General features: G+C 45.6%; 2 protein-coding genes and 1 non-coding gene across 5 annotated transcripts; all 3 read left to right on the forward strand.

Moving 5' to 3' along the window:
- The first annotated feature begins 12,930 nt into the window (after positions 1 to 12,930).
- trnai-uau (transfer RNA isoleucine (anticodon UAU)) lies at positions 12,931 to 13,024 on the forward strand. The gene is made up of 2 exons: positions 12,931 to 12,968; positions 12,989 to 13,024. It is a non-coding gene; the product is annotated as a tRNA-Ile (tRNA).
- A 14,576-nt stretch (positions 13,025 to 27,600) lies between these two features.
- On the forward strand, positions 27,601 to 42,173 carry LOC139257292 (zinc finger protein 239-like). Of its 3 annotated transcripts, none has more exons than XM_070874427.1 (3): positions 27,601 to 27,909; positions 32,351 to 32,439; positions 34,664 to 42,173. In XM_070874427.1, the coding sequence occupies exon 3, from the start codon at positions 35,027 to 35,029 to the stop codon at positions 35,363 to 35,365; it is 339 nt and encodes a 112-aa protein (XP_070730528.1). In that variant the 5' UTR covers positions 27,601 to 27,909; positions 32,351 to 32,439; positions 34,664 to 35,026; the 3' UTR covers positions 35,366 to 42,173. The 3 variants fall into 3 exon arrangements, with proteins under 3 accessions (XP_070730528.1, XP_070730529.1, XP_070730530.1); XM_070874428.1 differs by having other exon boundaries at positions 27,601 to 27,682; XM_070874429.1 differs by lacking the exon at positions 32,351 to 32,439 and having other exon boundaries at positions 27,602 to 27,682.
- Positions 42,174 to 59,685: 17,512 nt separating this feature from the next.
- Positions 59,686 to 68,513, forward strand: LOC139257297 (histone H2B 1.2-like). The gene is made up of 4 exons (XM_070874432.1): positions 59,686 to 59,689; positions 60,546 to 60,614; positions 64,245 to 64,595; positions 68,452 to 68,513. Exons 1-4 carry the CDS (start codon positions 59,686 to 59,688, stop codon positions 68,511 to 68,513), a joined length of 486 nt encoding a protein of 161 aa, XP_070730533.1.
- The last annotated feature ends 3,576 nt before the right edge of the window (positions 68,514 to 72,089 follow it).

The following is a 72,089-nucleotide window of genomic DNA, read 5'->3' on the forward strand; positions in this document are numbered from 1 at the left end:
ACCTCTCGGCCACCTCGTCTCTCATTTACAGCAACGTCAGACATCCATCCCTTACTTTTTGCATCCAAACAGAAATAATGTGCACGAAAGTCGACTTCACCGCCTGTTCTGCCCGTGCAACCAGATCGGCAGTGATGAAAATGTGCCATTAGCTTCTTAAAGCTTTCCTTTACTTCAGTTGAGTGACTGAACGAGATGGTTGGTTTTGAGGCAGAATCAAAACAAAGAATATAAAATTTCATGCGGCGAGATGGTTGACCGCAAACATGACTGGAACTTTCAATCTTCTGATAACATTGCGTTTAACAATCGAAGTCAGACGCCTTGTCCATTACGCCACGCAGCAGCTACCGTCCGCGCAAAATGTGTTGCTGTTTATATTGAGAGCAAATTTGGGACAAGGGTTAGATCAAGGAGTGGATTTCGGAAAACATGAACATATTTCGAGTAATGAATCTATGCGCTGCGATATGGATGCGCACGGGCACAGGCAAGGTCAATGTAGCTTGAAACACAACAGTTTAACAATTGGGTCATCGCAGCTGAAATCACACTTCTTTTAAAACTATACAGGATGATCCAGCATTATGAGAAAATCGGACTTAAAGGTGCAAATTATGAACCGGAAATGACAACCATCCGGTTTAAACAGACACCGAATGATCCGGGACTTGAAGCATATCCTCTTACACAGAGACAGAATTAATCTTGACTGACAGCTTTCCCTTTTAAAAGAATAAAGCGAGACTTCTATAATTCCTGAAGGCAATTGGATTGTGCGTGAATGAGCGTGGGGCTCAGGACCACGCGGGGCTGGGATGGTTGTTGAAGCCCCAGGTGATAGACAGGCAGGAAGGAGGGTGGGAAGGAAAACCAACCAGACAAATCCAATTTACACGTTTTCACGTTCAGTCGGATAATCACGCCGATCTTTTAGGGAAAAGTTAAAGATTACTGATTTTTTTTCAACAAAAAAAGAGCCTGGAAAATATAGGCAGCGAGGAAGGACAAAAGCGATCAGTGGAACGCAGGAGAGTTTAATTAATAAATGGCACAATGGGAAACAGCAAAGTGGGTGGTAATCGGGCAATAAAGTAACAAAGGATGGTCCAGAGGAAGTGTTAGTGGGAATAGCAGATCCATTACCAGATAATGGGAGCGGTGCTTATGATCCGATACTTTGAAGCTCATGTTGAGGCCAGAAGTCTACAAAATGCCTAAAATATAGGGTGTCAACGCCTTTTAATCAGACCAGGCAGCTTGATCACTCCGGATTGATTTCTTGTACGTTTGAATTCGGCAGACAAGGGACTAATTCAAAAGCCATCTTCTCACAACATTTCAGCGCTAGAAAAACAGGACGCACTCATATTCAGGGCAGAGTGTGTATCACGTTGAAGTTAAGATTGACGCTGAATGTATGCTTATCCCAATTGAGATGAGCTCATGCGTGCAGAAAGGAAGATTTCCTGATCAAGTATTGACCGGAATTAAACACTGGTTTAGGTCGTCCAATGAGACACCGAGCCGAGTCTATCCGAGAGAGTTTAATTTTACTCAGTTATTAAATTTCACCTTGTTCCTGTGAAACTCTGCGATTTTAACGCAGTGGGAACAACTCCGCGAAATCACACGTTTTCATTCTTAATTTTTCTCACATTTCGACCGGCTGTGCGAAGCGGATCTTTGACTGAAAGATGGCGGAGCTCGATCGTGATTTGAACCCGGGATCTCTCGCATTTCAATTTTGAAAATCCCGAAATAATCCTACCCCAAGACCAACAAGCCGCCGACAGCGAGAAGCGTAGGTCTCAGACTCTGACGGTTGTTCACTATTCGGCCCATCCTGCATGTGCTGTCTCTCAGAGATCTATCTAATTAGTCCCCATGATCATGGCCCGACTAATGTTTTCCCTTTGATCAATATATTATTACTTTGAAACATTACGTCACCGAAGTGCAGCATCCTTGTCATGAAATTTGAATTTGGCCATGACATTAAATATGACTGAAAACGTAACCGAAGGAGTCAATTGTTTAACCTGCACAGCACACTGGATTAGACGTCCATCGCCTGTCGTTCGCAGCCACCTCGTCTCCTAGTAACAGCTACATCAGCAATTGAATTTGCTGCTTTTTGCATTCAAACAGAAATAATGTTGAAGAAAGTCTACTTCACCGCTTGTTCTGCCCGTGCAACAGGATCGATATTGAAAATGTGCCATTACCTTCTTAAAGCAAACAGCCTTCCTTTCCTTCAGGTCAGTAACTGTACGAGATGGCTGGTTTTGCGGCAGAATGACAAAAAAGAATATAACATTTCGCGCAGCGAGTTAATTTACCGCGGCACGACTCAAATCTGCAAATTTCCGATAACGTCGCGGTTACAATCGAAGTCAGATGCCTTATCCATTACCCCACGCGGCTGCTGCCATGAGGAAAAAAAATGGTGTTTTTTATATTAGGAGCAAATTCGGGGCAATAGCTGTACAAAGGAGTGGGTTTTGGAAAAGATGAGCATATTTCAAGTAAATGAACAGAAGCGCTGCGATCTGGGTGCGCACTTTAGCTGGACTTCGAACTTGGAACACAACCGCTTAACAATTCGGTCATCACAGCTGAAATCCGACTCCTTTTCAAAATATAAATGGTGATCCGGGACGATGAGAAAATCTGTCTTGAAGAGAAAGATTGTGAACCGAAACTTACAACCATCCCGTTTAAACAGACACAGAATGATCCGGGTCTGCAAGCACATCCCTTTTACACAGGTGTAGAATGACCCTTCACTGATAGCAGTTATCTTTTAAAAGAATAAAGTGGGATTTCTATGATCGCTGAAGGCAACTGTGCTGTGCGTGAGTGAGCGTGGGGCTCCGGAACACGCGGGGCTGGGAAGGTGATTGAAGCCCCAGGTGATAGACAGGCAGGAAGGACGGAGGGAAGTAAAACCCTCCAGAAAAAAACCAATTTAATAACATTTATCAAATTAATTTTTTAAGAAATGTATTGATAAGAATTTTAGTTCACAAAAATTGAAATTGATATGATTTCAATAAATATATCATGAATTAATAATGTATTTATTTTTTGATCGAACGAAGGCCGTCTGTGTCTAGATGTTTACCATTGGAGATAAGGGTGTGCACGCAGTAAATACCAACAGGCACCGTCAGCCCATGGTGGAAGACAAGCCACGAGGGAAGATGTGGGAGGCAACGGCGATCTTTTAAAGTGACGTGTGTCTGTCTGCTGTTTTTCAGATGTGCAATGTCAGGGTCCGACAGCAGCTGCTTGTGCTGTGAAATATGACAAAAGCAATAGAGTCCAGTGCAGGCAGATCAGAAAAAGCACATTTATTGTGAAAGTTAAAAAGCGGGGTGATATACATTGTACATAAGTATACACTCACACACACACACACACACACACACACACTTATATACTTATAAATAAATATATATATATATATATAAAAACAAAGTCAGTCAATCAGTCATGTCTTGTATTGTCCTGTTTTGATTTGATTTGAATTTGATAATAAGGTGGTTAAACTCATCATGTCACAAAGCCCACACGCAAGCCCTGGCTGAAATCCGTATGTTTCTAACTTGTGTTTTTTGCATTTTTTCAGATGAAAATGGCAAGATCCCACAGCAGATTCTTCTCCTGTAAGATATTCCGCGAAGGAGTGTTCAAGCAAATCGGCATGGCTTCAAATTCCATGTAATGCCTTTTTTCATACATGATATGAAATGCCAAGCACGATTGCACAATTTGTTTGCACTCTCTCCCTCTCTCTCTTACACAAACTCACAAACAAACTAAAATTCCTACACCCTCCAAAGGCAGTTTTTGAAATTTGAAATTTGAAATCTGGAATAGACAGCACATCCCTTTTAAACAGGCACATAATGATCCGGGACTGATAGCATATCCTTTTTAAACAGACACAGAAATTTGCGGGACTGAAAGCAAATCCCTCTGAAGCAGATATAGAATGTTTTTGGACTGAGAGTTCTTTAATTTTAAACCGGCCCAGAATGACCCGGGACTGAAAGCAAATCCCTTTGAATACAGACACAGATTGATCCTGGACTGACAGCAAATCGGTTTAGACAGATACAAACTGATCTGTGACCTCTCGCATTTCCACTGTGAAAATCACAAAGAGAGATTCATATCCCTCGACCAATGAGCAGCCGACATTAAAGTGCGGAACCCATTCTATATTAAAGCGGCATATTCTGACGGTAGTGAAGAAAGCTATTCGGCCCAACGTGGCTGTGCTGTTTCTCTGAGAGAGCGATCAAATTAGTCCCCCTCTCCACAGACCTGCGAATAACAACATAAGAACGTAAATTTTACCTTTGATGAATATATTGGGCCTGAAGGCATTGTGTTAGGCTTCCCCCAGGCGCTCGGCTGCAAATAGTGATAACGTTCCACACCTACCTTTTGCTCCTGCACCCTCCGTACCTGAGGCCATCTCTTCCCGCGCTTCGCAGCGCATTCACGTCTTGGAGCTGCCGAGGGAGATGCTGGATTCACCTGGCTCTGAACAGCCAATGAAGGTACAGTATTATCATTCGTAATAATAGCATCTCCGGCAGTAGAGATTCTCAGTATTACGAATGAAAACGCCCCCATCACCTAAACACACATAAAAGTTAAAAAAAACCACCTCACGTATTTAATATTAATTTAAAATTAAGTTAACAAATGTGTTGGAAAAAAATATATTATTCGGATTTTTTTTTATGTTTGATATTTAGGGTTTAAAATAAACCTTCCTTAGTGGACAGAGTTTTCAAACATAAAAATGTTCTTACATTTTAATTCTATATGTTTTTATATTTTTTACATTTTATAAAACGCTTGCGCTGAAAAAAGAAGGCTATGCACCTGCTTTTCCCAGGCCCAAGCAATTTAAGGACATTCGCTCGGCAACTGATGGCCGAATAGTACATACTCACGTGAATGTCCTTCTCCTGAAGAAGCGTTGGGTCTGACAATCAAGAATTTGACATTGGAAAACCTGGTTTTCATTGCATGCGCCTCGCACGCCAAAGAAGGGCTTTTGTGGGTCCTTGCCGGTTGCGTACGTACTCCGTGCAGACCCAGTGAGGCCGGAATTACAGGCCCTATATTAATTTGAGACATGACATGACCAAAGTACAGCATCATTGACAGTAAAAGGCAAATTTGGCCATGAGGTTTTATGTGATTGACAAAACAACAAGAGGCTTCAAACGTTTTCCACAATAAGGACGAGTATGGGATTCGGAGCCACGCATGCAGATCATAATTGATTAGCAGTTATTCGCCTTAAACTCTGGTCCACCTCCTCTCCCGTTTGAAGCAACGCTAGACATTCAATTTCCTGCTTTTTGCATCCAAACAGAAATATTCTGCAAGAATGTCCACTTCACCGCTTGTCCTGCCTATGCAAGCAGATCGACAATGTTGAAAATGTGCCATCAGCTTCTTAAACAAACGGCTTTCATTACTTCAGGTTATGTACACACGTGGAATTAAATGCAGCAGATACAGCAGAAGTAGGAGCTGCTGAAACAGCGGAGTTAGGATATTCATAAAAAAGAATGAATTGGGATGGGGCAGAAGAAAAGGGGAACTAGGAGCTCCGGAAACACGGGAATTTGGAGCTCCGGAAACAAGGAAATTAGGAGCACCAGAAACATCAGCATTGGTTGATCTCCAGAAACAACGGAATGAGAGTGCCCTAGAATGACGGGAAATAGGATCAATAAACAGTTGAATTAGGATCTCCAGAAATACGGAGAATTAGGATCAACAGAAACAGGGGAATTAGGACCTCCAGGTACGGGAGAATTAGGAGACCGTAACAGAAAACTGAAAATTAGTAGAGAGCTCCATAAACACGGAAATTACGAGACAGCTACAGTTACAGTGGAATTCTTAGCTCCAAATACTGGGAAGTTAGGAGAGGGCATCATAATCAGGAAAAGTAGGAGCGCCAGAAATAGGGTAATTAGGAAGAGGGAAATTAAGAGCTCCAGCACTTTACGTTATAAAGCAGTGGAATTAGGAGCAGCAGAAAAGGAGAGTTAGCATTTGAAGAAAGAGGTGAACTAGGATCAGCTGATACAGGGGAATTATGAGCTCCAGTGACAGGGGCATTATTTACTCCAAAACATGGGACAAAGATGCTACTGAAACATTAGAACGAGGAACTGCAGAAAGAGGGTAATCTGGAGTTCCTGACACAGGGAAATGAGGAACACCTGAAACTGGAGAATTAGAAGCTGCTGAAATAGAGAAATGAGGAATGCAAGAAAATGGAGAATTCGGAGCTCCAGAAGCAGAGGGATAAGGAGTTGCTGAAACAGAGGGATAAGGAGCTCCAGAAACAGCTGAATTAGGAGCTCCAGAAACAGTGGAATAAGGAGCTCCAGAAACAGGGGAATTAGAAGTTCCTGAAACAGAGGGATAAGGAGCTCCAGAAACGGAGCAATTAGGAGCTCCTGAAACAGAGGGATAAGGAGCTCCTGAAACAGAGGAATGAGGAGCTCTTGAAACATGGGGAATTCAGAGCACTGGGTACATGGAAATTAGGAGTTTCAGAAATAGGGACATTTGGTATTCAGAAACAGGGGAATTATGACCATGAAAAACAGGCGGATTAGGAGAGATTTCAGCACTTGCACCCCTAAATATCATTGTCAGGCAGTTTCTAAGTATAATATACTCTGATCCATCTTTCTTAGGTTCAATATGAAATAATTTGCACTTCGACACTGGGACCTCTATCTGCATAGTCATTGTCACAAACACTTAATAAGCGTCTCTTTGTAACTTTATGTTCCAAGACACTATTTACAGTACCAGTTACATTTTTATTCACTAAAATTGGACGAGAGAGCGGTACTGGAAAGTGCCTCCCCCTTTGTTTGGCGTTCTCTGTCTTCTCACGTCTGACTTTCTTTCTGTCTCCCCATCTGTTTCCAACACTCTCTTACCCAACATGTTACTCCGAGTCTTTCTCACCACTTGTGTAACCCCCGTCTGTCTTTCTCTGTGCCCCTCCCGCCTGTCTCTCCGTCTGACTCCCACTGTCTTTTGCTTTCCTCTGCTGTTATCTCTATTTCTGTCTCCCCGTCTGTGCCCGTCAGTCTCTCCCCCTCCTTCCCTCTGCTGTCTGTCTCTCGAGTCTGTCCCTTTCAGCTCTCGGTCCGTCTGGCCCCGCATTCTATCAACCTATCTCTCTCACTGTCTGTCTCTGTCGTTACCTCCCTGTCTCCCTCCTGTTCAACTCCCCCGTTTGTCACCCTCTCTGTTTCCCCAGTCTGGCTCTCTCTCTCCCTAACATTTATGTGTCTGTCTGATCCGCCTGTTCTATTTCTGTCTTCCCCGTTTCACTCTGCCGTTTCTCTTTCCCCTTCTACAACCTCCCGCCTGTCTACAACCATCAGTCTCGCCCACTCTGTCTCCTTCTTTTACATTTCCAGTCGATTATCTCCACCACACGGTCTGTCGCTCTCATCTATCACCTCCTGTAGGTCTCTCTCTCTCTCTCTGTCCCGCCCCCCCACCCCCTGCCCCTCTCGATCACCTTCCTATCTCTCGCCTGTCTTTCTCTCGCTCTCTCTGCTGCCCCTCTGGCTCACCAGTTTTCCTGTTCCCGTCGCGCAGCGTCTCAGCCTTTGTCTTTGCAACATATCATCTACCTACCGCAGCCTGTCGCAATGCACCATTCTTCCAGTCAATCTCGATCCCAACGCACCCAATTTGTTGCTTTCTCTCTCTGTCTCTCGCTCCCCCAGCTTTTTTCTTTTTCTACCACGTCGTTTTCTCCCTGTCTTTTCTGTTTTCTGCCCATTTCTCTCCCGCGTCTGACCCACTCTAACCCTCCACACGTGTACACACTTCTATCAATCTCTCATTCTCTCTGTCACCGCCAAATGTTTATCTCTCTTTACCTCGCCGACCTGTCTATCTGACTCCGCCTTCTGGTTCTCTCCCTCTTTCTCCCCACGTCTGTCTCCCCACTGTCTCTTCATCTCTGTTACTTTGTTTGACCCATCCATTACCCCGCCGTCTGCCTCTGTCTTTATATCTGTCTCTGTCGGCCTCTTTCCCTGTCTCCAATGTTTAAAAAAATAATAATTCAGAAATGTGGGCGTCGCTACCAAGGCCTTCCTTCCTTTATTGCCCTTCTGAAACAGCCCCGGAGAAGGTGGTGGTGAGCCGACTATTTGTAACCGCTGCAGTCCGTGTGGTGAAGGAACTCCCACAGTGTCGACTTTGTCACTGCAGTTTGATTCAACTGAGTCTCTCGCTGGGCCATTGTAGAGGGCATTGTAGTGTGAACCACATTGCTCTGCGTCTGGAATCACATATAGCCCAGACCAGGAAAGGAGGGCATATTTCATCCCCTGAAGGGCATTAGTGAACCAGATGGATTATTATGACAATCCAGTATTAACATGTTCATTTCTGCTACTAGCTCTTTCAATCCAGATTCATGTAATTAACTCAATTTAAATTCTTCAGTTGCCATGGCAGGATTTGAACTTACATCTCGGACGATTTTCGGACCAGGCCTCTGGATTCGTAGTTCAGTAACACTCAGGATTAGTAGTTCAGTAACAATTGGCGGACCAATTGAACAAGTACTTTGTTTCGGTATTCACTAAGTAGGACACTAACAACCTTCCGGATATAAAAGGGGTCAGAGGGTTTAGTAAGGGGGAGGAACTGAGGGAAATCCTTATTAGTCAGGAAATTGTGTTGGGGAAATTGATGGGATTGAAGGCCGATAAATCCTCAGGACCTGATGGACTGCATCCCAGAATACTTAAGGAGGTGGCCTTGGAAATAGCGGATGCATTGACAATCATTTTCCAACATTCCATTGACTCTGGATCAGTTCCTATCGAGTGGAGGGTAGCCAATGTAACCCCACTTTTTAAAAAAGGAGGGAAAGAGAAAACAGGGAATTATAGACCGGTCAGCCTGACATCGGTAGTGGGTAAAATAATGGATACAATTATCAAGGATGTCATTTCAGCGCATTTGGAAAGAGGTGCCATGATAGGTCCAAGTCAGCATGGATTTGTGAAAGGGAAATCATGCTTGACAAATCTTCTGGAATTTTTTGAGGATGTTTCCAGTATAGTTGTCAAGGGAGAACCAGTTGATGTGGAATATTTGGACTTTCAGAAGGCTTTCGACAAGGTCCCACACAAGAGATTAATGTGCAAAGTTAAAGCACATGGGATTGGGGGTAGTGTGCTGACATGGATTGAGAACTGGTTGTCAGACAGGAAGCAAAGAGTAGGAGTAAATGGGTACTTTGCAGAATGGCAGGCAGTGACTAGTGGTGTACCGCTAGGTTCTGTGCTGGGGCCTCAGCTGTATACATTGTACATTAATGATTTGGACAGGGGGATTAAATGTAATATCTCCAAATTTGCGGATGACACTAAGTTGGGTGGCAGTGTGAGCTGTGAGGAGGATGCTATGAGGCTGCAGAGCGACTTGGATAGGTTAGATGAGTGGGCAAATGCATCGCAGATGAAGTATAATGTGGATAAATGTGAGGTTATTCACTTTGGTGGTAAAAACAGAGAGTCGGACTATTATCTGCATGGTGACAGATTAGGAAAAGGGGAGGTGCAACGAGACCTGGGTGTCATGGTACTTCAGTCATTGAAGGTTGGCATGCAGGTACAGCAGGCGGTTAGGAAAGCAAATGGCATGTTGGTCTTCATAGCGAGCGGATTTGAGTACGGGGCAGGGAGGTGTTGCTACAGTTGTACAGAGCCTTGGTGAGGCCACACCTGGAGTACTGTGTACAGTTTTGGTCTTCTAACCTGAGGAAGGACATTCTTGCTATTGAGGGAGTGCAGCGAAGGTTCACCAGACTGATTCCCGGGATGGCGGGACTGACCTATCAAGAAAGACTGGATCAACTTGGCTTGTATTCACTGGAGTTCAGAAGAATGAGAGGGGACCTCATAGAAACGTTTAAAATTCTGACGGTTTCAGACATGTTAGATGCAGGAAGAATGTTCCCAATGTTGAGGAAGTCCAGAACCAGGGGTCACAGTCTAAGGATAAGGGCGAAGCCATTTAGGACCGAGATGAGGAGAAACTTCTTCACCCAGAGAGTGGTGAACCTGTGGAATTCTCTACCACAGAAAGTTGGTGAGGCCAATTCACTAAATATATTCAAAAAGGTGTTAGATATAGTCCTTACTACTCGGGGAATCCAGGGGTATGGCGAGAAAGCAGGAATAGGCTACTGAAGTTGCATGTTCAGCCATGAACTCATTGAATGACGGTGCAGGCTAGAAGGGCCGAATGGCCTACTTCTGCACCTATTTTCTATGTTTCTATGTTTCTATGTCTCCCCTCCCCCTTCTCTGACTCTCTCTCTCTCTCTTTTTCAAAATCTCTCTGTCTCACTTTCTTTCTCTCCGGACTGTCTCCTCTGCATCAAAACCACCTGTCTGTCTCTCTCTTTCTGTGACATGCACATAACTGTCTCCCCCTGCCTATCTATCTCTCTGTCACCTTTACCAGGTGTAAGATTTTGAAGGAGATCTTCCAGGCAAGATTTGAGAAAATAGTGCAAATCTCCGACCTCAAGCACCCTTCTCTCGGGGAAGCTTTGGATCTGGCAAAAGCCATTTTGACTGTCCCAGTGCCGGTTTTCGGCGCACGCACATCGCGCTCTGAGAAGCGCACTTGAGGGGCCTCGACGGGTGCGTGCTGACATCGTCCGTGCCCTTCGGGACCTCAATTGTTGGAAGTTTGGCAGGCTCTCTGTTGCCATGTAAATCCATCAGTCTGAAACAGAGCGTGACAAGTTGTCAATGGCGATTGCAATAATTATAATCTTTCACCGAATGTTATGAAATTAATTTATTAAGCTTCATTTTAATTTAATAAATCCCGGAATGGGCATCGAACGTGTGCCGACAAGGAGCGAGCGCTGCATCCTAACCACTAGGTGGTGGTCACAGGGGTGAGTCAACATTGATGTCGAGAAGTCGAGAACTCGTGAACCAGTCAGGCGGCCTCTGTGAGAATGTTTAAAGGAAGAATATTCAAAGTAAACTCGTCGCAACAGCAATGAACTGCAATTAAAAAAAACAGCCAATACCTGTGTTTTTCCCCGGCAGACATGGCGGAAATTAAACAGCGGAAGTTAACCGTTTTGAAGATTGAATATCTTTTGGAACTGGCTCCTTTTATTAATTGTAAAACATATGATTTATCTTAAAGACTTAGATATTTCATTGCACTGCTCTGCTGTTGCGACTTTACCAGAACAACAACAACAATTTAGCTCCCAGATTAATGCGTGGTATCCGGATTGGTTTCAATACCCACAAACTGGCGCTTTGGGATTGCAATATCGGACCGTATCTGGATTGCATTGTTGACGCTTCTTAATCACAACCCCGTCATCAGAAATCTTTCCAGAGATGCTGCCTGACTGGCTGAGTATATCCAACATTTTCTGATTTCATTTCAGATTTACAGGATTCGCAGTACTTTGCTTTTGAAACGAAAAAGTAACATAAGTTGTCGTCATTGGGGATTCGAACGTCAGTACCTTTCTGCAACGGCAAACGTGAGTCATGCGTTTTGTGTATCCTCCCTTCTGCCAGGTAAAGAACATCACTGAGTGGGAGCAGAACATTTTCAGGGGCGAAGGCGAGCAGCATAAGCCGTGATCTATGTGCTCACCAATGACATAAGGAAACAAGGGGATGAGTTCCTTCAATCAGAGTTTCAGGTGCAATTGAGTAAATTAATGAGCAGGACCACAAAGGTATTCTATGGATTATTCCAAGTGCCTCGCGCTATTGAGTTTAGAAATAGCAACGTATGTCTGGATAAACGGTGCACGAGGTTGGGCTACAGAATCCTGGGGCATTGGGACCAGTTCTGGCGCAGGAGGGACTTGTTCCAGTCGATCGGGTTGTACATCAATAGAGCTTGGACCAATGCCCTCGCGGGAAGTTTAACAACTGGGACGGGTGAGGGGTTGAACTAATTTGGCAATGATTTGTGTACCAGGATGAAACATCTGTAGATGTTGTAATTATGACTTTATACACAAGTCCAGATGATTATTATATTTCAACTGCAGCAGTGAACATGGCCTCAGACAGCGCACATCAGATCATCCTTGGGAAACGATATACCCCGGTGCGGCTAAACCTCCCCTTACACTGAGCATAAGCAGAGGAAACACAGGCACAGCAGAATTTGCTGAGGACCGTAGGGAGTAAAATATTCTTTGATCAGAGCTAGCTCTAAATATATTTTGCTGAACTGTGTTAAGTTGCAATTTGTTCTGTGGGATATAAATATATTTTGTATATCTGTGTTAGTGTTTATGCATTTGAATGCAACAAAGTTATTTATAATAGTATTGTGGAGCATCTGTGTTTGTTATCATTGTATTTTCTGTGTATATCTTTGTATATATGTTACCTGTAAACACCTCGCAACTAAACGTAAATACAATTATAGCACGGAGATACTTAGAGATAAATTCATAAAGAAAACAGACATAAAAACAAATACATTTAGAATAACACATATATGAACACAAATAATTTGATTATCAATGTTCCACACAATTTAGTTTACAAATCACAGATAGATTCAAAATATATTTAGAAATTTCCCGCACGGAATCCAAATTCATTACAAATCACAAAACATTACACAAAATTAAAACACGTCTATGGCGAAAATCTATGGAGTCTCAATAACTGAAGGCTTCTTGCAGAGAGTCGGCACAGACACGGTGGGATGAACAGTTTCCTTCTGTGTTGAATGATTCGATGATTCTTTGTCTTCTTCCTTGTAAGACAGATGGAACAGGCAGCTGTGTGATGGAAGCACTAAGACTAAAGATGTGCAGCTCTAGTGGCACAACCGGTTAGCGCGCGGTATTTATAAGACTGTACAGGCCCGGGAAATGCCGAGGTTGTGAGTTCGAGCCTCACCAAGAGCAGCCGATGCTTTTGCATGTGATGTTTGTACTTTTCAGAGTTTGAGGCCGTTTACTATTTATCCATCTCTCTTGTCTCTTCCGCCATGTACCACGGTGCTGTCTGTCTCTCTTGCTGCGGTTATCTCAGTGTCAATCTGTGTGTTATTTCTGAATGAATACCCGTGCCTGTTCCCCACATGAAATAAATGAGGGGATCAAACAATTCCTCTTCTAGCACTAGGGAGCGAATGAACCAACATTTATAAGAAGATATAGTTTATTGTAAATATAACATTCCCTCTTGAGTGATATAGGTTCAATTATGTACAAAACCAAATTATGATCACAACGTGTTTCCAATAAGCCGCCTTTTAATATATTGTCGCAAGCACTACCATTGTAGCTCAAGGAGTTTCATAATTAATAAACATAGAAATCAAGCAAGGAAACGGTAGAGATGGTTCTGAGAATGTGGAATGCCCTCGCCCAGAGCAACATTTAAAACAAGGTTTAAAAACTGGCAGCTTGCAGCAGGAAGGGAAGAGAGGAAAGAGAGCCACAGAAAAGCCACGGGAGTTTCGGAAGCTTAGGGCGTTTTTCTCTGACCACAGCATAGTTGTGCACGGCACGTATATTGTTGCTGATTAATATGAATAAAATGCTACGTTTGTTTGCAGCTGTTTCTGTTGCTGTCCCTTTTAACTAATTCTTAATTCCATTTGCCTGCAATGATTCTTCCTTTTTTAACTGTAATGCTTCTGTGTTGAGTTTGGTTTTGTTTTTTTTTAACGGAGAACTCCGTGATACAGTTGCACAGCACCTCGTGTCAACTGAACTCTGCTGAGGACTTCCGTTCCAGTGAATGTAGCAGAAACCTGTCTGCAAACTTTGCTGACAGTGGGATTGAAATCTTCATATCCTTGCCTAACAAAAATCGATCAATGCGAAACTTGAAAATGTCAATTGCCCAACCTCGACAGATTTTTAGGGGAGGAATTAGAAGACAGGTGGAATAGGCAGCTGTATGATGGGAGCACTAATACCACACAGCATCTGCACACAATTCCAGCGACGGAATTGGATAGTGCGCAGTACTTATATGACAGTGTAAGCTCCTAGAAAAGCCGAGGTTGTGAGCTCGAGCCTCACCTAATACAGCTGATCACTTTGATTGTGACATTTTGACAGTAATCGAAGGTACAATTGATGTATCCCCAAATGTTACCGACATATTCACTGTGTTATTCCAGCGCACAATATTGCAATGGAGAATGAAAATTGTACATATTTGTGGGATGGAGTGGAGGCGTTTTGACATTTAATCAATAACTCTGATGTAAATAATAATGTGCCGGAAACACACTCGATTTCAAAGAGAAGATATGTAAACGCATTGGTTCTCTCCACATAATTCCTGCGCCACATTCAAAAGAAACAAGGATTTTCCTGAATATTTCACTAAAAATGTTGTGCTCCGTGTTGCAATGGCTCGTGCATTGGACTTCTCGCTGATTCAGTTATATAGAAACATTCAAACTTATCGATTCGAGTCCCATCAAAGTCCAATTGTAAATTAATAGAATGGTTACCGCACAGCAGGAGGCCATTCGTCCCATCGAGAGTGTGCTAGATCTCAGATAGTCCCACTCCCCTGTCCTTTCCCCATAGCCCTGCAGGACAGGATTGGCTGGTTTCGAGGCTGGAAAGTAATTGTTTGCAGCAAACCACAACTGTCTGCGATAGCCGGAAGGTTTAATGTTTTGGGCCTGAAATCCACTCAGGTTTACCTGTTCGCCGCTACACTGTTTGAAGCTCCGTTCAGTGCTTGAATAACTAAGAGCTGTAGCTGCCGGGCTGCATTTCCCTCTCGCAGAGCCTGAGAGATCCGCCAGGGCGGGAGGCACGTTTAAACTGTCGCCCAATTATCCTTTACGCTTTTACAACATTTCAAGAGAGCAAAAGGATTCCCTTTAAGCTGCAATGATCTTTTCTGTTATTGTCTTTGCATGCTTCTTTCTATCTCTCCCTGTCTCTGCCTCTTATATTTCTCTGCTTTTCGCTGATTGGGTTCTCAGGTCTAAATGGACTGCCTGGGCTGATCTAACCTGCAACAAGAACAGCAATGGGTAAAGGAAGACGTGGACTATAGGACAGGAATGGTGTAAATTAGGGGCAAATATCTTCACTGATATGTCCCTTCGCGCTCGCAGTGAAATAAAGCAGCACCGAATATAGTTGTCTTAAGGTAGAGTGTGCCTTAAGTGGATGCCGACACAGACGACAATATAAAGCTATTAATGCTTCAAAATCTTATTTGATAATACAGGTCACGTATTCAAAACTAGTTTTGTAAAGACATTCCAATATTGTTGTATTGGAATAGTCAGCAATGCTCGCACGTCAGTTGGATGCCAGTTCGAAAGCTGGCTGAAAGAACACGCAGAACATTAACTTTCTGCTGAGCAGACCATGAGCCTCTTTCTTGAAAATGGTTCTCCAGTCCCGATAAGACGGGATTAAGCATCATGGCAGTTGGATGGGACTGTGCCCACGTGTATAGCAGGACTTGTAAGGCGATTTTTCCCTTCCTTAAAGAACAGTAATGACACAGTTGCAGAATTTACTCGCACCACTCGCAATTCGGCCCAAGGATGAGCCAAGCCGATCACGTGGAGTTAATACAATTCCTCCAGTCAGTAAATTCAGTTGGCATATCAAGAAAAATGTAAGAAATCACCGTGACTTAGTCAGTGAGCGCGCAACATAATGGATAAGGTGTTTATTTATGGTATGTACCATAATGGTACCAGGAAATTACAGTTTTGATGAGATTTGGATTCAAAGCCTAATTTATGTAATATTCAGTCAAATGCTTGGAAGGATTATCAGCAACAAACGCTTAACAAAGTAAATTGACACAATCGATTTGCACTCCATCGCCTTAACCTCTCGTCTGCCATCTAGCATAACTCAGCTATTCCATTTCAGGCTTTTTGCATCCGTACAGAAATACACTGGAACAAGTCCCCGTCACGACGTGTCCTGCCCATGCACCCAGATCGATAATGTTGAAAATGTACAATCAGCTTCTGTAAGCAAACAGCCTTCAGTTACTAAAGGATGCATGTGTACTGTGTCCTCAAAAGATAAGGTGCGGGCCCCTTTTAAATAGACCAGGCAGCCTGGCCAAGCCGGTTTCAAAACTGACCAATATCGAACTCTCTACAGTTAGACCACATTAGGAGTACTGTGCGCAATTCTGGTCGCCATATTATAAAATAAACTAGCGAGGCATGGATAGGGTGCAGAGAAGATGGTATACTATCAGGAAAGAATCGACAAGCTCAATTTATTTTGTTGTGAAATGAGAAGTCTGAGTGGTGAACTAATAGAGCTCCTTAATATCTTGAAAGGTTTTGATAGAGTAGCTACAGAGTGCTTCCACTTGTGGGGAAAGTATGACACAAAGATTAGTGGGAAAGCAGGTTGTGTAGAGGGCACAGAGAAGCTGCAACGAGATTTAGATAGGTTAAGCGAATGGGCGAAGGTTTGGCAGACGGAATACAGTGTCGGAAAATGTGAACTCATCCACCTTGAAAAAAAAACAGTAAAAGGGAATATTATTTGAATGGGGAGAAATTACAACATGCTGCGGTGCAGAGGGACCTGGGGGTCTTGTGCATGAATCCCAAAACGTTAGTTTGCAGGTGCAGCAGGTAAGGCGAATGGAATGTTAGTCTTCATTGCGAGAGGGATGGAGTGCAAAAGCAGCGAGGTCCTTCTGCAACTGTAAAGGGTATTGGTGAGGCCGCACCTGGAGTACTGCGTGCAGTTGTGGTCACCTTACTTACGGAAGGATATACTAGCTTTGGAGGGGGTACAGAGACTATTCACTGGGCTGATTCCGGAGAGGAGGGGATTACCTTATGATGATAGATTGAGTAGACTGGGTCTTTTCTCGTTGGAGTTCAGAAGGATGAGCGGTGATCTTCTAGAAACATTTCAAATAATGAAAGGGATAGACAAGATCGAGGCAGAGAGGTTGTTTCCACTGGTTGGGGAGACTAGAACTAGGGCGCACAGCCTTAAAATACGGGGGAGCCAATTTAAAATCGAGTTGAGAAGGAATTTCTTCTCTCAGAAGGTTGTGAATCTGTGAAATTCTCTGCCCAGGGAAACAGTTGAGCCTAGCTGATTGAATGTATTCAAATCACAGATAGATAGTTTTTAACCAATAAGGGTTATTGGCAGCGGGTGGGTAAGTGGAGTTGAGTCCACGGCCAGATCAGCCATGATCTTGTTGAGTGGCGGAGCAGGCTCGAGGGGCTAGATGGCCTACTCCTGTTCCTAATTTTATGTTCTATGTTCTTATTACTAGAGACCATCAATATAAGAAAAATCAGCAACAAATCAAATTGGGAATTAAGAAGAATCTTCTTTAGCCAGATGTGGTAAGGATGCAGAACTCGCTACCACCAGAAAAGTTGAATCAAATATTATAGATGCATGTAAGTAGCGTTTAGATAAATATATGAGGGAGAACTGAATGGAGGGCTATGCTGATAGTGCTGGATGTGGAAAGAGGGGAGGATGCTCCAGTGGACCACAAACGTCGATATTGACAGTTTGGGCCGAATAGCCTGTTTTTGCATTGAATATTCTATGTAATCGTATGAAATCGACACCCATGGGTCCAATACAAAAGTCAACCTCTCACAACTTTCAGACCTAGAGGAAGTAACACTGATTAATATTCCTGGCCTTGGGTGTTTCAAAAAGATGTCAACATTGATGGTCCTTAAAACCAAGCTTTGGGGCATCTGCCGTAATTTCTCTTTTATGTGGCTCCGTGTCAGCGTTATTTGATTTGTCTGAAGCTTTTGTGGAGCGCCGTGTGACGTCTTACTCTGTTAAAGGCGCTACATCAATGCAAATTGTTGTTGTTGTAGTATTTACATCATTGACTCCCTGTTTCAGGTTTCAAAGAAAACGTGCTAGTTGAGAAGGCATGTGGCATAATTACCTTTATTAGCCGAGGTATATTGTACAAGAGCAGTGAAGTTATGCTTGAGCTGTATAAACTACGCTGAGCGTGTGGGTGCCGGAGCCCCGGTCTACATGGCTGCTGTGCTCGAGTATCTGTGCCGCTGAAATCCTGGAGCTGGCAGGCAACGCGGCCCGCGACAACAAGAACACTCGCTTCATCCCCAGACACCTGCAGCTGGCCATGCGCAACGGCCAGGAGCTCAACAAGCTGCTGGGAAAGGTGACCATCGCTCAGGGCGGGGTGCTGCCTAATATCCAGGTTGTGCTGCTGCCCACGGAAACCACCAGTGTGTCCAAGAGCAAGTAAAGTGGACAGGATTTAATCTAATAACCCAAAGGCTCATTTCAAAGTCACTAACATTATCTGTGAAAGGGCTGGTTACTGTTCTTTGCATCTCAGTTGTCCCAGATTTAATTTAACATATTATATCTCTGTAATTACACCGAGAATTTCTTGATCAGAAATTAGCCACAGATATTCTCAGTTATAAACGTGATGAAAATGTTGAAATCTAGATCGCCAAACACTGCAGCGGATCTTTAGATCAATGAATCAATATAGAGAGGGACTGGCTTCAGGGAAACATATCCGACAGGACCTGAACGTGAGACCGCCCGTCATTGAGCACGTTGTTGGGAGAGCCGAATATGAACGATGTTAAGAGCCAAGTATAAAGGGAATGAACGGTTAATGGGCTCACCGTCCATTATTGGGGAAGTAATTCCATAGGCTGAAGGATATACATCCTGAACACACTGATCCATGCAGACTTTTCGCCGTTAAATTTGCATACAGGAGGAAACCAGAATAACAGATCTGGTTAATGCAAAATATTACCAAGAGTATCCCACTTGTCCCCACATTAAGAGCTGAGTTAAAGGTGAGATACAGAATTTAGATATGTGCAGTGGGATCAATTCACTATCAGATCTCCCACTGATAGTTTCCGCCCACATTGGGCGGGAGCTATCGGTATACTGGGCATGCCAATCACATTTAAACCTGGATCAAACCCTGTCATTTTAAACTGTGAGCGACCGCCCCAAGCAGTGATTGGCTGGCGCCGGACGCCAGCTTCAATCCAATCAAATATGAGGGAACGAAGCGGTGCAAAGTACTGGCTCCCGATTGGCTGAGATGGGATTGAGCAGCATTTTCAAAAACATGCCAATTTCAATGCAGGACTGACCGATTTAACAAAAACATTGACCATTTTATCAATATAGAGAGAAGAGGCCACTCTTCAGTCTAGCCCTTCCTCCGACAGAATCCTCGGGACCACTCACCGCATCAACTGGTTCTTAAGGCTATGCCTGCATGTTCTGTACTCCGCAATCGGAGTAAATTGTATCTACCACATCAACACCTTTAATCATCATAAACCCATCAATTGATCCACCCTCCCTCTGAACTCCCTATGCATCCTGCCACCACCATTAAACCTAGAGCACCTATCATCCTCTCCAAGTCTAGCAAGGCCATATAGTTATTCAGAGTATAATGTAGGCGCTCTCTACTCCACACCCAGTGCAACTTTGTACTAAAATACCAAAACCCAACACAACGTGAATCCACACTCTATCCCCGGTCCCACGTCACTGCTCTCTCTGTGAGGCGGTGGGTGGCTGTTGTGTCCGGCGTGAAAGCGTCGAGTTGTTCAGCCGCCGAATCCATAGAGAGTTTCAGAGTGTACACCACATCCAGGAGAGTGACTGCCTTGCCTTCGGCGGGCTCGGTGTCGGTGACCGGGTCCCTGATCACATTTTCCAGGAAAACCTTCAGCACCCCGCCGTCTCCTCGTAGATCAGGCCCGAGATCCGCTGCACCGTCTCACACTGACTCTGCCAGACATCCTAGTCTCTTTCTTTGTGACTGATTTCTGTGGAGAAGGAGCCCGGCCGTGGGAAAGATGACATTTTAATGCGGTCTCCGCTCTTTCCAGAGAGGCTTTGGTGGCTCTGAAAAGGACGTTTCGGTTGAGGTGTTCACAAGTTGCGATCTTTTATTTTACTTCTTTCTGGGGCTTTTGGCTGCATTCTTAGGCTTTGGCGTTTAACCTTACAGCGTTGGTCTTTTGGGGGGCCTTGGTCTTCTTGGCGGGAGCCTTTTTCTGACTGATTTGTACTAACTGAAAAAGGCAGCCGTTTCTCTGATTGGCTCTCTATTATCACATGATCTATTGCTAATTGGTCGCCTTGGAGGAGAAGCCACACCCTGTAGTTCATCTGGAATGTGTAACTGGAACCACCCCAAGGATTTCCAAAGTGTAATTCGATCCATTTTGAATTCAAATGCCACAGAGGACAGATCTCCCCAAAAATCACCAAGTTGCAGCCAAACGCCAATTGTGCCTCAGCTGGCTCTTTGACACAGCGGCTGTGCTTAATCCCAAACCGCCCGCTCTTCTGTCCCTAATCCTGTAGGTTACTCATTCTGGGGGAGGGGTGGGTGCAGACACTGTGGGAGGTGTGGGTGCAGACACTGGGGGAGGGGTGGGTGCAGAAACTGGGGGAGTGGTGGGTGCAGACACTGGGGGAGGGGTGGCTGCCAACATTGGGGGAGAGGTGGGTACAGATACTGGGGGAGGGGTGGGTGCAGACACTGGGGGATGGGTGGGTGCAGATACTGTGGGAGGGGTGGGCGAAGACACTGGGGGAGGAGTGGGTGCAGACACTGTGGGAAGTGTGGCTGCCGACCCTGGGGGAGGGTGGATGCAGACACTGGGGGATGGGTGGGTGCAGACACTGGGGAAGGGGTGAGTGCAGATACTGGGGGAGGGGTGTGTGCAGACACTGGGGGAGGGATGAGTGCAGACCCTGGGGGATGAGTGGGTGCAGACACTGGGAAAGGGGTGAGTGCAGACACTGGGGGAGGGGTGAGTGCAGACACTGGGGGAGGGTGGATACAGACACTGTGGGGGAGGGGTGAGTGCAGCCACTGGGGGAGGGTAAGTGCAGATACTGAGGGAGGAGTGGGTGCAGACACTGGTGGATACTTGGCGCCTTTCTTGGCCGTAACTGTTTTCCCCGCCGGTGGGAGGAGGATCAATGGCCTCCATCTTGGGCAGGGCGCCCAGGGGAACGGGCTCAGCTACCTCCGTCTTGGTCAGGGTGGGTCTGATGGCACAGGCGCGGCCCATTGTGCAGGGACAAAGTGTGGGCGGTGCTTTAGGGTTTCTATCGTTTTGATTGGTCACATGATTGTGCCCAGGTCAGTGACCCCTGAAAGGGTGTCTTGTTGTTATGATTGTTGTCTGGTGACACTGGACCCGGGCTCATCCTATTGGGCCAGCCCAGGTTCACCATATTGGGCTAGCAGAGGCTCACACTATTGGGCCAGCTCAGGCTCACCCTATTGGGCCAGCCATGGCTCATCCTGTTGTGCCATCCCAGGCTCACCTTATTGGGCCAGCCGGGTCTCACCCTATTGCGTCAGCCCGGCTGATCCTATTGGGCCAGCCTAGGCTCAGCCTGTTGGGCCAGCACAGGCTCATGCGAGTGGGCCTGCCGGGTCTCACCCTATTTGGCCAGCCCGGCTGATCCTATTGGGCCAGCCCTGGCTCAGCCTTTTGGGCCAGCCCAGGCTCACCCTATTGGGTCAGCACAGGCTGATCCGATTGGGCCAGCCCGGGCTCACCCTGTTGGACCAGCCCAGTCTCACCCTATTGGGCTGTAACAAAAGGGCCAGTGACCAGCAGAGAAAATGAACAGCTGATTGATTTTATTCTCATCTGCGCACAGAGGGTGCAGGTCTGAAACCAAACATGTCAGGTAGAAATGATGAACATCATCGGCCTTTGAATGTGGAAGGATCAATATTTGTCTGTTCTGCCTGTGGGAAAATATTTCAAACATCAGTGTGACTGGAAAAGCACACACACATCTTAGTGAGAGTCTTCGAGTTCATTGAATGTGGAAAGAGCTTCAACCAGTTGCACAGCATGAAAAAACATTGCACCATTCACAGCGGGGAGAAACTACACGTGTTCTGTGTGTGGACAAAACTTCAACTGATTGTCCAACCTGGAGAGACACAAGGACTCCTGCATCATGGAGAAACCGTGGGAATGTGGAGACTGTGGGAAAGGATTCAGTTCCCTTTCTGATCTATAAATTCATTGTCGCAGTCACACCAAAGAGAAGCCGTTCACCTGCTCTGTGTGTGGGCAGGCGTTCACTCAGTCATCCAACCTGCTGAAACTCCAGCGAGTTCAGAATGGGGAAGTGTGGGAAGGGATTCATTCAGTCATATGAATTGCGAGTTCACAAGTGACTGCAGGGGTTATGTTCTACTGTTATTACTGCTGTTAATCACATCTCAGTTGGGATTTGTTTCTGCTGATATTACTAACCCCGAAAACTGGGAAGGAGTTTAATATTTTGATAATGCAAATAATACAATGTGTCGATATTTGACATATCCATGATAAGAGGAGACTAATTGATATCCTGTTGCATTTTGTTCCTTTTCTCCTTTCTAATTTTAGATTGTTTTAGTTCGCTGAACTTTGGTTACTCTCAGGGACAAGTCCCAGTTCCTTATACCTTCCAGTGTGCCTCTCTTTGCCTTGGTCTCCAGAGTAGGGATAGCTATCACGCCTGGGATCACTAAACACAAAACAAAGTCGAGTAATCCCTTTTCAGCTACAGGACTTAGCGCATTCCTGGCAGCATCTCTCTCACTTTCAATGTGTGACTCGAGCATCGTGCAAATCTGGTTTCAATTTAAATTTGAATCCACTCAGTAAATGTATTTAAAGAAACATGTATAAGTAAACCCATCACATCAAGTAACTGTCAAAGGTTTACAGTCAACAAGATGAACAAATAAAAACATCACGGCCCAATAACCCAGCTCTATATTCACAGGAGAAAGTCTGTTATCTCAGTCCTCGAATGTCAGTTGGTGAGATGAGAGAGTGAATCTCTTTCCACATTCAGCTGGTAAACGGTCTCTCCCTGATATGTTTCCACCCAACGCGCATCTGTACCCATTCCCACTGTCCCCACATTTACAGTGTTGAGTCAGCTGGCCACACGAGTCTCACAGGCTAGACGATTGGTTGAAGGTGCATCCACACACAGAACATGTGTCCTGTTTCTCACCGCTGTGATTGGTGTTTTTCCAAAGGCTGATGAAAAGATGATCCTGATGAATCCGGTGAATCTCTCAAATCTTGACGTGATATTTGGTTTCAGTTTCCCAGCTGTAGACCCTCCCTTTCTAATACCCTGCAAATGGAGGTTACAAATGTTATTACTTTAAGTACAAGATAGGAATTTCCACTGCGATAGGCATCAGAGTCGAGTCCAATCCTGCCCTCAAATGACATCCACACACTTCCCAGTTGAGCTCATTTCCCAGTTGAGGCCATTGCATCGGTATAAAGAGCAGGGGCACTGGCTAATTTTTAATCATATCTAGCCCACTGGTACCGAGGACAATTATAACCCCTGAATTGCTGCCTTGGCTGAGATCAAATAACAGCCCAGATCAAGGATCGAACTTGGGAACTTCCCAGTCAGTATTGCAGAAAGTTCTAAAATTTGGGGGCTTGGGGGAGGGTTAGAAATAATATGTTGAAAAACATTTTACTCCAGCTTTAAACAAAACCTTCGTGACACTGCACAATTCTGAAGTCTTTCCAAATTCAAGTCAAATGGATCATCACAAAGAGTGAGACATTTTAGAAAGGCACAAGTCACTGAAATGGACAGCTTTACAATCACTGCACAGTACAGAAGGGAACGACAGTTAATGGGAGCTCGGTTTGTGAAGTCCTCCGACACTCCGAGATAAACTGGACTGTTCTTTCAAGTATAAATAGGCAGACAATAGGGAGTCCCTGTCGCTTTGAATATCCGCCCATTCCCTCAGGTGTGGGAGGAGCAACAGCGCGCGGACTCTTTATATCACAGGAGAAAGTCTGTTATCTATGTCCTCGAATGTTCGTTGGTGAGATGATGGTTAGTTGGCGGAATCACACAGCAAGCACCGCCGGTTGGGCTCCCGCAGGGTCCTGAAGCCCGAACAGAGTTATCGCATCATGTTAAGCACAACAACTGAAAAGTGCACACATAAAGTCTTGTGTGCGTGTGTGTATAAATAAAACACATCATTCTTAATGTTTGCTAGTGAATCCTACATAGATAAGCTATTATCTTTGCCAGTTATTTTCCAGCATTTTATTTCCTTTTATTTACAATGTAACTGCAGAGTATTTAATCCCTTTACCATTTATTGATCACCCATTGTCTTGTGTGCTCTCGTTTAGAAATTGATGTATCAATGACCATTCCCTTACCAAGGTGACTATCTGTCTGCAGTATTCAGTGGGAAAGGGGATTAAATCTCTCCGAGGGAAATGAGTAGCCACCCACCAGTCTCTGTGTTTTATTGACCAGTGATCACCTCACCATCACACAGAAGCTCCTCAGATTTACCTCCACTGTGGATGACCTGTGTAAGTGTTATTTAAAATTAAATTGTAGAGGTAAAAGTGGAGTTGGATGAGGAGGTTTTGGAGAGTAGCGTTGAAAGAGGAGTTGGGATGAGGGTTTGAGAGAAATGGGGTGATAGAGGAGTTTGGGTGAGGGGTTTGGAGAGTAGGGTTGAAAGAGGAGTTGGGGAAGGGGAGTTGGAGAGTAGGGGTGAAAAAGGTGGATGAGTGAGTGGGATTTATTGCCCATTAATTGCCTCTGCTAAACTTTGATGGGGTTTATCTTTCCTTTAAAATGTTTTGTATGGTGTGTTTCACTGAAGTTAGACGTGGGGCTGCAGTTCCTTGCAGGCACTGGACAGTTTCTGGTGAAACAATGTGGGCCGTATTAATTGGGAATAGATTTGAGTGCGATCATTCTGTGCTGAATTTGTTGCTGGACTGCGGGTTTGCCCTCAGTCCCAGTGACAAGGTGCTGTTGATACTAAATCCAGGGACCACTTACATTGTGACTCCAACTCCAGGGGCCACTTACATTGTGACTCCAAATCCAGGGGCCACTTACAATGATGTATAAAATCCAGGGACCCCTTACACTGAGGCACCAAATCCAGGGACCAGTTACACTGAGACATCAAATCCAGGATGAATTACATCATGACACCAAATTGAGGGATTACTAATACCTTGACATCAAATCCAGGGACCAGTAACACTGAGACATCATATCCAGGGACCAATTAACTGAGACTACAAAATTACATAGGATATACAGCACAGAAATGGGTCATTCAGATGAACCACTCCATGCCGATGTTTATGCTCTGCTCGGGAATTAGAGAACCTTAGTATGGGGAATGGTCATGCCGGTGAAACCAACTCTAGTTAGGGGGAAAGTTGGGTAATGAATGAAGATATGATGGAGGAATCAGACGCTGGCTGGTGGGGCATGGTGACAGATTATTGTCAGAAGCCCTTTTCAGGCAGTAAGATGATTAGATGTGACCAGCGCAACAATTGTATCCATCTGTTATTGTCCAAAAACCCCCAAATGTAACGTCACTAGTTTATTTTTATGTGATAAATGTACAGATGTGAAAGAAGGGAGGAAATGAGGCTTGCAGGAAAAAAGGTTCCTTGAATGAACACATTGTGAGGCTGTTTTGTGACTCGTCTCTGTGAGGTTAAAAACATGAAATGGAAAAGGGCACGTCCAGTGACACTTATATTGCCAATAATGCTTTCTAAGTTAATCACTATATCCTAAGCCAAATATCCTATTGACTATCCCAATCACTAACCCCAATCCTAACAAATAAGCACAAACCACACTCACTAACCCCTAAAAACCTACATCTAAAAGCAGCCCAAGGCTAATAAGATAAGAAATAAGAGCAGACGTAGGCCATCTGGCCCCTTGAGTCCACTCTGCCATTCAATAAGATCATGGCTGATCTGATCTTGACCTCAATTCCACATCCCTGCCCTCTCCCCATAACCCTTGAGTAAGCTATCCTTCAAAAATCAGTCTATCTGCAACTTACATATATTCAATGATCCAACCTCCGTTGCTCTCTGGGGCAGAGAATTTCAAAGATTCACGACCCTCAGAGAAGAAATCCCAGCTCATTTCTGTTTTAAATGGGCGACCCCTTATGCTCAGACTTTGCCGCCTAGTTCTCGATTCCCCCCACAAGAGGAAACAGAGATCAGTGGGGAAGCTAAAGAGCTGATAAAGGAAATGTTTCAACAATTATTTTGCTGCAAAAAATATTGCAAGATATGTTTTGTAACAACTAATTGTAATCAACTAACACATCAACATGAGCAAAGACAATTATAAATGAATGTAAAGTGAGACACGCTGGTTCATTGCATGACACCCACAAGCCGTATGCTCAAACAAAACAAGTTTGGGATTTGATTTGGGAAAAGATGAACTGCGTGAGAAGTAAGAAAAGGCCCAAAATGGAAGGGAACATTAATTAGTCTCTTACATAGAAACATAGAAAATAGGTGCAGGAGCAGGCCATTCAGCCCTTCTAGCCTGCACCGCCATTCAATGAGTTCATGGCTGAACATGAAACTTCAGTACCCCCTTCCTGCTTTCTCGCCATAACCCTTGATCCCCCGAGTAGTAAGGACTTCATCTAACTCCCTTTTGAATATATTTAGTGAATTGGCCTCAACTACTTTCTGTGGTAGAGAATTCCACAGGTTCACCACTCTCTGGGTGAAGAAGTTTCTCCTCATCTCGGTCCTAAATGGCTTACCCCTTATCCTCAGACTGTGACCCCTGGTTCTGGACTTCCCCAACATTGGGAACATTCTTTCTGCATCTAACCTGTCTAAACCCGTCAGAATTTTAAACGTTTCTATGAGGTCCCCTCTCATTCTTCTGAACTCCAGTGAATACAAGCCCAGTTGATCCAATCTTTCTTGATAGGTCAGTCCCGCCATCCCGGGAATCAGTCTGGTGAACCTTCGCTGCACTCCTTCAATAGCAAGAATGTCCTTCCTCAAGTTAGGAGACCAAAACTGTACACAATACTCCAGGTGTGGCCTCACCAAGGCCCTGTACAACTGTAGCAACACCTCCCTGCCCCTGTATTCAAATCCCCTCGCTATGAAGGCCAACATGCCATTTGCTTTCTTAACCGCCTGCTGTACCTGCATGCTCACCTTCAATGACTGATGTACCATGACACCCAGGTCTCGTTGCACCTTCCCTTTTCCTAATCTGTCACCATTCAGATAATAGTCTGTCTCTCTGTTTTTAGCACCAAAGTGGATAACCTCACATTTATCCACATTATACTTCATCTGCCATGCTTTTTGTGGAGAAATGAAATACTCGACACACGGTGTTTGAAACAAGCTGATTTATTCAATACTGAGACATAACATTAATCTCCAGCTCAGGTGCAGGGTTATTCAGAGCAGCAGAAACAAAGTCGAAGTGCCAGAATGAACATGGTTCAGTGCCCAATGGGAGCCCAGTAAATCCTGTCCCGTTACTGAAGTGCTCGTTGGTATTTACCCAGCATTCCGCGCGATGGAGAAAGTGCCGAACCCAGACTACAGGGGCCCAGTGCGCAGGCGCGGGTTCTGGAGCATGCGCGGTGCGAGTAATGGCGGAGCGGGCATGGTGAAATTGCGCTCCGCAAAATAACTATTTTTCAGCGGGACGGAGGTGAGTAATGGACCAGCGGGGAGCCGTGGCGGCTTCATAAACAACTGGTGCCCGCCGGAAGCCCGGAATAATAACCGGAATCTCGGCGGCTGCAGCCTCGAGGCTTTCTCCCGGAGAAAAGCCCATGGTAACGGCGGCCATCTTTGTACAGGAAGATAGGGTCAGTCCTCCGCCATCTTCATCTAATGAACAGCAAAGCGCATGCGTGGCCATCTTGGTGCAGGAAGGTAAGTGCAGCCCTCTGCCATCTTTAGTGAGCAGCAAAGCGCATGCGTGGCTATCTTGGTAAAGTAACATTCTCACTCTGCACACCTCGGATTTCTCACCATCTCCTAAAGGCGCTGCTCAGTGCTAAGCTTACAGTTCGGTCCTGGACAATTGTAACAAGAAAACCCCAGAGCGGTTCACTCTCAGTGTTGGAATCCCCATGTACAGTCCCAGGGTAATTATCTCATAAGAACATAAGAAAGAGGAGCAAGAGTAGGCCACACATAAGAACATAAGAATTAGGAACAGGAGTAGGCCATCGAGCCCCTCGAGCCTGCTCCGCAATTCGAAAAGATCATGGCTGATCTGGCCGTGGACTCAGCTCCACTTACCCACCTGCTTCCCATAACCATTCATTCCCTTATTGGTTAAAAATCTATCTATCTGTGATTTGAATACATTCAATGAGCTAGCCTCAATTGCTTCCTTGGACAGAGAATTCCACAGATTCACAACCCTCTGGGAGAAGAAATTCCTTCTCAACTCAGTTTTAAATTGGCTCTCCCGTATTTTGAGGCTGTGCCCCCTAGTTCTAGTCTCCCCGACCAGTGGAAACAACCACTCTGCCTCCATCTTGTCTATCCCTTTCATTATTTTAAATGTTTCTATAAGATCACCCCTCATCCTTCTGAACTCCAACGAGTAAAGACCCAGTCTACTCAATCTATCATCATAAGGTAACCCCCTCATCTCCGGAATCAGTCTAGTGAATCGTCTTTGTATCCCCTCCAATGCTAGTATAACTTTCCTTAAGTAAGGTGACCAAAACTGCATGCAGTACTCCAAGTGCGGCCTCACCAATACCCTGTATAGTTGCAGCAGGACCTCCCTGCTTTTGTATTCCATCCCTCTCGCAATGAAGGCCAACATTCCATTTGCCTTTCTGATTACCTGCTGCACCTGCAAACTAACTTTTTGCGATTCATTCACAAGGACCCCCAGGTCCCTCTGCACCACAGCATGTTGTAATTTCTCCCCATTCAAATAAAATTCACTTTTACTGTTTTTTTTCCCCAAGGTGGATGACCTCACATTTTCCAACTTTGTATTCCATCTGCCAAACCTTAGCCCATTCGCTTCACCTATCTAAATCTCTTTGCAGCCTTTGTGTCCTCTACACAACCGGCTTTTCCACTGTTCTTTGTGTCAGCTGCAAATTTTGTTACACTACACTCTGTCCCCTCTTCCAGGTCATCGATGTATATTGTAAACAGTTGTGGTCCCAGCACCGATCCCTGTGGCACACCATTAACGACCGATTTCCAACCCGAAAAGGACCCATTTATCCCGACTCGGCTTTCTGTTAGCCAGCCAATTCTCGATCCATGCTCATACATTTCCTCTGACTCCGCGTACCTTTATCTTCTGCAGTAACCTTTTGTGTGGCACCTGATCGAACGCCTTTTGGAAATCTAAACACACCACATCCATCGGTACACCTGGATCCACCATGCTAGTTATATCCTCAAAGAATTCCAGTGAATTAGTTAAACATGATTTCCCCTTCATGAATCCATGTTGCGTCTGCTTGATTGCACTATTCCTATCGAAACGGCCCCTGGAGCTAGCTCCGCCATTCAATAAGATCATGGCTGATCTAATCATGGACTCAGCTCCACTTTCCTGCCCGCTCCCCATAACCCTTTACTCTCTTATTGCTCAATAATCTGTCTATTTCTGCCTTAAATATATTCAAAGACCCAGCCTCCGCAGCTTTCTGGAGCAGAGAATTCCGTAGATTTACAACCGTCTGATCAAAGAAATTTCTCCTCCATTCAGTTTTAAATGGGCGGCACTTTATTCTGAGACTATGTCCCCTAGTTTTAGTTTACCCTACGAGTGGAAATATCCTCTCTCGATCCACCTTGTCGAGCCCCCTCGTTATTATATGTTTCAATAAAATTACCTCTCTGTTTTCTGAATTCCAACGTGTATCGGCCCAACCTACTGAACCTATCCTCATAAAACAACCCCCTCATCTCCGGAATCAAACTCTGAACAGCCTCCAATGCAAGTATATCCTTCCTTAAATGCGGAGACCAACACTGCACGCAGTGCTCCAGGTGTGGCCTCACCAATACCCTGTACAGTTGTAGCAGGACGTCTCTGCTTTATCCCCCTTGCAATAAAGGCCAACATTCCATTTGCCTTCCTGATCACTTGCTGTACCTGCATACTAACTTTTTGTGTTTTATTCACAAAGACCCCCAGGTCTCTCTGTATTGTAGCAGTTTGCAATTTGTCTCCATTTAAATTTAAATTTGCTTTTCTATTATTTCTGCCTCATATTTTCCCACATTATACTATTCTGCCAAATTTGTGCTCACTCATTCAGCCTGACTATATCCCTTTGCAGATTTTTTGTACCCTCACAATTTGCTTTCCCACCCATCTTTGTATCATCAGCAAACTTGGCTACATTAAACTCGGTCCCGTCATCCAAGTCATTAATATAGATTGTAAATAGTTGAAGACCCAGCACCGATCCCTATGGCACCCCACTAGTCACCATTTGCCAAACGTAAAATGACCCATGTATCCCAACTTTCTGTTTTCTGTTAGTTAACCTATCCTCTATCCACGCTAATATACTGCCTCCAACCCAGTGAGCTTTTATCTTGTGCAGTAACCTCTTATCAAATGCCTTCTGGAAATACAAATACACCACATCCACTGGTTTCGCCTTATCCACCCTGCTCACTGCATCCTGAAAGAACTCCAGCAAATTTGTCAAAAATGATTTCCCTTTCATAAAGCCATACTGACTCTGCTTGACTGAATCTTGCTTTGCTAAATGTCCCACGACTGCTTCCTTAATAATGGACTCCAGCATTTTCCCAAAGACAGATGTTAGGCTACCTGGTCTATAGTTTCCTGCTTTTTGTCTGCCCCCTTTTTTTAAATAAAGGCATTACATTTGCAGTTTTCCAATCTGCTGGGACCGCCCCAGAATCCAGGGAATTTTGGTAGATTATACACAGTGCGTCCACGTTCATTCCAGCCATTTCTCTTAAGACCCTACGATGTAAGCGATCTGGTCCAGGTGACTTGTCCCCCTATAGTCCCATTATTTTACCGAGTAATACTTCATTTGTGATGGTGATTGTATTATGTTCCTCCTTCACTATAGCCCCTTGATTATCCACTTCAGTATTACTCTGAGTGACCGAGTGTTTTACTCTAATAAACTGATCTCGGACTGTTTCTGTCAGATATTAACTCCTGCACGGTCCGAGCAAACACTCCCACTCCCTCGTCCCTCTGATGTTTTTGCAGAAATGCTTTGTGAAGACGGGCTCACGGAGAGAAACACCCTGCATGGAATGATCCCAAATTGAGCATCTCCAAGGGGCACGGCTCCCAGCTTTAATCATTCTCTGTCCTTTCCCCCCCAGGCCCAGTTCCTTTGCTCAAATTCTGATAAAAGTAAATTGGGAAAAGTGCACTTTGATTTTTACAGATTGAATTATTGCAGAGAGCTGCACATGCGCGGTTCAGCCCCACCCCCGTGTCGATTCCCAGTGTTCCAGGTGGAGGAATCCCAGCCTGTGATCGCCATTCACTCAGTGAGCGGAAGAAGATGGTTTAAAACAGCTGGGAATGGTGACACTGTGACCCCGGGGTAAGGCAGCGAGCAGCAGCCTCCTTACAGCAGCACAGCGCTTTGGGAGAGTGTCCACAGATGGGCTCAGAGATCGGCACTGAATCTGGGGGGAGCTCAGGGGGAGTCGGGAGCTGTGTGCAAGAGGCAGAGTGGAGCAAGAACCAGTGTCAGTGCGTGGTGTGAGTGGGGGAAGGGAGAGGCCATTCTCGGGCTGTTTGTGGACAGTGTGTGTCCAGAGTAAGGGAGACAGAATGGTCAGAATCTGCAATTTACAATCTGCTGGTTTCTCTCTCCAAACCAGTAGTGAACGTTCCTGGTTTAGTTCCCTCGGGGGCTGTGTGTAAGAGGCAGAGTGGAGCAGGAACTAGTTCTGGAACATGATGTGAGTGGGGGAAGGGAGAGGCCATTCTCGGGCTGTGTGTGGACAGTGTAAGGTAACAGAGAAAGTAAACCACCTCGCTCTTTCAAATCATTGCTGCTTTCTTTCCCCAAATCAGCAGTGAATGTTCCTGATTCAGTTCCAATCTCACTGTGTCTGTTGTTCTTGGGCAGTGAGCAGTGGAAACACAGCCTGACAGTGAGGATGTGAGGAGTTTCACAGTGCATCCATTGCAAGCACCAGGAGAGGAGTGTGGGAGAAGATATTTTAAAGAAGTGTTATATTGTTTCCATGCATTGAGTTCTCCAGAACCATGTTGCTGATGATCGAGAGCTACATTGTCACTCCCTCAGATACATCATATTCTCCCCGCATCCATATCTTAGAACTAATAATGTTCTCGTATTATCATTCTCAGATCAAAATTCTTCAACCAGCCTGAACAAATGTGATCTTTCCTCCACCTGGAACACAAGGAACAGTGCAGGCAGCTCCTTCTCACACACAGTAAGTCGATTATCACTCACAGAGCGCAGAGACACAGAACTGGCCACAATCCTATTGTCACAGACAGCAGAAGCTGTTAGTCCCACAGTGATCCGAAGTGCCAGAGTTACATTGTGAATCTTACAGCCACATGGAGCAGTGTAATCACATGCTGTTTCACCATTGAAACAGATCACACTGACAGGTACATTAAACACACACACTTGCCAGAAACTGACAGGTACAGTATAAAACATAAAACCACGTAGACTAAATTAAAGGCAGACTAACATACCAGAAACTTAGACACACAGCTTAAACCCCCACACACATACCAAAACCTGTCCGGTACAGAATAATACACACACTCGCATATCAGAGACTGAGAGATACAGTATAAAACCCATAATCGCACATCAGAGGCTGACATATTAAAATCCATATTCCCATAACATAAATTGACATACATGCCCATACTCACTTACCAGTAATTGACAGGTACAGAGTAAAGACCTCTCTTCCATACCAGAAACTGACAGGTACAAAGGAAACCCCACTTTCAATTAAGCAGAATCTGGCAGGTATAGAGTAAGACCCACAATCACATATCAGAACTTGACGGGTACAAAATAAAACCTAAGCTCCCACAACAGAAATGGACAGATACAGAGAAAGGCCCACATTCACATACCAGGGACAGATAGATACAAAGTAAAACTCAGACTCATTTACCAGAGACTGACAGATTCAGCACAAAACTCACCTCCATAACACAAATTGACAGTTAGAAAGTGAAACAAATACTCAATCAGGAATTGGGGGTACACAGTAAAACAATACTAACACACTGGAGAATGATGGGTATGGAGTAGAGCTCACATTCACATAACAGAGATGGACAGATACAGCACAAAACACACTCACACACCCCAGGAATGGAAAGGTACAGAATGAAACCCACAGGCAATCACCAGAAATTGACAGGTACAGGATAAAACCCACACTCTCAGATGAAAAACTGACATACAGAGTATAACCCTCATTCACATACCAGAGATCCACACTCCCAGACCAGACACCCACAATATTAATTCTATATTTGCCTGTCAGTGGATCAGAGAGTGAAAGTGTCAGTGTCCATCCAACACTCACCTGTCACATAGTGTCAGAGAATGAGAGAGGCAGTATCTAGGCAACACTCACCTGTCACAGTGTCGGAGAATGAAAGAGGCAGTATCTATCCAACACTCACCTGTCACAGTGTCGGAGAATGAGAGAGGCAGTATCGATGCAACACTCACCTGTCACATAGCGTCAGAGAATGAGAGAGGCAGTATCTATGCAACACTCACCTGTCACATAGTGTCAGAGAATGAGAGAGGCAGTATCTATCCTATGTGAACAAATATATCCCATACTGATAGCAATATCAGAGAATGAGAGGTACATTGTCTATCCCATATTCAGCAGTCAATCCTACAATGATACAAAGTATCAGAAAGTGACAGTGGCAGTGTCTTGCCTATATTCTCTCTCAATCCCACACTGACACACTTTATCAGAGAGTGAGTGGCAGTGTCTGTTCTATACACACCTGTCAATCCTACACTCACACACTTTATCAGAGAGTGAGTGGTAGTGTCTGTCCTATACACACCTGTCAATCCTAGACTGCCACACAGTACCAGAGAGTGAATGACAGCGCCTGTCCTATACACACCTGTCAATCACGCACTGACACACAGTACCAGAGAGTGAGTGACAGCGCCTGTCCTGTACACACCTGTCAATCACACACTGATGCACTGTACCAGAGAGTGAGTGGCAGTGTCTGTCCTATATACACCTGTCAATCCCACACTGACACACAGTACCACAAAGTGACCGATAAAGTGTCTAATCTATCCTAATGAAGCAATGTAAAACTATCCCATTGGACCAATGACTGACAGAAACAATACCAGCCAGAGTCAGCACCTTCAGGGTCAGAGAGTGTTGGGAGCCAGTGACTGTAGAACTGAACCCAGCCAGTGATGGTGATGATAATTCGGAACATAGGACAAGCTGCCTTCAGACGTGTGATGTATTTGAATTTCAGTACAGGGATGGGGATGAGAGTAAGGGGAGGGGATTTATAGCTTTGGAGGAACAAGAGAGGAAAAAATGTTGCATAGAATCTAGAATTGACTGTTCTGAATGTCTGTCCTGTACTTGCAGAAATTATTTTTGTAAACTCCTCTTCCAGGGTATCAGAAGGGGAGGATTTGTAGATGGGAAACACAAACCAAATATCACGTCAAGATCTAACAGAACCACTCGATTCCTCAGGATCTGAATACCATCTGCCTTTGAATGTGGAAGGAGAAATGTTTGTCTGTTCTGTCTGGGAACAGATTTCAAACATCAGTGTGACTGGAAAAGCACCAAGATACACACATACCCGAGTGAGAGTATTCCAGTGCACTGACTGTGAAAAGAGCTTTAACCAGTTACACAGCCTGACAAAACATCGCAGCATTGACAGCGGGGAGAACCTGTACATGTATTCTGTGTGTGGACAAGGCTTCAAGTGATCGTCCAACCTGGAGAAACACAAGGACCCCACAGCATGGAGAAACCGTGGCAATGTGGGGACTGTGGGAAGGGATTCAATTACCCGTCTGAGCTGGAGGTTCATCGACACAGTCATACTGGGAAGAGGCCATTCACCTGCTCTGAGTGTGGGAAGGGATTCACTCAGTCATCCCACCTGCTGAGACACCAGCGAGTTCACACTGGGGAGAGGCCATTCACCTGCTCCGAGTTTGGGAAGGGTTTCACTCGATCATCCAACCTGCTGACACATCAGCGAGTTCACACTGGAGAGAGGCCGTACACCTGCTCCGAGTGTGGGAAGAGATTCACTACATCATCCAACCTGCTGACTCACCAGCGAGTTCACAAGTGACTTCAGGGTTTGGATTCTGCTGTTGTCCCAGACTGAATCGTGCCCATTCTGACAGTTGGGCTTGCTTTCTGCTTATGCTGATCACCCGTATAATTGCGCTGGAGTTTACTATTCGAGATATTTCACCAATTAATCAATGGGAATAGGGTCAGGTAAAAAAATAACGCTTATTGTGTTTGCATCCATACTTCACTCTTTAAAAAAACATAAGAAATAGGAGCAGATGTAGGCCATCGTCCACTCGAGCATGCTCTGCCATTTAATAAGATCATGGCTGATCTGATCTTGGGCACAGCTCCACTTCCCTGCCCACTCCCCATAACCCTTCACTCCATTATCGCTCAAAAATCTGTCTATCTCTGTAAATGTAGATTCTTTTCTCTCAATCTGGTTCAGTAAAATTACTGAGTCGAATACCTCTTGTGCTTTGAACAAAGCAGTCTTTTATTTTTACCGGCCGGCAAGACCTATCAGACAGAAGATATACACTCTGGATAGAGCGTACACACTCCCTACGGATAGGTGAAGTTACATCGTAAAGCGTCAACAGTTATACAGTTTTGAAATCAGATAACAAAATACAATTAGATTGACATTCTAACTCAGCCACTCATTAGTCAATCTATATGAGATGTTTTTACGAAAGCTCAAGCATTGCCTCTGAATGTTTCAATCTAGTGGTGTGACTACTAACTGAGACCTTGCAATTCTGCAGATTTATCCATATATTTATTTCATGTTGCAATTTATGTTATTGGCAGGATTAGTGACTTTAAACCTTGGGAAAGAATGTCAGCTATGCTGATATTGCACTATTTGCAATCTGACATTCTCCCAGCTATTCCTCCATGGCTTATACATTTTCATATATCCCGTTTACTGTCCTTAATTCCATATATTCCGTTCAGATATCTACATCCCTCCTTTTATCATTCTATGATAACATTTAGGATCATTCTGAGAGTATTGCATTCATCCGTTCACACTCCATTTCCAGAATATTATTGTTGAGTAGTTCTCTAGTTTGTTGGATCATAACCCGGGAACCCTTGACCACAAGAGGGTTTGCTAACCTTGCCATCATTATTTTACAGCAGAGGTTAAGGCAACCAACAATCAAACAGCAGGTAATTATTATTGCGATGAGAACAATTGCCCCATGTATTAGATAGGATCTCCAAGATCCACCCAGAAACCAATCAAACCTGCTAAGTTCTTTTGCTGGTGTGTATAACTTCTTCACCTCCCTCCTTATGTGATCGGCAAGGTGGGTTATGTTTTCTGAACTATCAGGAATGTAAGTGCAACATTCAGGTCCTATCAGGGTACACGTTCCCCCTTTCTCAGCTAACAGGTAATTGAGGGCCATTCGGTTTTGTAATACTACGGTCCTTATTGCTACCATTTCAGCTGTGATGCCCTCCAGAGCCTCAGCAGTGCGGTTAGCTACCTGTTCCAATATCGTTTCTAAGTTCTGCACTTCATCCATGAGACGTTTTATCCCCACTGGGAATATCAGGACCCCAAAGAACTTGTCGGCGGGGGTGATGGCTCGCTTAACTCGTATGGAGGCATGTACTTCCGCCAAGGTACGTACTTGTCACATAAATGGCACCACATATCCCATATAGCAGGTCCCTATCCATCGCCTGGGCAACCAAGGATATGCCTTATGACCGCACACGAAATACGTGCCGTTAAAGGCTGCTTTTTGATATATTGCCTCCGGGTCCCAGGACTGGGCCCACAACCTCCCGTCTGTGTTATTTGGATCATAAGAGTGAATGGTGACCCGTGCACCTGTGGTGAGGTTGAGAATGTGTGGGCAATTGCTATACCCTACGACATGTCCCCTGGTACTGGTATCATTTCGAATTAGACATATGCCCCCTGCTGGCCTCCCAATCCCTGAGATATTGATCAGAGCTATGAATGGGGGTTCCTTTTCCCGGCTGTAGGTTGGTTGGTACCATCCCTGGAACGTCTGACTAATGGGATCTCCAAAACTCTCCCACTTGGTGACCTCCCCATGAGCGTTCAGGTATTAACAGTATGTTACTCCTCCTGGTCTCCGTGATCCCTCTTTTGTCCCACCTTCCATCATTCGTACTTGTATTGGCCCCCCTCCTCTTATTATAGTTTGGCTTTGAATCCATCTAACAGTCTCAGTTAGGGTTAGTGGAACGGTGCGCAAAGGAATTCCCCCTTTGGAATGTATACGGATATGTGAACACACCCAGCATCTAGAGAAGTTCCCTTTTTCCGCATAAACGTAAGACATACAAAAAGGTGTTGACATGGAGCTCTCGCCTTTGTCTTCCTTCCCATGCGCCAAAGCTGTCATATATCAACACTATTATGCAGACAGTGGCATACAGACACAGTCTCATCTTATGGCTCAGGATTCTGATAAATAGTCCAATTATTTTGCTGATTTAAAGAGTTCCGTTTTCCCGTCTCCCCTCTTCAGGTCTCCGTCGGTGTATTTAGCTTTCTTACGGGTAAGAGTTCAAACTGGTCCTCCTTCAACTGCCTTGTTCAGCTATGGGGAAGAGGAGAACTGGAACAGAAACAGGAATTAGACTAACCAGCAAAATTTGTTTCAAGGGTGATGAGCTTGCAGTGGTGCAGGTGAACGCATGCACTTTTCCCTTCTACCTTAGCTGCAGTAGGGGTAGTGAGTAACACCTGAAAAGGGCCCTCCCATCGTGGCTCCAATCCTTTTCGAAACCATTTCTTAATCAGAACATACAGGTTAGATGCAGGAAGAATGTTCCCAATGTTGGGGAAGTCCAGAACCAGAGGTCACAGTATAAGGATAAGGGGTAAGCCATTTAGGACCGAGATGCGGAGAAACTTTTTCACCCAGAGAGTTATTAGCCTGTGGAATTCTCTACCACTGAAAGCTGTTGAGTATAGTACGTTGCAGATATTCAGGAGTGAGTTAGATGTGGCGCTTAGGGCTAAAGGGATCAAGAGGTATGGAGAGAAAGCTGGAATGGGGTAATGAGGGAATGATCAGCCATGATCATATTGAATGGTGGTGCAGGCTCGAAGGGCCGAATGGCCTTCTCCTGCACCTATTTTCTATGTTGTTTAGCCTGTCAATACCTGCTATTTTTATTCAGTGTGGAAACGACATGATGGGTTATTTATACATTAAATGCCATAACAAACTTTAATGGCAGCTATTGTTGACACAATTAATTTTACATCTGCATGATTGGTCCCTCTATTTTTACCGTGCCCGGTCCCTTTAAATTCCAGCGGCAGGCGCTGGTGAGCGGCCTCTGCTCGTGACCTCGTGATTGGTCCACGACCGCCCGGCCACACATCAGGGGGCACATTGGTGGGTGGCTCTCAACAGTTCGACAAAACTTGTTCAGTAGCCCTCCAGCCCAAATAATAGCCGACCCCTACTCCACAGTGTCCCATCAAATACTTCCAGGTTTATATATAGTGCGGGTTAGATACAGAGTAAAGCTACTTCTACACTGTCCCATCAAACACTCCCAAGGCAGGTACAGCAAGGGGTTAGATACAGAGTAAAGCTGCCTCTACACTGTCCCGTCAAACACTCCAAGGGCAGGTACAGCACGGGGTTGGATACAGAGTAAAGCTCCCTCTACACTGTCCCATCAAACACTCCTAGGGCAGGTACAGGGGGTTAGATACATAGTAAAGCTCCCTCTGCATTGTCCCATCAAACAGTCTGTGGGTCTGGTGCAAAGTGTGTCTGCTGCCAATCTCCATGAATTAATCCATTCAACTGAGACAACCTGCACCCCGATCAGTCACAGTGCTGACACTCTGAAACTTCTCTCTGATCTCAGTAACTTTCTGACTGTATTATTGGACACTTGCTGTGATTCCCTGCAGTGGTTTTCTCTCTCCATTTCCTTCTAACTGCTCAAAGGGCCCACAACACACTGAATTTATGGAACAAGGAGGGAAGTACATCTCCCTCTGCTTCTATCTACTTATCTCTCCTTTCTCTCTCTTCCCGTCGCTCTGTCTCTTTCTCCTTCTCTTCCACTGTATGTCGTTATTTTTTCTCCCTCCCTGTCTGTCGGTCTCTCTCCCTCTCCCCAGCTATATTTCTCTGTCTGTACTTTTCTGTCCCTCATTCTCTGTCTCTCCCGTCATTTATCTATCTCTCACACTCTCTTTATCTCTCACTGTCTCTCTCTATCTATCTATATCTATAATCTATTGATGTTTAGATCTGCCTCCCATTGCCCCACTTTATATCCATTTCTCTTTCTCTCTCTCTCTCTCTCTCTCTCTCATTCTTTCTTTCTCCCTCTCATTTTATTTCTCACTTTCGCTCTTCCTCTTCATGTATATCTCTCTATATATACATTTATATATATATATATATATCATAGAAACCTAGAAAGAGAAAATATAAGGAGTAGTAGACCACTTGGCCCTTCGAGTCTGCATCACCATTCAATATGATCATGGCTGATCTTCTATCTCAACACCATATTCCCACTTTTTCCCCATACCTCTTGATGCCTTTTGTTTCTAGCAATCTAGCCATCTTCCTCTTAAAGATATTTAGTGACGGCCTCCACAGCCTTCTGTGGTAGAGAATTCACAGAGATATCTCCCTGCTCCTATCTCTACTTCCATCTCTCTGCCTCGCTCTCTTTCTATCTCTCACTGTCTCACTTTATCGGTGTATCTTCCTGCCGCCCTCTCTCTCTCTCTCTCTCTCTCTCTATACACATATCTCAATTTCTCTCTGTCTCCTTGTCTCTTGTTCTGTCACTCTCACTTTATCTGTCTCTCTGTGCCGGCTCACTCCCTCTCTTCCCCTCTTTCTTTCTCTGTCCCTCTGTCCTTGTGCTTCACTTGATGTATCGCCCGCTGGTCCTGTCTCATTCTGTCAAGCTGCATCTTTCCTGCCATCTTGTCTGTCCTTCTCTCACTCTTGTCTCTGCCTCTCTTTTCTTTTCTCTCGTTGTCTTTCTATCTCTCACTATTTTTCATCCCATCAGTTTCTCAATTTCTCCCACTGCCTTTCTACTTCTGTATGTCTCCTTGTCTTTCCCCATCTTCCCTTTTTCTCTCTCTACTCTCTGATTCCTGCCCTCTTTCTCTCACTGTTTCTCTCTCTCACTCTGACTCTCTCTCACTTTGAATCACTCTCTATGGTGTGGTTCTCTATCTCTCACTCTGTCTCTCTCTATCTCTCTCTCTCTCTCTCTGTCTCTCTATCTCGAACTAACTCACTGGCTCTGTGTGTCTCTCTATTTCTCACAATCTCTCTCTGTCTCTCTATCTCTAACTCACACTCTATGGTGTGTCACTCTACCTCTCACTCTGTCTCTCACTCTGTCTCCCTATCTCTAACTCACTGTCTCTGTTTGCCTCTCTATTTCTCACTCTATCTCTCTCTCTCCCTCAACGTTCTCTTTATATTTGCTGTGATTCACTTGATCTCTGTCCGTCCCTCTGTTTTATTCTCACACTAACTATTTCTCTCAGTCTCACTTTCTCTATCTGTATCTGTTTGTTTCTCTCTCGCTTTTTCTGTCTCTGTCTCTCGGCCTGTCCCTCTAAGTCTATCCATCTCGCTGTCTCTGTTTTTCTTTGTCTCTCCCTCTCAGTATCTCTCTGATTTTATCTCCCTCACTCCTTCGCTCTCTCTCTGTCTCTGTGTGTCTAGCTTTCGTTCTCTCTCTTTCGCTCTCACTCTGTCTCTTTCTATCACTCTGACAGTTCCCTCTGCTGGTAGATGCTTTCATTGAGTGTCTGGGCTGACAGCGGAGATCAGGCCCTTGGGGTGAGGTACCAGTGATGCAGTCTGGGTCTCTGAATCCTGACCCTCGGCAGCAATCTGCTTCTGTGGAGGTTGAGGGAGGGGAGTAAGAAGGAGGGCTCAATGTGAAGTAAATCACCAATGTTACCAGTGTCACTGGTAATTGGGAAGGGTCAACGTTGGCTGCATTTCATCAACAGACCACTAGAGGGAGTGGGAAAATTTAGTCAATGGCGCCGCATCCTGGTTGCAGAGAGTGTTACACCTCAATATTTCTGCATTACACAACAGGAGGAGGCTATTTAACACATCGTGCCTAATAATCCCCCTTGCTTCCTATTTTTCCAACCACCGGCAGTTTCTCCCCTTTCAAGTATGTATCCAATTCCATTTTGTAAGTTGCTGTTGGTTTAACTTCCACTGGCATTTCCGGCAGTGAATTCCAGATCGTAATAACCCGCTGTTTATAAACAATTCTCATCGTCTCCCCATTATTGAAGAGAGTGTAGATTGAATCCCCGTTTTAACATCTCTCCTGTTCCCAGTTACCCTGTCACTGTCCTGTGACCTTGATCCTGGGTCCATAAAGAGAAATAAACACTGGAACAAGTAGTTTCAAATGAGATAATATCGAGCAATGGCAACCTGCTGGTAAAAATCGTGGTGTGTAAATGTGGCTGATTTCCATAAAGAATGCTATTTTAAATAGGCACAAACTGTTTTAACAGATACATGATTTTACATTATTCATCCATTGTTTAAACATATACTTCTTTTCTGAAATTTGAGATATGCTATTTCAATTTATAGAGAGACACACACACATATGTATATAGTTTGCAATAATAATGTTAGCTTATACATACAATATTGCAGATATATGCTGTGTTAGGAGATGTGTATACCTGGATACATTGTGCACATGCTGCCTAAGATTATATACATGTTGCTTAAATTTATATTTAGAATGTTGTGACTTATAGAAAGGCCAGTTTATTCATACTTAATGTTCTAAGTTATATAACAGCTGATTTGAAGTGTACATATAAAACATTAAATTATATACTTATTCTGTAACTCTCTGTTATCTATAAACAAAAAAAGTTGCATTTACAAAGCGCCTTTAAAATAGTTACACATCACAAGGTGCTTCACAGGAGCGATTTTCAACAAAGTTTTGACACTAAGCCATATATTAGGACAGGGGACTGAAAGCTTGGGAAAGAGGTAAGTTTTAAGGAGCATCTTAAAGGAGATACTGTCTCCTCCCTCACATTCAAATCTGCTGTCATCATCTCCCTTCTTTAAATATCCTCCCTTGACCCCTCGGTCCCTGCAAAGCACCTCCCCATCTCCAACCTCCCCTTCTCCAAAGTCCTTGAGCATGTTGTCATTTCCAAATCCATGCCTATCTCTCCTGAAACTCCATATTTGAAACAGGCCAATCAGGTTTCTGCCTGTAATGGATCAACGTCACAAATGATATCCTATGTGACTGATCATGTAAAACCCCCTCCTCATCGTTCTTGACATGTCTGCAGCCTTTTGTAAGGTTGACCACTCCATAGTCCTTGTGCATGAAACAAAAAACGTTATTATGCAGGTACAGCAAGTAATCAGGAAGGAAATGGTAATGTTGGCCATTATTGCAAGGGGAATAGAGTATAAAAGCAGAGAAGTCCTGCTCCAACTGTACAGGGTATTGGTGAGGACACACCTAGAATATTGTGTACAGTTTTGGTCGTATTTAATGAAGGATACCCTTGAAATGGAGGCTGCTCAGAGAAGGTTCACTCAGTTGATTTTGGAGATGGTGGCTGAATTTTGAAGATAGGTTGAATAGGTTGGGCCTATACTCATTGGGGTTCAGAAGACTATGGTGATCTTATCGAAACATATAAGACAATTCGACAAGTTGGATGCAGAGAGGATATTTCTACATAGTGGAAACTAAACCTTGGGTTCATAGTCTCAGAATAAGGGGCCGCTCATTTAAAACTGAGATGAGCAGAAATTTCTTCTTTCAGACGGTTGTAAATCTATGGACTTATCTGCCCCAGAGAGCTGTGGAGGCTGGCTCTTTAAATATATTTCAGACGGAGATAAACATATTTTTGAACGATAAGTGAGTAAAGGGTTATGGCGAGCGGGCATGGATGTGGAACTGAGTCCATGATCCGATCAGCCATGATTTTATTGAATGACAGATCAGCCCCGAGGGGCCAAATGGTCTACTCCTGTTCCTATTTCTTATGTTCTTATTTTCTTACAAAAATCCAGGTCAATCGGGGAAAGAAAACTGGGAAACTTTCTCTCCGACACATCTAGGTGATCGAAACTAGTCGAGGAGACCACCCTGGCTTATTAGATTCCACGACGTATTACCATCGTGTCTGTGCCAACCAACAAGAAGTTATCCAGTCTAATCCCACTTACCAGCCTTCGGTCCGTAACCCTGCAGGTTACCGCACTTCAAGTGCACATGCAAGCACCTTGTAAATGTGGTGAGGGTTCTCCCTCCACGACCCTTCCAGGCAGCGTGTTCCAGACCCTCACAACTCTCTGCGTGAGGAAGCTTTCCCTCAAATTCACTCTAACCCTTTCACCAAACTCATTAAATCTATGCCTCTCGTAATTGATCCCTTGATTTCCACTATATCCAGTCCCCTCAAAATTTTAGACTCCACATTGAGGTCTCCCCTCAATCTCCTCTGTTCCAAGGAGAGCAAACCCAACTGTCCATTCTGTCCTCAGAGCTAAGAGTCTCCATTCCAGGCAGTATCCTCGTAATTTTCCTCTGCACCTTCTCTAGTGCAATCATGTCCTTTCTGGAATGCGGCGACCAGAACTGCACGCAGTACTCCAACTGAGGCCTAACCAGTGTATCATACAATTTAAGCATAATCTCCCTGCTCTTGTATCCTATGCCTCGGCCAATAAAGGCAAGCATTCTGTATACCTTCTGAACCATCTTATCCACCTGGCCTGCTACATTCAGGGATCTGTGGCCAAACACTCCAAGTTCCCTTTGTTAATCTACACTTCTACGTGGCCTATCGTTTAATGTGTATAAATTTTCTTATTAGCCCTCCCCAAGTGCATTACCTCACACTTCTCCGAATTAAATCTGGCTGCGTCATAAATACACCAATATAAAAACTGTACCTTTAGATGGTGGAATCGTGTGATACCACAAGATTTACTTTATGTGACGGCTTTTAAACCCTCTCCAGCTTCCGTGGGGTGTGAGGCAGCCATGAGTAGCAGCATTTCCTATCAGCGCCCATAACCTGCTCGCTTCTGCAGCCTGTTGCCACTGATCTACAAATAATTCAATTGCAGAGATAGGGCGCAAAGAATCATCAGGGAGAGCTGCATCGGTTCAAAAACTAAACTAAGGGACAGGATCAGTAGGAAAGTTAATGTTCTGGAGCATGGACATCGGTCAGAGCTGCAAACACGTCAGTATAAGAAGGAGAGAACATTTTTGCTCTGGAGGAAAAGTCCAGCTCAGCGTGTATTGATCCTGCAGGGAGAAACGATATATAGTTACTTTGTAATCGCCACAAATTCACGGCAGATCACGACGAACCAGAGTCTCAGACCGAGGAGGCAGAGGTATATGGGGTGCACACATTTACCACAAAGTGACCACCGATAATGCTTAAATTTGAATTAAATGGACTTCCGGTGTCAATAGAGCTGGACACGGGCGCGAGCCAGTTCATTATGAGCAAAATGACTTTAAATAAATTGTCGTGCAGCAAGGCCTCAAGGACAATCTTGACTCCCATTCGCATGAAACTGAGAACTTACACAAATGAACTGATTCCCATAATCCGCAGTGCTACTGTAAAGATATCCTAGGTGGAACGGTGCACAAGCTACCACTCTGTGTGTTACCGGGCAATGGCCCCACGCTGTTCGGCCGGAGCTGGATCGCAAAGATACACTGGAACTGGGATCCTGTCAGAGCGCTCTCATCCACTGACGACATTTCGTGTGCCCAGGTCTTAACAAGTTCCCTTTGCAGTTCAAACTAGGCATCGGGAAGTTCCAAGGAACCAAAGCACAGATCCATCCAAGTCCGGATGGGCGACCCATCCATCACAAGGCGAGAGCAGCATCGTACATGATGAGAGAAAGAATAGAGATCAAGCTGGACTGCTGCAATGAGAGGGCATCATTTCACCAATCAAATTCAACGAGTCCGATTGTTCCAGTCCTCAAAGGAGATGGCATCATCAGAATTTGTGGCGATTACAAAGTAATTATCAATCGTTTCTCCCTACAGGATCAATACCCACTACCAAAAGCTGACGTCCTTTTTGCGAAGCTGGCGGGAGGAAAGACGTTCACGAAGCTGGACTTGACCTCGGACTACATGATGCAGGATTTGTAGGAATCATCGAAGGGTGTCACCTGCATCAACACGCACAAAAGTCATTTCATTTACAACAGATGCCCATTTGGGATTCGATCAGCCGCTGCGATATTCCAGAGAACCATTGAAAGCTGACTGAAATCGGTCCCGCGCACGGTGGTCTTCCAGGACGGCATATTGGTTACTGGTCGGGACATAATCGAGCATCTGCAGAACATGGAGGAGGTTCTTAACCGACTCAACCGCGTGGGGCTCAGGTGAAAACGCTCGAAGTGCGATTTCCTGGTGCTCTGAAGTGTAGTTCCAGGGGAGAAGAATCGCGTTGGATGGCATCAGGCCCACTGATTCGAAGATTGAGGCAATCGTGAACACACCGAGGCCACAGAACGTGATGGAGTTGCTGTCGTTTCTAAGACTCCTGACCTACTTTTGGCAACATCTTACCCGGTCTCAGCACATTGTTCGAACCACTGCACGCCTTACTGCGTAAAGGAGACGAATGGGTATGGGGCAAATGCCAAGAAAATGCCTTTGGAAAAGCTTGAAAATTGTTATGCTCAAACAAATTGCTTGTGTTGTATGATCCACGTAAACGTTTGGTAAGAGCATGTGATGTGTCATCATATGGCTCGGTTGTGTATTGCAACAAGCTAATGACTTTTGGAAATTGCAACCGGTTGCTGATGCATCCAGGAGTCTGTCTAAGGCTGAGGAGCCTACAACATGCTTGAAAAAGAATCGTTAGCGTGTGTTTATGGGGTAAAGAAAATGCAATAATATCTGTTTGGGCTCAAATTTGAATTGGAAACTGACAATAAGCCACTGATAACCCTTTTTCCGAAAGTAAGGGGATAAATACGAATACATCTTCCCACATTCAGAGATGGACGCTCACATTGTCCGCATACGACTATGCCATCCGCCACAGGCTAGGCTGGGAAAATCGTGCGGAGCTCTCAGTAGGCTGCCATTGCCCACCGCGGGGGGTGGAAATGGCGCAGCCCGCAGATTTAGCCATGCTGATGAAAGCATTTGAGAGTGAGCAATCACCTGTCACAGCCCAACAGATTAGAACCAGGATGATCCAGGACCCCTTACTTTCCTAGTAAAAAATTGTGTGCTTCACGGGAGCTGGTCTAGTGTCCCATTGTAAATGCAGGAAGAGATAAAGCCGTACCAGCGGCGCAAAGATGAAATGTCTATACAGGCAGACTGCCTTCTGTTGGGTAATCAGGTAGTGGTCCTTCATCAGTGATCTCCACAGGCACTGTAATGATTTCAGCGATAGCCAGATCCCACGTCCGGTGGCCCGGTATAAATGTGAACTCGGAGACCTGCGTGCACAAATGTAACACATGCTCGCAGTTAAGCAATGCACCCAGGGAGGAACCACTAAGTTTATGATCTTAGCTCTGCAAGCCGTGTTCCAGGGTCCATGTCGACTATGTAGGCCCGTTTTTGGGTAAAATGTTCCTAGTGGTTGTAGATGCATACTCCAAATAGATTGATTGTGAGATAATGTCGGCAAGCACGTCCGCTGCCACCACTGAAAGCCTGTGGGCCATGTTTGCCACGCACGGCCTGCCTGATGTCCTTGTGAGTGACAATTGGCCATGTTTCACCCGTGCCGAGTTCAAAGAGTTCATGATCAGTAATGGGATCAAACATGTTACATCTGTCCCGTTCAAAACAGCATCCAATGGTCAGGCAGAGAGAGCAGTGCAAACTATCAAGCAGAGCTTGAAGAGGGTAACTGAAGGCTCACTGCAGACTCGCCTATCCCATATCATGATTCGCTACCACAGGAGACCCCATTCTCTCACTGGGATTCCACCCGCTGAAGGGCTCATGAAAAGGGCACTTAAAACAAGTCTCTTGTTAGTCTACCCTTGTCTACGTGAATAGGTAGAGAGCAGGCGGCTTCAACAAAGTACATATGATGGTAGCGCAAATGAGTCACGCGAAATTGAAATCAATGATTCTGTATTTGTGTTGAACTATGGACAAGGTCCCAAGTGGCTTCCCGGTACTGTCGTGGCCAAAGAGGGGAGCAGGGTGTCTCGGGTCAAACTTTCAAATTGACTCATTCACCGGAAACACTTGGACCAAATGAAACTCAGATTCACGGACGATCCTCAACAACCCATTTTGGACCCTCTCTTCTTTGACCCCACCACATACACACCAGAGGCAACAGACACCGTGGTTGGCCACGAAGCAGAACCCATCACCCGCAGCAGCCCAGCAGGACTCACCACAACAGACAGCCCAGCAAGGCCAGCTGCACAGTCGCCCAGCGAGGGCCCAACAAATGACTCACCAAAACCAGCATTTGCACCGGCACGATCAACCAAGGAAAGAAAGACCGCAGATCGATTCAACTTCTAAATAGTTGCACTATTGACTTTGGGGGGAGTTTTGTTATATATCTAAACCTGTAAATACCATGTATAGCCACCAGAGGCCACATCCCATGGAGTCCCAAGGGATTCCACAATCCCTTGGGAGCACCTGTACTTAAGGAGGCCTCACAGGCTGGAGAGGCACTCTGGTGATCTGTAATAAAAGACTACAGTCACACTTTACTTTGAGCTCACAGTATCGAGTCAGACCCTGTATTGATGCATAACACCAAGGGCCAAGAGACCGATTGCCGATGGCCAGCTGACCAGTTGTCAATGGCCAAATCATTGGTTGCTGAGGGCCAAGGGACCAGTTGCTAAGAGCGAAGAGAGTGGTTGCTTAGGAACAAAGGAACGGAGGTTGAGCGCCATGGGACCGGTTGCTTCGGGCCAAGAGGCCCGTTGCTAAAGGCCATGTTGCTGAGCGGCAAGCGTCCAGTTGCTAACGGCAAATTATTTATTGCTAACAGCCAAGGTACTGGTTGCTAAGGGTTTTGGAACCGGTTGCTGATGGCCAAGATGCCAGTTGCTAAGCGCCAAGGGACCCGTTGCTGTGGGCCAAGTGTTGATTGCTGTGGGCCAAGCCACCATTTGTGGAGGGCCAAGGAACTGGTTGCTTCGCGGAAGAGGCCGTTTTTTTAAGGGCCAAGAGACCGATTGCTATGGGCCAAGTGTCCGGCTGTTATGAATTAAGTGACTGGTCGCTGACAGCCAAGGGGCCAGTGGTCGAATGCGAAGGGGCTGGTGGCCGAGGGCCAAGGGGCTGGTTGCTGAGGGCCTAGAGACTGGTTGTCAAGGGCCTTGAGAACAGTAGCTGAAGGGCTTGGAAACAGTTCCCTAGGGAATTGGCAACGGATGCCAAGGGCCACGGGACTGGTGGCTGAGGGCCAAGTTTCTGAGGGCCAAAGGACTTGTGTCTAATGGACCTGTTGCTGACGGCCAAGGGTCGGGTGCTAGGCTGCAAGGATCCGGTTGCTGAGGGCCAAAGCATCGGTTGCTGCTCGCCAAGGCACCGGTGGCTGAAGGCCAAGGGACCTGATCCTAAGGTCCAAGTGACTGGTTGCTAATGGCCAAGTGACCGGTTGCCAATGCCCAACTGACCGGTTAATCAGGGCAAAAGACCGGAGGCTGAGGGCCAAGGGACTGGTGACTAATGGCCAAGGGACCGGTGGCTGAGCATCAAGGGACCAGTGGCTGAGTGCCAAGGGGCTGGTGGCTAATGGCCAAGGGACTGGTGGCTGAGTGTCAAGCGACCGGTGGGTGAGGGCCAAGCGACTGGTGGCTGAGTGCCAAGGGACTGGTGGCTGAGTGTCAAGAGACCAATGGCTGAGTGTCAAGAGACTGGTGGCTGAGTGTCAAGAGACCGGTGGCTGAGTGTCAAGAGACCGGAGGCTGACGGCCAAGCGACTGGTGGCTGAGGGCCAAGGGTCAAGTCACTGAGGACCAAGGGACCGGTTGCTAAGGCTGTGTCCGCTAGTTCTAGTCTCCCCGAACAGTGGAAACAACCTCTCTGCCTCTATCTTGTCTATCCCTTTCATTATTTTTAATGTTTCTGTAAGATCACCCCTCATCTTTCTGAACTCCAACGAGTAAAGACCCAGTCTACTCAATCTATATTCATAAGGTAACCCACTCATCTGCAGAATCAGCCTAGTGAATCGTCTCTGTACCCCCACCAAAGCTCGTATATCCTTCCTTCAGTAAGGTGACCAAAACTGCACGCAGTACTCCAGGTGTGGCGTCACCAATACCCTACACAGTTGAAGCAGGACCTCCCTGCTTTTGTATCCATCCCTCTCGCAATGAAGGCCAACATTCCATTCGCCTTCCTGATTACCTGCTGCACCTGCAAACTAACTTTTTGGGATTCATGCACAAGGACCCCCAGGTCCCTCTGCACCACAGCATGTTGTAATTTCTCCCCATTCAAATAATATTCCCTTTTACTGTTTTTTTTCCCCAAGGTGGATGACCTCACATTTTCTTACATTGTATTCCATCTGCCAAACCTTAGCCCATTCGCTTAACCTATCTAAATCAGTTTGCAACCTCTCTGTGATCTTTACACAACCCGCTTTCCCACTAATCTTTGTGCCATCTGCAAATTTTGTTACACTACATTCTGTCACCTCTTCCCGATCATCAATGTATATTGCAAACACTTGTGGACCCAGCACCGATCCCTGTGACACACCACTAACGACCGATTTCCAACCCGAAAAGTACCCATTTATGCTGACTCTCTGCTTTCCGTTAGCCAGCGAATTCTCGATCCATGCTAATACATTTCCTCTGACTCCGTGTACCTTTAGCTTCTGCAGTAACCTTTTGTGTGGCACCTTATCGAATGCCTTTTGGAAATCTAAATAAACCACATCCATCGGTACACCTCTATCCACCATGCTCGTTATATCCTCAAAGGATGGCAGTAAATTAGTTAAACATGATTTCCACTTCATGAATCCATGTTGTGTCTGCTTGATTGCACTATTCCTATCTAGATGTCCCGCTAATTCTTCCTTAATGATAGCTGAAAGCATTTTCCCCACTACAGATGTCAAACTAACCAGCTTATAATTGTCTGCCCCCTTTTTTAAACAGAGGCGTTGCATTAGCCGCTTTCCAATCCGCTGGTACCTCCCCAGAGTCCAGAGAATTTCGGTAAATTATAACGAATGCATCTGCTATAACTTCCACCATCTCTTTTAATACCCTGGGATGCATTTCCTCAGGACCAGGGGACTTGTCTACCTTGAGTCCCATTAGCCTGTCCAGCACTCCCTCCCTAGTGATAGTTATTGTCTCAAGGTCCTCCCTTCCCACATTCCCGTGACCCGCAATTTTTGGCATGGGTTTTGTGTCTTCCACTCTGAAGACAGAAGCAAAATAATAATTAAGATATCAGCCATTTCCACATTTCCCATTATTAAATCCCATTTCTCATCTTCTAAGGGACCAACATTTACTTTAGTCACTCTTTTCCGTTTTATGTATCCGTAAAAGCTTTTACTATCTGTTTTTATGCTAAGGGACTCGATGCTATGGGCCAAGGGACTGGTTGCTCAGGGCCAAGGGACTGGTTGCAAAGGGCCAAGGGACTGGTTGCTGAGGGGTAAGGGAATCGTTGCTGAGGGCCAAGGGACTGGTTGCAAAGGCCCAAAGTACTGGTTGCTAAGGACCAAGTGACTGGTTATTAAGGGCTAAGGGACTGGTTGCTAAGGGCTAAGGGACTCATTGTTCAGGGCCAAGGGAATTGTTGCTAAGGGCTAAGGGACTGGTTGCAAAGGGCCAAGGGAATGGTTGCTAAGGGCTAAATGCCTGGTTGCTAAGGGACAAGGGACCAGTTGCAAAATGCAAAAGGAGCTGTTGGTAAGGTCCAAGGGTCCGGTTGCGAATGGCCAAGGGACTGGTTGCTAAGGGCTAAGTAACTGGTTGCTAAGTGCTAAGGGACTCATTGTTCAGGGCCAAGGGAATTGTTGCTAAGGGGTAAGGGACTGGATGCAAAGGGCCAAGGGACTGGTTGTTAAGGGCCAAAGGCCTGGTTGCAAAGGGTCAAGGGACCAGTTGCAAAATGCCAAAGGACCTGTTGGTAAGGTCCAAGGGTCCGGTTGCTAAGGGCCAAGGGACTGGTTGCTAAGGGCTAAGGAACTGGTTGCTAAGGGCTAAGGGACTCATTGTTCAGGGCCAAGGGAATTGTTGCTAAAGGCTAAGGGACTGGTTGCAAAGGGCCAAGGGACTGGTTGCTAAGGGCCAAAGGCCTGGTTGCAAAGGGACCAGGGATCGGTTTGCAAAATGCCAAAGGACCTGTTGGTAAGGTCCAAGGGTCCGGTTGCTAAGGGCCAAGGGACTGGTTGCTAAGGGCTAAGGAACTGGTTGCTAAGGGCTAAGGGACTCATTGCTCAGGCCGAAGGGACTGGTTGCTAAGGGCCAAAGGACTGGTTGCTATGAGCCAAAGACCTGGTTGCTAAGGGCTAAGGGACTGGTGGCTGAGGGCCAAAGCACCGGTTGCTCAGAGACAAGGGACCGATTGCTAAGGGCTAACGGAGTGGTTACTAAGGGCCAAGGAATTGGTTCCCTAGGGCCAAGCTACTGGTTGCTTGGGCAAGGCACCGGTTCCTTAGGGCAAGGGACTATTTCCTTTGGGCAAGGGACCGGTTCCTTCGGGCCAAGGGACCGGTTCCTTAGGACCAAGGGACTGGTTCCTTAGGGCCAAGGGACCGGTGGCTGAGGGCCAAGGGACCAGTTGCTCAGTACAAACGGACCTGTTGCTCAGGGCCAAGGGACTGGTTCCTTCGGGCAAAGGGACTGGTTGCTCAGCACCAAGCGACCAGTTGCTAAGCGCAAAGAGACCCGTTGCTCAGGGTGAAGTGACCCGTTGCTCAGGGCCAAAAGACTGATTGCTAAGGGCCAAATGACTAGTTGCTTGGGGCCAAGGGACCGGTTGCTCAGTACAAAGGGACTGGTTGCTCAGCACCAAGGGACCTGTTGCTAAGGGCAAAGGGACCCGTTGCTCAGCGTGAAGTGACCCGTTGCTCAGGGCCAAGAGACTGATTGCTCAGGGCCAAATGACCAGTTGCTTGGGGCCAAGGGACCGGTGGCTGAGGGCCAAAGGGCCAGTGGCTGAGGGTCAAAGGGACCGGTGGCTGAGGGCCAAAGTGACTGGTGGTTGAGAGCCAAGGTACTGGTGGCTGAGGGCCAAGGGACTGGTTGCTGAGGGCCAAAGGGACCGGTGGTTGAGGGCCAAGGTACTGGTGGTTGAGAGCCAAGGTACTGGTGGCTGAGGGCAAAGCCATGGTGGGTCAGGGGCAAGGGACCAGTTGCTTAGAGCCAATCGTTGGGTGCTAATGGCCAAGTGAATGGTTGCCGAGGGCCTTGGCACTGGTGGCAGAGGGCCAAGATACCAGTTGCTAAGGGTCGACAGACAAGTTGCTAAGGGTCAAGTGAGTAGTTGCTGAGTGCCACCGGCCTGGTTGTTAAGGGCCAAGTGACCAGTTGCTAAGTGCAAAGGAGCTGTTGGTAAGAGCCAATAGTCCAGTTGGTCAGGCACAAGGGACCAGTTGGTCACGGCCAAGAGTCTTGCTGCCAAGAGCGAAACGACCGGAGGCTGTGGATTTAGGATCATGTGACTGAGCATGAAGGGACTGGTGGCTGAGGGCCAAGGTACTGATTGCTACGGGCCAATGTTGGTTGCTATGGGGCAAGGGACCGATTGCCATGGGCCAAAGGACTAGTTGCTAAGGTCCAAGTGCTGTGCCATTAAGAGCGAAACGACCAGAGGTTGAGGGCTGAGGAAACATTGCTCAGGGCGAAGGGACCAGTCACTGAGAGCGAAGAGATGGGTTGCCAAATGGCAACTGTTGCCTGCTAAATGCAAATGGGCCAGTTGCTAATGTCCAAGGCCCTGGTTGCTTTGCACCAAGGGACCGGCTGCTAAGGGCGAAGGAACCACCTGTGAAGGACTGAGGGACTGGTTGCTAAGGGCCAAGGCACTGGTTGCTCAGGGACAAAAGACTGGTTGCTCAGGGCCAAGGGACTCGTTGCTAACGGCCAAGGGACTGGTTGCGAAGGGCCAAGGGACTGGTTGCTATGGGCCAAGCGACTGGATGCTAAGAGCAAAAGAACCGGTGACTGAGGGCTAAGGATCGGGCGGCTGACTGTCAAGGGACTTATCGCTGAGGGCCAAAGCACAGGTTGGTAAATGTCAATTGTTGGTTGCTGTGGGCAAGGAACCAGTTGCTAAGGGCGAAAAGACTGGTGGCTCAGGGTGAAGGGACCGGTGGCTGAGGGCCAAGGGACCGGCTGCTGTGTGAAAAACAGCTGGTTGTTGAGGGCAAAGCAATGGTGGTTCAGGGCCAAGGGACTGGTTGCTTAGAAAAGGGTTGTGTGCTAAGGGCCAAGCGATGGGTTGCCGAGGGCCTTGGCACTGGTGACAGAGAGCCAAACAACCAGCTGCCAAGGGTGTACAAACTGGTTGCTAAGGTACAAAAGAACAGTTGCTAAGGGCCATGAGACGAGTTGGTGAGGGCCAAGGGACTTTTTGTTAAGGGGCAAGTGCTTTTCTACTAGGAACGAAATGACCGGTGGCTGAGGGCTAAGAATCGGGTGGCTGAGCGTGAAGGGACTGGTGGCTGAGGGCCAAGTGCCTTGCTGCTAAGAGCGAAACAACCGGTGGCTGAGAGCTGAGCTCCGGTTGCTCAGGGCGAAGAGACCAGTGGCTGAGGGCGAAGAGACTGGTTGCTAAGTGCCAAGTGTTGCTCATGTCATGCCTCAAATTAATAATATATTCGTCAAAAGGATAACATTTGTAGGACTATGGCGAGGGCGACTAATTACATAGGTCTCTGAGGGACAGCACAAGCACGATGGGTCTAATATCTTTTCCTACTACCGTCAGAATCTGAGAGCTGCGCTTTTCACTGTCGGTGGCTCGTTGGTCTAGGGGTATGATTCTCGCTTCGAAGTGATCACATTTGAAATGCGAGAGGTCTTGGGCCAAATTCCGTACGAGCCCCACCCATTTTTTTACTCAAAGTTCCGCTTCTCACTGCCGCTCGACATGTGAGAAAACAGACATATTTTACATTAAAACGTCCAAATTCCAGAGCAAAGTGAACCCCGCCAAACTGAGTAAGGTTAAAGTATCTGAGAGGTACTCGGCTCTGTGACTCGTTGGATAACCTAAACACTTGTTTAGTTCCGGCCAATACTTGATCAGTATATCTTCCTGTCTGTAAGCATAAGCTCACCTCAATTGGGATAAGCATATATTCAGCGGCAATCAACATCTCTGACCTGAATATGAATGCGTCCTGTTTCTCGAGAGCTGAAAAGATGAGAGAAGCTGGATATTGAATTAGTTCCTTGGCTGCCGAATTAAAAGCGGACAGGAAATCAATGCGGGCTGGCCAAGCTGCCTGGTCTGATTAAAAGGCGGTGACATCCTAATTGTAGGCATGTTCTCGTCTTCTGGCTTCAACATTAGGTTCAACGTATCGGATCATAAGCACCGCTCCCATTGTCTGGTAATGGTTCTGCTGTTCCCACTAACACCTCCTCTGGACCATCCTTTGTTACGTTATTGCCCGATTACCACCCACTTTGCCTTTCTCCATTGTGCCATTTATTATTTAATCACTCCTGCGTTCCACTGTATCACAGATGTTCCCATTTGACCTTTCTTGCTGCTTATTTTTTCCAAGCGCTATTTTTGTTGAAAAAATCTGTAATATTTAACTTTTTCCTTAAATATCAGAACGATAATCCGACAGAACGTGAAACCGGATTCTTTCTTCACAGAATCTGCACGACCTGACAAGTTTTACAGATTTATCTGATTTTATCCATTCTATTTCCGTGTCCCTTTTAAGGGGGTGTGCTGTCTGTCCGAGATCATTCTCTGTCTCTTTAAAATGGTGTGCTGTCAGAACCTCATCATTCTGTGTATGTTTAAAAGGGATGTGCTGTCTGTCCAGGATTTCCAATTTCAAGTTTCAAAAACTGCCTTTGGAGGGTGCAGGAATTTTAGATTGTTTGTGTGTTTGTGTAAGCCAGAGTGTGTGCAAACGTGCTGTGCGATCTTACTGTCATGTGAGAAAAATGCATTACATGCAACTTGAAACCGTACTGATTTGATTGAACTCTCCTTCGTGGACTCTCTGACGGTAGAAGACTCTTCTGTGGGATTTTGCTATTCCACATCTGCAAGAAGGGAAAATGCACAAGTTAGAAATGTAGCGATTCTATCGAGGGCTGTGTGACACGTTGACATCCTCCGTCCTCATTTTCTAATTCAAATCAAATCAAATCTAGACAAGACAAGACATGACTGACTGACTGACTTTGTCTATACATGCATATATATATATGTGTATATTTATATATACTCCCAAATTTTTAACTTCCAAAATAAATATGCGTTTTCTGTTCTGCCTGCACCGGGCTCTATTACATTTGACCTCTTTCACAGCACAAGCAGCTGCTTTCAGATCCAGCATAAAGACATACGCAACTTTAAAAGATCGCCTTTGCAGCCCACATCTTCCCTCGTGGCTTGTCTTCCACCATGGGCTTACTGTTTCGGGGTATTTATTGACTGCACCCATTCCCAATGAAATTCTTCCAGTCACACAGCCTTCGTTCAATCAAAAAATATATAGAGTATGAATCAATTATTTATTTGTTTAAAACAAGTCAAGTTCAATTTTTTGAAAATAAAATGTAAATGCATTTATTTTATTAAAATGTGAAATATATATATATTTCAGTTTGGGCTGGTTTTACGTCCCTCCCTCCTTCCTGCCTGTCTATCACCTGTGGCTTCACTAACCGTCTCTGCCCCGCGTGGTCCTGAGCCCCTGAGCCCCACTGCACAATTGCCTTCAGGGATGATAGAAATCTCACTTTATTCTTTTAAAAGGGAACTGCTGTCAGTCAAGGGTCATTCTGCATCTGGGTAAAAGGGATGTTATTGCAGTACCGGATCATTCTGTGTCTGTTTAAACGGGCTGGTTGTCAGTTCCGGTTCATAATCTTTCCCTTTAAAATGGATTTTCTCATAAACCCGGGTCATCCTGTATAGTTTGAGAAGGAGTATGATTTCAGATGCAATGACCGAATTGTTAAACGGTTGTGTTCCAATTTACATTGGGGTTGCCTGCGCCGGTGCGCACTCAGATCGCAGTGCATCTGTTCATTCACTCAAAATATGCTCATCTTTTCCGAAATCCACTCCTTGATATTGCAGTTGCCCCGAATTTGCGCCCTATATACACAACAACACAATGTATAATGATGGCGGAGGTCGCGTGGTCTAATGGATAATGCGTCTGATTTCAATCATAACCGCGAAGTTATCAGATAATTCCAGGCTCGAGTCCTTCCGCAGACGACTTCGGTCAATGCGTGAAATTTTATATCCTTTGTTGCGATTCTGCCGAGAAACCAACCATCTCTTCCAGTCACTCACCTGAAGTTGAGGAAGGCTGTTTGCTGATGGAATCTAATGGAACGGTTTCATCATTGTCGATCTGCATGCACGGGCAGAGCAAGCTGTGAAGTCGAATTTCTTGCACGTTATTTCTATTTGGAAACAAAAAGCAGGAGATTGAATAGCTGACGATGGGCCACCGAAGAGACGAAGTGGCCGAGAAGTTAAGGCGATGGACTACTAATCCATTGTGCGCTCCACGCATGGGTTCGAATCATATCTTTATTGTCGTTGTCTTACAGCTTTGAACTCCTTGGTCATTCACATTTAATCTCATCGCCAATTTCCCCTTTTACTTAGAAGGATGTTGTACTTTGCTCATGTCATGACTCAATTTAGTAATATATGCGTCAAAAGGATAACGTTTGCAGGACTATGGCGAGTGGGACTAATTAGATAGGTCTCTTGAGGGACAGCACAAGCACGATGGGCCTAATATCTTTTCTCACCACCATCAGAATCTGAGAGCTGCGCTTTTCACTGTCGGCGGCTCGTTGGTCTACGGATATGATTCTCGCTTAGGAATGATAAAATTTGAAATGCGGGAGGTCTCGGGCCAAATCCCGTACGAGCCCCGTCATTTTATAGTCAAAGTTCCGCTTCTCACAGCCGCTCGACATGTGAGAAAACAGACATGTTTCACATTAAAACGTGTGATTTTGCGCCGGTGTCCCCACAGCCTCCAAATCCCAGAGCAAAGTGAAACCCGCCAAACTGAGTAAAGTTAAAGTATCTCAGAGGTACTCGGCTCTGTGACTCGTTGGATAACCTCAACCCTTGTTTGGTTCCGGCCATTAATTGATCAGTATATCTTCCTGTCTGTACGCATTAGCTCACCTCAATTGGGAAAAGCACATATTCAGCGTCAATCCCCACCTCTGCGTCCTGTTTCTCGAGAGCTGAAAAGATAAGAGAAGATGACTTTTGAATTAGTCCCTTGGTTGCCGAATTCAAAGCGGACAGGAAATCAATCCGGGCTGGCCAAGCTCCCTCGTCTGATTAAAAGGCGGTGACACCCTATATTGTAGGCATGTTCTCGTCTTCTTGCCTCAACATTAGGTTCAACGTATCGGATGATAAGCACCGCTGCCATTGTCTGGTAATGGTTCTGCTATTCCCACTAACACCTCCTCTGGACCATCCTTTGTTACGTTATTGCCCGATTACCATCCACTTTGCCTTTCTCCATTGTGCAATTTATTATTTAATCAATCCTGTCTCACAGACGTTCCCATTTGACCTTTCTCGCTGCGTATTTTACCAGGTGCTATTTTTGATGAAAACATCTGTAATCTTTAACTTTTTCCTAAAATTTCGGAATGATTATCCGACAGAACGTGAAACCCGGTTCTTCATCCACAGAATCTGCACGATCTGCCGAGTTTTACATATTAATCTAATTTTATTCATTCTATTTCCGTGTTCCTTTTAAGGGGATGTGCTGTCTGTCCGAGATCATTCTCTGTCTGTTTAAAATGTTGTGCTACCAGACCCGCATCATTCTGTGTCTGTTTAAAAGGGATGTGCTGTCTGTCCCGGATTTCCAATTTCAAATTTTAAAAACTGCCTTTGGAGGGTACTAGAATTTTAGATTGTTTGTGTGTTCGTGTAAGCCAGAGTGTGTGCAAATGTGCTGTGCGATCTTACTGTCATGTGAGAAAAATGCATTACATGCAACTTGAAACCGTACTGATTTGATTGAACAATCCTTCGTGGACTCTCTGACGGTAGAAGATTCTACTGTGAGATTTTGCTATTCCACATCTGAAAGAAGGGAAAATACACAAGTTAGAAATGGAGCGATTTTAGCCAGGGCTGTGTGACATGATGACAATATCCATCCTCATTTTCTAATTCAAATTCAAATCAAATCAAACCAACACAAGACACGACATGACTGACTGATGGACTTTGTTTATACATTTATATATATGTGTATATTTATATATAATCTCAATTTTTAACATCTAAAAACAAATTTGCGTTTTCTGTTCTGCCTGCACCGGGCTCGATCACATTTGACCCCTTTCACAGCACAAACAGCTGCTGTCAGATCCAACAGAAAGACACACACGACTTTAAAAGATCGCCTTTGTAGCCCACACCTTCCCTCGTGGCTTGTCTTCCATCATGGGCTCACTGTGTTTGGATATTTATTGACTGCATTCAATGAAATTCTTCGAGTCACAAAGTCTTCGTTCAATCAAAAAATACATAGATTATGAATCAATTATTTATTTATTTAAAACAAATCAAATTCAATTTTTTAAAAACAAAATTTAAACGTATTTATTTTCTTAAAATGTTAAAAATATATATATTTCAGTCTGGGCTGGTTTTAGGTCGCTCCCTGCTTCCTGCCTGTCTATCACCTGTGTCTTCAATAACCGTCTCTGCCCCGCGTGTTCCTGAGCCCTACTGCACAATTGCCTTCAGAGATGATAGAAATCTCACTTTATTCTTTTAAAAGGGAACTGCTGTCAGTCAAGGGTCATTCTGCATCTGGGTAAAAGGGATGTCCTTGTAGTCTCGGATCATTCTGTGTCTGTTTAAACGGGCTGGTTGTCAGTTCCGGTTCATAATCTTTCCCTTTTAAACGGATTTTCTGATCGGGATTGCCTGCGCCGGTGCGCACCCAGATCGCAGTGCGCCTGTTCATTCATTCGAAATATGCTCATCTTTTCTCAAATCCACTCCTTGATATTGCAGTTGCCCCGAATTTGCTCCCAATATATACAACAGCATAATGCATGCTAGCGTTAGAGGCCGCGTGGCCTAATGGGTAAGGCGTCTCACTTCGATCACAAACCACGAAGTTCTCAGAAAATTGCAGGTTCTAGTCCTGCCACGGTCGTCTTCGCTCACTGCGTGAAATTTTATATTCTTTGTTGTGATTCTGCTGAGAAACCAACCATCTCTTCCAGTCACTCACCTGAAGGAAAGGAAGGCTGTTTGCTTAAAGAATCTCATGGCACGTTTTCATCATTGCCGATCTGCATGCACGGGCAGAGCAAGCTGTGAAGTGGACTTTCGTGCACATTATTTCTGTGTGGATACAAAAAGCAGGAGATTGAATCGCTGAAGATGAGCTATGGAACGGACGAGGTTGCCGAGAAGTTAAGGCGATGGACTTCTTATCCATTGTGCTCTGCACGCATGAGTTCGAATGCCATCCTCGTCGTCGTTGTCTTACAGCTTTGACCTGCCTGGTCGTTTTGTCATTCACATTTAACCTCATCGGCAAATTCCCCTTTTTCTTACAAGGATGCTGTACTTTGTTCATGTCATGTCTCAAATTAATAACATATTCGTCAAAAGGATGATTTTTGCAGGACTATGGCGAGGGGGACTAATTAGATAGGTCTCTGAGGGACAGCACAAGCACGATGGGTCTAATATATTTTCTCACTCCCGTCAGAATCTGAGAGCTGCGCTTTTCACTGTCGGTGGCTCGTTGTTCTCGGGCTTTGATTCACGCTTACGATTGATCACATTTGAAACGCAAGAGGTCTCGGGCCGAATCCCGGACGAGCCCCGCCATTTTTTACTCAAAGGTCTGCTTCTCACAGCCGCTCGACATGTGAGAAAACAGACATATTTCATATTAAACGTGTGATTTTGCGCCGATGTTCCCACAGCATCCAAATCCCAGAATAACGATATCATCCCCTTCCCACTGAATACTGCGGACAGACATGGTCACCTTGGTAACGGAATGTTCATTCTGACATAATTTTCTAAACAATAGCACACAAGACAATGGGCCATCAATAAATGGGAAATGAATTAAACACTCTGCAATTACATTGTAAATAATCGGTAATAAAATGCTGGATAATAACTGGTGCAGATAATAGCTTATCTCTAGCAAAGATTAAGAATAATGTGTTTTGCTTACACACACACGCACATAGCAACGACTCAGTGTGCATTCTTTTCAGTTGTTCTTCTTTACCTGATGCAATTGTATTTCTTAGTTCTTTGGGAACCTGCAGGAATCCATCCCGCGGTGTTTGCTGTGTCAGTATCTCAAGAGATAGCGCGCCGTTGCTGCTCCTATTGCCCTGGGTAATGGGGTAGCTATTTAAAGGGACAGGAACTCTCTTTTCTCTGCCTATTTATATCTAAAGGTACAGTCCAGTTTATCTCAGAGTGTCGGCGGACTTCACGAACCGAGCTCCCATTAACATTCGCTCCCTTCTGTATTGTGCTGTGATTGTGAAGCTGTCTATTCCAGTGACTTGAGCCTTTCTAAAATGGCACATTGTTTTCATAATCCATTTGACTTGCTTGTTTAATTTGGAAAAAAATCAGAATTGTTCAATGTGACGAAGGTTTTGTTTAAAGTTGAATTAAAATTTGTTTCAATATATTATTTCCAACCCTCCCTCAACCCCCCAAATGTTAGAACACTCTGCAATACTGACTGGGATGTTGCCAAGTTCGATCCTTGATCTGGGCTGTTTGTTGTTCTCAGCCAAGACAGCAATTCAGGGGTTATAATTGTCCTCAGTACCACTGCGCTAAATATGAGCAAAATTAGCCACTGCCCTTGCTCTTGATACTGATCCAGTGACATCAATTGGGAGGTTTGTGGATGTAATTTGGGTGTAGGATTGGATTCGGCTCTGATGCCTACCACAGTGGAAATCCTGCTGACACTCACTGAGTCGACTGATGGTGAAGCACCAGAGTTTAACACATTTCTTGGAATTGCACCCAGCCAGATTCAGCACTTCCTGGAGAAAGTAACTCGCAGTTGATTTTGGACAATAAGGATGGAGGGAGATTGTCTAGAATAAGGCTTTTACAGCTTCGGACGGACAGGAGTGGGACAGAATGTCCGATAGAAACTAGACTTGTCTGTTCTGAATTTCTATCCTGTACTTAAAGTAACAACTTTTGTAATCTACATTTGCAGGATATTAGAAGGGGAGAATCTGCAGCTTGGTAACTCAAACCAAACATGACATCAAGATTTGAGAGATTCACTGGATTCATCAGGATCACGTTATCATCAGCCTTTGGAAAAACACCAATCACAGCGGTGACAAACAGTACACATGTTCTGTGTGTGGATAGAACTTCAATCATTCGTCAACCTGTGAGACTCGTGTGCCCAGCTTACTAAACACTGTAAATGTGGGGACTGTGGGAATGGAAGCAGCTGTGCGTTCGGTGGAAACACATCAGGGAGAGGCCATTTACCAGCTGGGTGTGGAAAGAGATTCAGTCTCTCATCTCACCAACTGGCATTCGAGGACTTAGATAACAGACTTTCTCCTGTGAATATCGATCTGTGTTATTGGGCCATGATGTTTTTACTTGTCTATCTAGTTGACTGTAAACCTTTGCCATTTATTTGATGTGATCGGTTTACTTTAGATATTTAAAAAAAATACATTTATTGAGTGGATTCAAATTTAAATTGAAATCAGCTTTGCAGGTGTGATACTCTATTCACACATTGAAGGTGAGAGAGATGCTGTGGACACATGAAAATTCCAGTATCGGTAAGTGATTAACAGACTGGATTTTGTGTTTAGTGATCCTGGGCGTGTTAGCTAACCCTACCGTGGACTTCAAGGCACTCTGGACGGTATGGGGAACTGTGACTTGTCATGAGAGTAACCAAAGGTCTGAGAACAGATACAATCTAGAGTTAGAAAAGAGTAAAGGCGCAAAATGAACCTTTCGATAACAAGACATCAATTTGTCACCTCTTATCATGGAGACATCAAGTATCGACACACTGTGTTGTTTGAAATATAAACATATTAAACTCCAGCCCAGTTTTATGGGTGATTAATTTCAGCAGAAACAAATCCCAACTCACGGAATGAACACGATTCAGTCAGGATGTGATTAACAGCAGTACTAACAGTAGAACCCAACCCCTGCAGTCACTTGCGAACTCGCAATTCAAATGACTGAGTAAATCCCTTCCCACACCTCCCCAGTGTGAACTCGCTGGAGTTTCAGCAGATCAGATGACTGAGTGAAATCTTGGCCACACACAGAGCAGGTGAATGGTCTCTCCCCAGTGTGACTGCGATGATGGATTTCTAGACCAGACGGGGAACTGACTCCCTTCCCACAGTCTCCACATTTCCATGATTTCTCCATGGAGCAGGTGTCCTTGTATCTCTCCAGGTTGGACGATCAGTTGAAGTTTCGTCCACACACAGAACACGTGTAGCTTCTCACCGCTGTGAATGGCGCGATGTTTTTCAGGCTGGGTAACTGGTTGAAGCTCTTTCCACTGTCAGTGCACTGGAACATTCTCACTCGGATAGGGTATGTGTGTCTCGGTGCTTTTACAGTCACACTAATGTTTGAAATATTTTCCCACAGACAGAACTGAAAAATGTTTCTCCTTCCACATTCAAAGGCAGATGGTATTCATCATTTCCAGTTTACATGTTTGGGTAAGTACGCAAAGTGAGAATAAAATAAATGAGCTGCTGATTTTCTCTGCTGATCACTGGGCCTTTTGTGCTGGCCCAATAGGGTGAACCCGGGCTGGCCCAATATGATGTGCCTGGGTGACCCAATAGGGTGAGCCCGGTGTGGCCCAATAGTGTGAGCCCGGGCTGACCTAAGGAGATGAGACTGTGTTGGCCCATTAGGGTGAGCCTGGGCTGGCCCGATAGGGTTAGTGTGGGCTGGTCTGACCCAATAGGGTGAGGCGTGCTGGTCCAGGTTCACCAGACAACTATCAGAACATCAAGGCTCCCTTTCAGGGGCCACTAAGCTGACATAAACATGTGACCAATCAAACTGACAGGCATCCTGAAGCACCGCCCACCCTTTGTCCCTGCTTAAAGGACCGTGCATGCGCCGTGAGACCGCCCTGACCAATATGGTGGCCGCTGAGCACGCTCCCACCACCTGGGGAAACAGTTTTACTCGTTGGAGTTCAGAAGAATGAGGGGTGATCTTATAGAAACATTTAAATTAATGAAAGGGATAGACAAGATAGAGGCAGAGAGGTTGTTTCCACTGGTCGGGGAGACTAGAACTAGGGGTCACAGCCTCAAAATATGGAGGAGCCAATTAAAAACCGAGTTGAGAACGAATTTATTCTCCCAGAGGGTTGTGAATCTGTGGAATTCTCTGCCCAAGGAAGCAGTTGAGGCTAGCATATTGAATGTATTCAAGTCACAGATAGATAGATTTTTAACCAATAAAGGAATTAAGGGTTATGGGGAGTGGGCGGTAAGTGGAGCTGAGTCCATGGCCAGATCAGCCATGTTCGTGTTGAATGGCGGAGCAGGCTCGAGGGGCTAGAAGGCCGACTGCTGTTCCTAATTCTTATGTTCTTCTGTTCTTATTAGATACTGCCAAGAAAGGCGCCAAGAAAACGGTCACTAAAACACCACCGAAGAGCAGCAAGAAGCGCAGAAAGTCGAGGAAGGAGCGTTACACCATTTACATCTACAAAGTGATGAAGCAGGTTCACCTGGACACCGGCATCTCCTCCAAGGGCATGGACATCATGTACTCGGTTGTGAACGATATTTTGGAGCGCATCGCAGGTGAGGCTTCCCGCCTGGCCCATTACAACAAGCGGCGCACCATCAGCTCCCGAGAGATCCAGACCGCCTTGCGCCTGCTGCTGCCCGGGGAGCTGACCAAGCACACCGTGTCGGAAGGGACAAAGGCGGTGCCAAGTACACCGACGCCAAGTAAAACTGCCCGCTGTCCTGAGAGGTCAAACCCTAACACAACGGCTCTTTTAAGAGCCACCCACAATTTCTCTGAAAGAGCTGCACAAACCCATCTCCCTTTAAAATTAAATCACTAATTATTTCCTGAAAAATTGAGTGCGAACCTTTGGAGTTCCAGCTGTAGATTTAGTTTTGAATTCTCAGATAATCAGCTTCACTCTCAGACCTGTTCATATACACCGCCTGTCGAATTAAAAGCATGTTTAGGGACTGAGCCTCAGATTTCAGTCACACATTCTCTCTCGCAAGTACTTATCAAATTTATTTTTCAATTCCTGTTGCGTCAGTCCGTTTATTAACCCGACACTCCCCGCAGTATTACAATCCAGAATGGGAGTTCTTATATAGACCATAACCAGGGCAGTTTGAACACTCTGTCTAATATGTCCTTACTATACAGTATAAATGAACAGGAGGCCCATACTTGAGAGAAGGTCACTCTGTGGCCAGTAACATATATTAGCCAGCACTGAAGTGATGATAATGGGTGGAGCTTAGCCTTTTACACCTGAAATCCAGGTGAGGAGTGTCTCCCACAAGTGCACACCTTTATGGTCAATGTTCTCACGGTGTCCAACTTAGGTCAGTTTATACATGGGTTACAATGACAGTTGAATACATGACATCACCTCTCCCCAAAGTCTTATTGGGATCATTGGTTAAGTCTCTTTGGTGGTTTACGCTCCCTTGTAGAGCGCCTGAGTTGGGGATCAAGTTGTTGGGCGTTGGCCTGAGTGTCTGCTGTTTGCGGTGCCTCAGGCCCGTCCGGACTGCCCACAGTGACTGGGCTCTCCTCCGCCTGGATTCGATGTTCGCTCACCTGTGGAGGAGTGAACTCTATATCGTGTTCTTCCTCTGCTTCTTCTGTGGGGTTGCTGAACACCCTTTTTGTTTAATCCACGTGTTTGCGGCAGATTTGTCCATTGGTAAGTTCAACTATCAGAATCCTATTTCCCTCTTTGGGCAATCACAATGCCTGCAAGTTATTTAAGCCCTGCAGCGTAGTTGAGGACAAAGGCAGAGTCATTGACATCAATACATCGCGCCCTCGCATTCCCGTCATGGTAGTCACATTGTGACTGGCGCCTGCTCTCAACAATTTCTTTCATGGTGGGGTGTATAATGGATAACCTGGTTTTGAGTGTCCTTTTCATTAGCAGCTCTGCGGGTGGAACCCCTTTGAGCGAGTGTGGTCGGGATGCATTTGCCAACAGGAGGCGTGATAAGCGGCTTTGTAGGGAACCCCCTTGGATTCTGAGAATCCACTGTTTGATTATCTGCACTGCTCGTTCCACCTGACCATTTGAGGCCGGCTTGAACGGTGCCGTTCTGACATGGTTGATACCATGTCCTGCCATTCAATGCTTGTAAAGTTCGTGCCATTGTCGCTGACCAAGGCGTCCGGTCGACCATGGGCAGCGAACATTGCACGTTGACTTTCTACCTTGGCGGAGGATGTGCTTGAATTGAGAATGTCACATCGATCCATTTGAAGTAGGCGTCTAGTGCAACCAAAAACATTTTTTCTCATGAAAGGACTTGCGTAGTCCACATGGATACATGACCATGGTTTGGCGGGCCAGGGCCAGGGGCTAAGGGGGGGACTTCCCTGAGCGCATTGCCCAGCTGGGAACACGTGTTGCATCTGTGAACACAAAATTACAGGTCTGCATCTATCCCTGGCCAACAAACGTGTGACCTGGCAATTGCCTTCATCATGACAATGCCCGGTTGCTCAGTGTGGAGTTCTCTGTTGAACATCTCTCTGCCCATCTGGGGCATGACTACACGGTTTCCCCATAGTAGGCAATCGGCCTGAATCGAGAGTTCATCCTTGTGCCGATGAAACGGTTTAAATTCCTCTGGGCATGCCCTGTACGTGGCTGCCCAGTCCCCATTGAGGACACATTTCTTAAATAAAGACAGTAGGGATCTTTATTTGTCCAGATTTTGATCTGACGGGCTGTCACAGGTGAGCCTTCGCTTTCGAAAACTTCAACAGCCATGACCATCTCAGCATCATGCTCAGTTGCCCCCTCGCTGGTGGCAAGTGGGAGCCTGCTGAGTGCATCGGCGCAGTTTTCAGTGCCCAGTCTGTGCTGAATTGTATAGAAATAGGCGGCTAACGTAAGTGCCCACCTCTGTATGCGGGCCAACGCATTCGCATTTATGGCCTTGTTGTCGGCCAAAAGGGATGTTAGGCATTTGTGATCTGTCTCCAGCTCAAATTTCTTGCCAAACAGGTACTCGTGCATTTTTGTTTACTGCATATACACATGCAAGCACTTCCATTTCTACCATCCCGCAGCCGCTTTCTGCCTGGAACAGACTTCTGGAGGCATAAGCTACCGGCTGTAATTGACCATTGGCATTGACATGCTGCAAATCATACCCGACACCATAGGACGACGCATCGCACGTTAGAACAAGTTTCTTACATGGGTCATGTAATATTTACAGTTCGTTGGAGCATAACAAGTTGCGTGCTCTATCAAAAGCCCTTTCCTGGCTGTTCCCCCAGACCCAATCGCGACCTTTGCATGGGAGCATGTGCAGGGGCTCTAATAGTATGCTCAATTTGGGAAGAATGTTACCAAAATATTTCAGGAGCCCCAGGAATGAATGCAGCTCCATCGTGTTACGGGGTCTGGGTGCTCTCCGGATCGCTTCCGTTTTGCACACAGTAGGTCTGATCCCGTCTGCTGCTACCCTCATCCCCAGGATTTCTACCTCTGGAGCTCAGAAGACGCACTTTGCCTTTTGCAGTCGCAGACGTACCCGGTCCATTCTGCGTAGCACCTCATCCAGGTCATGGAGGTGTTCTTCAGCATCGCGACCCGTGATGATGATAACGTCCTGAAAAACCACCGTCCTTGGAATCGACTTGAGGAGGCTTTCCATATTTTGCTGAAAGATCACGGCGGCTGAAAGAATCCCAAACGGACATCTGCTATACTCAATCAACCCCTTGTGCGTCGTAATGGTGGTCAGCCTTTTCGACTCACTCGCCAGTTCCTGGGTCATGGGAGCTTAGGTCAGGTCCAATTTTGAAAATTTTGTCAGCGGATAGTAGGTAGTAGGTACTGGTGTTGGAGTGACACCCGATTGATGGTGGCCATGTAAGCGCCACATACCCTGACCGACTCATCCGCCTTGTGCACCGGCACGATCGGACTCGCCCAGTCATTGAATTCAACTGGCAAGATGATGCCTTCCCTCAGCAGGCGGTCCAATTCGCGTTCTATTTTTTCCTGCATCACGTACGGCATCGCTCTGGCCTTGTGGTGCACTGGCCTGGCGTCTGGGTTTATGTGAATCACTACCTTAGCCCCCATGAAAGTGCTGATGCCGGTTAGAAATAATGAGTCAAATTTGTCCAGGACCTGTGAGCATGATACTCGCTCCAAAGAAGAAATGCATTGACATCGCCCCATTTCCAGTTCATGACAGCAAGCCAACTCCTCCCCAGTAGTGTGGGACCGTCCCCCAGGACAATCCAGAGTGGCAACCTGTTCTCCGAATCTAGCACCGGAATTATCTCCTTTGTCTATGTCCGTAGCTGTGCATCAATCGGCAATAATTTTGGCCTCATGGCCTTGGACACCCACAAATCTTTCAAACTGGTTGATATTCATCAAGGACTGGCTGGCCGCCGTGTCTAGCACCATTAATACTGGGATGCCATTGAGGAGTACTTTCATCATTATCGCTGGCGTCCTGGTATATGAACTGTACATTTGCTCCACATGAACTCGCTGAACTTCAGCTTCCAGTGATTTTCCCCAGTATTCATTTGGCCTCGTTGTGCTTACAGCAGGCTCGGCGTCCTCGTACAGCCAACTGGCTGCAGGCTTCCTGCACATACGCGCCAAATGACCACTGACGTTGCAGTTTCTGCAGGTATATTGCTGATATCTGCAGGCTCTGGCTGGGTGTTTGGCTCCACACCTCGAGCATGAGCTGGAGGACCCGTTGTTGGAAACAAAAGGTCCATTACCAGTCGATCGTCTCTGACTGTCTCTGTAACTGTCCTTAAGTGCATCATTAACAGGTGTTGATTGCCCCATTACTGGCCGCATTGTCCATTGCAATGGCATTATCACCACTCAGCTAGCCATTGTCTCTGTTTAATTCCCCTTTTGGTTTCGACCGCATGCTGGGACATGTCCGATTGCCCTTGTCTGTCGAGAGAACTGTGTGTGCGTTAACAATGTGGACTCCCTGGTCATTAGCCGCATTTGAGCCAATATTTTTGTCATACATCATTCTGGTCTCTTCCTCCCCTGAGTTAAAGTCTTGGCTATCTGAGCCGCCGCTTCCAAGGTCAAGTCTTTGGTCTCAATCAGTTTCCTGAAAACCCCAGCACGCCCGATGACTTCAATAAAAAAGTCTCGCATCATCTCCGCTCTTCCTGCATCTGTGAACTTACATAGACTCGCCAGTCGTCGGAGGTCTGGCATGAAGTCAGGAACGCTTTGCCCTTCTCACCGCCAGTTCATGTAAAACTGGTGTCTCGCTTTGTGCATGCTGCTCGCAGGTTTAAGGCGTTCCCGATCAACTTACTGAGCTCTTCGAACGTCTTGGCTCCGGCTTCTCTGGTGCTAGAAGGGCCTTCATCAGGGGGTACGTTCTGGATCCACAAACCGTCAGGAGATGAGCTCTGCGTTTGTCGGGCGAATCCTGTCCCAACCATTCCTTAGTGATAAAGCTTTGCTGTAGTCTCTCAATAAAGTCGTCCCAATCATCATCAACACAGTACCTCTCTTCTGTGCTACTAGTGGCTATGCTCATGTGGTTTAAATCCCAGTTTCGTCGCCAATGATATGTACTTACTATACAGTATAAATGGACACGAGGCCCATACTTGAGAGAAGGTCATTCTGTGACCAGTTACCTTTATTACCAAGACCTCAAGCGATGAAGGTGGGTGGAGCTTTCCCATTTATACCTGTAAGTCCAGGTTAGGAGTGTCTGCCACAAGTTCACCCCCTTGTGTTCAATGTTCTCAAGGTTTACAACTTAGGTCAGCCTATACATGGTTTACAATGATAGTTGAATACGTGACAAAATCCAGGGACCACTTACATTAAGACACCAAATCCAGGAACCACATGCATTGTGACTCGAAATCCAGGGACCACTTGCACTGAGGCATCAAATCCAGCGACCACTTGCACTGAGGCATGAAATCCATGGACCCCTTACACTGAGGCTTCAAATCCAGGGAGAAGTTACAATGAATCATCAAATCCAGGGACCACTTACAATGAGACTACAAAATTACAGAATTAAACAGAAATGAGCCATTCAGACTAAACATTCCGTGCCGGTGATTATGCTCTGCTTGGTCATGAGATAGCCTCAGTATGGAGAATGGTCATGCCTGTGAAAGCAACCCCAATTAGGGGGAATGGTGGGTAATGAATGAAGAGACGATGGGTGAATCAGACGGTGACTGGTGAGGCGTGGTGACAGATTATTGTCAGAAGTCCTTTTCAGGCAGGTTGATGATTAAATGTAACCAGTGCAACAACTGTATCCATCTGTTATTGTTCCAAAATACCCAAATCTAATGTCACTAATTTATTTTTCCATGAGAAATGTAGAGATTACGATGTGTTGTTGACAGAAAAAAACGAGGCTTGCACAGGAAAGATGGTTCCTTGAATGAACACATTGTGAAGCTGTTTTGTGACTCGGCTCTGTGAGGTTGAAAACAAGAAATGGAAAAGAGCATGTCCAGTGACACCTATATTGCCAATAGTGCTTTCTAAGTTAATCATTAAATCCGAACCCGAATATCCTATTGACTATCCCAATCACTAATCCCAATCTTAACAAATAACCACAAAACACAACCACGAAACTTACATCTAAACCCAGCCCCTAACCAACGCTAAGAATATAAGAAATAGGGGCAGCAGTAGCCATCTGTCCCCTTCAGCCCACCCCGCCATTCAATAAGATCTTGGCTGATCTGATCTTGGCCTCAAATCCGCTTCCCTGCCCTCACCTCATAAACCTTGACACCACTCTCTTTCAAAAAGCACGCTAACTGCAACTTAAATATTTTCAATGACCCAGACTCCACTGTTCTTTCGGGTAGAGAATTTCAAAGATTCACGACCCTCTGAGAGAAGAAATTCCTCTTCATTTCCATTTTAAATGGACGCCCCCTTATGCTCAGGCTTTGGCACCTAGTTCTAGATTCCCCCACAAGAAGAAACAGAGATCAGTGGGGAAGCTAAATACCTGATAAAGGAAGTATTTAAACAATTATTTTGATGGAAGAAATAGTGCAAGGTATATTAGTAACAAGAAATTGTAATCAACCATCCCATCAAAATTAGCAAAGGCAATTTCAAAGGTCAGAACATTTCAAAGTTGATCACATGCAGTGTGTGTGAAGATCTATTAACCGCATTCAAAAATCGTTCAATACAGAGAAATAACAGATTTACAGTCTTACGAAAGATAGTTCTTTCAAGGTTGGTTGAAAGGAACCTTAAATGAGTGCAAAGTGAGACACGCCGGTTCAGTCTGACACATCCACAAGCCGTATACTGAAATGAAACAAGCTTGCGATTTGATGTGGTAAAAGATAAATGACGTGAGAAGTGAAATAATCTAGAGTAAGAAAAGGCACAAAATTGAAGGGAAGGGAACATTAATTAGTCTCTTATTATGGAGAAATTAAATATTGGACACACGGTGTTTGAAACAAGCTGATTTATTCAATATTTATACTGACATTAATCTCCAGCTCAGGAATCGGGTTATTCAGAGCAGCAGAAACAAAGTCTAAATGCCAGAATGAACATGGTTCAGTGCCCAATGGGGGCCCAGTAAATCATGTCCCGTTCACTGAAGTGGTCTTGGGTATTTGCACCAGCATTCCCCGTGATGGAGAATGTGCCGAGCCCAGAATACAGGGGCCCAGTGCGCAGGCGCGAGACCTGGCTGTATTTGGAGCATGCGCGGTGCTTGTAATGGCGGAGCGGGTGTGGTGAAATGTGATCCGCAAAATATAGAAACATAGAAACATAGAAAATAGGTGCAGGAGCAGGCCATTCAGCCCTTCTAGCCTGCACCGCCATTCAATGAGTTCATGGCTGAACATGAAACTTCAGTACCCCCTTCCTGCTTTCACGCCATACCTCTTGATCCCCCGAGTAGTAAGGACTTCATCTAACTCCCTTTTGAATATATTTAGTGTCTTGGCCACAACTACTTTCTGTGGTAGAGAATTCCACAGGTTCACCACTCTCTGGGTGAAGAAGTTTCTCCTCATCTCGGTCCGAAATGTCTTACCACTTATCCTCAGACTGTGACCCCTGGTTCTGGACTTCCCCAACATTGGGAACATTCTTCCTGCATCCAACATGTACAAACCCGTCAGAATTATAAACGTTTCTATGAGGTCCCCTCTCACTCTTCTGAACTCCAGTGAAT

This window comes from Pristiophorus japonicus, unplaced genomic scaffold (assembly GCF_044704955.1).
Source record: "Pristiophorus japonicus isolate sPriJap1 unplaced genomic scaffold, sPriJap1.hap1 HAP1_SCAFFOLD_82, whole genome shotgun sequence".
Classification (NCBI taxonomy): Eukaryota; Metazoa; Chordata; class Chondrichthyes; family Pristiophoridae; genus Pristiophorus; species Pristiophorus japonicus.

Bases quoted from the DNA above. Each gene is read 5' to 3' on its own strand.
- LOC139257292 (XM_070874427.1), top strand. From the start codon at position 35,027: ATGGAGAAACCGTGGCAATGTGGGGACTGTGGGAAGGGATTCAATTAC.
- LOC139257297 (XM_070874432.1), top strand. The intron at 60,615-64,244 runs GTAACGGAATGT...TGTTCTTATTAG, and splicing joins GGACAGACATGGTCACCTTG to ATACTGCCAAGAAAGGCGCC. The intron at 64,596-68,451 runs GTAAAACTGCCC...TTGTGCTTACAG, and splicing joins GCCAAGTACACCGACGCCAA to CAGGCTCGGCGTCCTCGTAC.